This window comes from Aquarana catesbeiana, linkage group LG09, assembly GCF_042186555.1.
Source record: "Aquarana catesbeiana isolate 2022-GZ linkage group LG09, ASM4218655v1, whole genome shotgun sequence".
NCBI classification, from domain to species: domain Eukaryota; kingdom Metazoa; phylum Chordata; class Amphibia; order Anura; family Ranidae; genus Aquarana; species Aquarana catesbeiana.
Genome location: NC_133332.1, coordinates 43,833,836 through 43,894,783, shown reverse-complemented (window position 1 = coordinate 43,894,783; position 60,948 = coordinate 43,833,836). Strand labels below are relative to the sequence as shown.

Below are 60,948 nucleotides of genomic sequence, written 5' to 3'. Positions count from 1 at the left end.
TGTACGAGGCTTTAATGTTGTTGAGAATGATACAAATGTTCTCATTCTTGTACTCCATACTGGTAACCCATCAGATACAAGAACACTATAAAATGTGAAAATGTCTTTGGGAGAACCGGCTATTCAGAGCAAACAGTGTCTTTGTAATGGCCCCCAACCCCCGAATTATGAATACTCGCTTCACCACTCCTTCCTCTGTCTTCTAAAATCCTTAGTGTTGGCTGGCGTAGGAAACTAGGGGGCAGTGGTGACATCTCTCTCTATCATGTGACAGTGCTTGCACCTAGTGATTGGCTGCTAGAACTGAGCATGGGAGGAGTTCTCACTAGGCATAAAAGGCGTTTGGGACTTTGTAGGAGGCGCACATAGACACGCGCCTCCATCCCTGTGGCGTTGCCAAAATAAAGGAAAAAGGTTTGGGACTTTGTATGAGGTGTGTTCCCAAAGATTTGTAAAGTGAGCATGACCTTGGTGTGAATACATAGACCTGTAAGCCAAAGGTAAATGCACATTTCAAGGAGCACTTTATTAGAACATTTATTCACAGTTGTAACCATGTTGCAAAAAAAGGTCAAAACATTGCATTGAAACAGTTGCTTCAGTGAAATTACAGCAATAAAACATACAGCAATCAAAACAAAAATAGTAGGTACATAGTATGAGGTATATATAGGTCGATCAATAAGGTTGTCGCACAGCATTCTCAACGCGTTTCGTGAACCATCACTCATCAGAAGCAAGCGACAACCATCCATCTAGAAGTAACATATGAGTATGCATAAGTACCGCTGTATTCAAAATAGTCATGAAATAAGAATGTAGCCCGAATGAGGACAAAGATCAAAGATTAGTTGGAGTTACTCACAAAACCAGCTGCCACCGTGAGCACTAAGCGCTGACACCAACAGGCCATACCAAAGGTGTCCACCACGGGAGCTGAGGGGGCCATATCAATGCACACTGAGGAGGAGTTCACATGTTTCCCCCATAGCCTGAAGAACCAGATATTTTTGTTGGCTACGATAGCCGAAGTAGCTGCAGGGGAGTCCATATGAGGTAGGTATCAGGGAGTTATGGGACGTGGGGGCCTTTACACAGAAATTTTCACGTTGTCCTGAATAAGCAAAGTGCCAGTGTCTCTTTAAATATGACCACAACATTGCAGTGATATTGAGTGATATTGAGTATTGTTTTTTTGCTTGTTGTCCAGCACTGTTCATGTATTTGATACTCCTCCGTCTCTTCTCCTCAAGGATAGTCTTTCCATAGTCCCAGCCATGGATGTGTATCTTCTGTATTACGTAAAAAAGAATACCCACAAATTTAGTACCAGTTGGTTGTGAACTTCACCATTATGGAACAAAATAAAATAAAATGAGGCAATGCTCAAATACCATAATTTACACAACAATAATAAAGAAAATCAATTATACAAATATCTTCTCTATAATTCTATTTCCTTCAGTGCAGGAGTTAAAAAAGATCACTGTGTATTGTGCATATCTCACAATTATGATAATTATGGTGCATTGTGTTTCATATTGTGCATTAGTGTTGAGATACAAATTATTGTGGAACCCAAATTTCCAGAGTTTGAATTTTTTGAATTTTCAATTGCATGATGGTCACTTTAGGCTGTTTATTGTGTCAATAAAGAAGCTATTCTCCCTTAAATAGACTCCCACAACCCCCCCAATCAGGTTTCTTGATATAGGTGTGAATATGACAACTTTGTCCCCATTTGTAGACATATGCACTGACAAAAAAATCTGTTTGTTTCCGTTTCATTCGTTTTTTTGCTTTTTTTTCAGAAATCCGGAAATTTGAAAATTCGGAAATCTGAAAATTCGAATTTTCAAATTTCCGAATTTCTAAATTTTCAAATTTTCAAATTCCTGAATTCCGAATTTCTGAATTCTGAATTTTTGAATTTCGAATTTCCAAAATTCCGAAATTTGAAAATCCTAATTTCGGATAAAAAAAAAAAAATGAGGAAAAAAATCAAAAATATAAAAAAAGTTGTGTGAAAAATCAAAGGAATTTGGACTGCTGCACTCCGAAGAATAAAAGACACTGTGGGAATAGAGGGAAAATCAATGCGTTTTGCGCTTCTGCTAACACTTGATGATTTCACAATTGAAAAAAAAATTCCCCATTAGGCTGGGTTCACATATGTGCGAATTTGATGCGGGTTCCCCTGCATCCAATTCGCATGACATGCAAGTGTGACCGGCTCTCAATGGAACCGGTTCACACAGGTCCGGGGCGTCCGCGGTTCACATTCCAAAAGGGTCCTGTGCGTGTTTGGGTCCGGTTCAGGTGGAAATTCAGGCTTCTAATGTATATTCCTTTGTTTTGTCCTTGTCTACACACCTTTGTATGTACATACAATATATATTTTTTTGTTTTTATCTTTGTATTGAAAAAAATACATTTTTTAATGTACTTTTTGTAATGATTATATTTTTTGGCACCGTTATAATCCCCTTTTCCTATCTTTACTCAAATTTCTGAACAAACATTTGGGATGAGGTGCCTTACATATTGAGGATCTTCCAGCCATACTCCATTATTTCTACAAATGTTTTTGTTGTGCACATGTCTACCCTCCAGTCGCTTCTATGGAGGAGCGGATGTCAGCTGACACCTGCCGCCATCCAATTCGATCCTGTCTGCCAAAAAACTACGCATGGTGGTCCTATTCCCCATCTGTCTGGCAGATCAGATAGAAATGGACAGGCGGTCTGTTTCCAACCGATTGTACCATAGAGGAGAGTGGGACTGTGTCCATGTCCATTCTTCATAGTAGAGAGAGATCCCCTGCTAAGCAAGCAGATTCTGCTTAGGGGAGGCGCCTGTGTAAAAGGAGCCTTCGTTTTATAGCATGCTGGGCTTTCCGATTAGAAAGCTTGGCACTGGCTGTATGCTTGTTTGTTGCATGAGTATAATTGAATAATGATGATGCTGCTGTCTCTGCTAGTAGAGTTGGGGGGAAGGGATTGGATGGGTGGTGGCGGGCATCTGGCTGTTCCTCTTCTGAGTCTTTCAGCTTTATTTTTAACATCAGATACTGCAGAGCATGCTTAGAGCTTTCCACTTGCTGCCCACAAGGGGAAGTATGAAATATTCACATGCTAATATTTTATACCCAATATATACAAGATGGCGCAAAAAGAAATAAACTAAAACAAGCGCAGCTCTCCTCAGATATCACACTGTGATATGAAACATACGTATCCCCTAACAGACAGTGCTATAAATGTGTCAGTTATACCTTATTGTGCAAATATATAACAATATGCAAATATATAATTTGCACATACCTCCCAACTGTCCCTGATTTCGAGGGACTGTCCCTGATTTGGAGCAATGTCCCTCTGTCCCTCTTTCCTCCTCATTTGTCACTCATTTTGGTCTGATTTATATAGTTGTATATAAAATGCACTTTTTAGCTTTCAAAAAGTGTTTCCCAGTGCTAAACCTTTCATCCAATGTCTAAATGGCTGCATTTGTACATTTTAAAAGCCAATATAAAGGAATAATAGTGGTTAAAAAAAGCACTTGTGGATTTAATTAACCTTTTTTTTGGAGTTATTTCTCCTCTAAGGGGGTGTGGCAGGGGGCGTGTCCTATGCCTGCATACATTTGCTAGTAGGTGTCCCTCATTCCCATCTTAAAATGTTGGGAGGTATGAAATTGCACTCCACCATTTTTTTTTAGCATGCATATAATCTGTGCAACAAACATTTGCTGAAATGTCCAGTAAACATTCTTCTTTGTTTTCTCTAACTTTAAATCCTTAAAATAAAATCATTCAGAAGACTGTTTCCTGGACATTTCCGCAAATGTTTGTTGCACACTATAGTTTTGATTTACTAAAGGCAACTAGACTGTGCACTTTTGCAAGTGAAGTTGCACTCTGCAACTGCAGTTTCTTCAGATCTAAGTAAATGAGGCAAACAATACCCAATCATATGCAAGGAAAATAAAAAACTGAATTTTTTCTTGCATATGATTGGATGATGGAAGTCAGCAGAGCTTCACCATCAATTACTAAGCTATGGAACAAATGCCCTTGCAGAGTGCACAGTCTATTTGCCCTTAGTAAATCAACCCCTTTGTGTACACTAAGGGGTCTAGTTATAAAACATTTGTGCAAGCTGAACTAAATTTCTCCAAGCGTCTTCCAGGACAGCCTATGAGACCTTGGGCTCCTCCTACCAGGACAGGAAACACGTCACCCCCACCAGATAAAAGGACGGTCCTCCAGGCCCATGTCAGTTATTTGTGTTTCCTCCGGACGGGGGGTAACATGTTCCTGGAACCTGGTCCCGGTTACCTCTTGTCAGAAATGCTAACCTCTGTTAGGGAGGAGCTTGCTTCCACCTTTAGTTCACTGTATGTGTACAAATAGATTAAGGCCCCTTTCACATGGGCTGTCCGATCAGGTCCACCTGTCAGTTTTTCAGGCGGACCTGATTGGACACTCCATTCACCTATATGGAGGGGCGGATGTCAGCGGCGACATTAGGGTTGCCACCTGTCCAGGATTCACCTGGACAGTCCGAGTTTTGAATCGTGTGTCCGGGTTTTAGTCCACTTGAAACCCAGACACATTATTCAGACAGGAATGTGGCTCGGAACAGGGCTTGACAAGAGGGTGAGGGGTAGGGTTGCCACCTCATCCCTTTAAACCCGAACACATATGAATTACACAGGTTCTGTGGCTAATTAAGGTGGTAATTAAACTCACTTGTTGCCTTATCTGCATTTAATTAGCCTCAGAACCTGTGTAATTTATATATGTTCGGGTTTAAAGGGATGAGGTGGCAACCCTAGTGAGAGGGCACTATGCACCCCGCATTACTATTCTCTTTGGCGTGCCCAAAGGTGTCTTAAGCCTGTTACAATCCTATAGTGTATGCCACAGTACTTGTTGGCATTCATGGTTCCCTCAATGAACTGTAGCTCCGCAGTGCTGGCAGCACTCATGCAGCCCCAGACCATGACACTCCCACCACCATGCTTGACTGTAGGCAAGACACACTTGTCTTTGTACTCCTCACCTGGTTGCCGCCACACACGCTTGACACCATCTGAACCAAATAAGTTTATCTTGGTCTCATCAGACCACAGGACATGGTTCCAGTAATCCATGTCCTTAGTCTGCTTGTCTTCAGCAAACTGTTTGCAGGCTTTCTTGTGCATCATCTTTAGAAGAGGCTTCCTTCTGGCATGACAGCCATGCAGACCAATTTGATGCAGTGTGCGGCGTATGGTCTGAGCACTGACAGGCTGACCCCCCACCCCCTCAACCTCTGCAGCAATGCTGGCAGCACTCATATGTCTATTTCCCAAAGACAACCTCTGGATATGACACTGAGCACGTGTACTCAACTACTTTGGTTGACCATGGCGAGGCCTGTTCTGAGTGGAACCTATTCTGTTAAACCGCTGTATGGTCTTGGCCACCATGCTGCAGCTCAGTTTCAAGGTCTTGGCAATCTTCCTATAGCCTAGGCCATCTTTATATAGAGCAACAATTCTTTTTTTCAGATCCTCAGAGAGTTCTTTGCCATGAGTTGCCATGTTGAACTCACAGGGACCAGTATGAGAGAGTGAGAGCGATAACATCAAATTTAACACACCTGATCCCCATTCACACCTAAGACCTTGTAACACTAATGAGTCACATGACATCGGGGAGGGAAAATGGCTAATTGGGCCCAATTTGGACATTTTCACTTAGGGTGTACTTACTTTTGTTGTCAGCGGTTTAGACATTAATGGCTGTGTGTTGAGTTATTTTGAGGGGACAGCAAATTTACACTGTTATACAAGCTGTACACTCACTACTTTACATTGTAGCAAAGTGTCATTTCTTCAGTGTTGTCACATGAAAAGATATAATAAAATATTTACAAAAATGTTAGGGGTGTACTCACTTTTGTGAGATACTGTATATATTTGCCCATTAAGGTATAATTGGCACATTTATAGCACTGCCTATTGGGGGGAGACACAAATATTTTATACTCTGATTACAACATGCACATTTTAAATACGACTTTAGAAAATAGCACTGTATAAACCTTCGTTTTTTTCAAAAATCATATGGCGTAGGTGTTAATGGAGTTAAATAAAGAGATCTAATTAGTGTTCAGAGGTACAGAGGAACAATCTATATTAATAATCTAGGTATGATATTAAGTCAAGCACAGACTTTATGGTGCTAGTGTTTTTTTTTCTAAGGATTGATAATGGAAATATACCAGCTTCACGATAAATGTGTACCAAAATTCATCTATGCTCGATAAGCCAATCATACACCTTATTGTGTTTCCTGATGATGTCATCTTACCTGCGACTTCTAAAATACCTCAATAAGCATGCCAGCCCGACCACAGAAGCAACTGCGATACATATACCCAGCCCTATGGATATCTGATGTCTTTTATCTGTAGAGATGATGAAGGAGCTCAGGATAAAGTAGAAGTCTTGTATGCACATATTTCTAAGTTTACTAAACATTAGTTCTGCTTAAAGGCATTTTAACCACTTCAGCTCTGGAAGATTTAACCCCCCCCCCCCATTACCAGGCCATTTTTAGCGATACGGCACTGCGTTATTTTAACTAACAATTGCGCAGTCGTACAACTCTGTACCCAAATAAAATTTATGTCCTTTTTTCCCCACAAATAGAGCTTTCTTTTGGTGGTATTTGATCACCCCTGAGTTTTTTCCTGTATGCGCTATAGCCAAAAAAGACTGATAGTTTTGAAAACGTTTGGCTATAAAACATTTCCAATAGAAAAATGTAAAAAATCTAGATTTTTACATGTTTCTAATTCTGCTACATGTTTTTGGTAAAATCTCAGTAAGCTTATTTTTATTGGTTTGTGCAAAAGTTATAGCGTCTACAAACTATGGAATATATTTGAATTTTTTTACATTTTTTTTTTACTAGTAATGCCGGTGATCAGCGACTTATAGCAGGACTGCGTTATTGCAGTGGACAAATCAAGTATTAACTGTGTGCCTAGCTAGTGTTTGTGTACTGTTTGGGAGGTGCTTTTACTAAGGGAATACATGGATCCTGAGTCCCTGCTTTGCAGGAACTCAGGATCCATGCCTTCCCTACTGACAGAATGTGCCTTGTTTACATAGACAGACAGTAGTTCTGCCTCTGTAACCAGCAATCAGAAGGTGCTTATCCGCAGTACCTCCTGAGTCTGCAGGACCTGCCATAACCACAATGGAAGGGAGCATTGGAAGTGCGGGGTAAAACTGCTATAGGGTGGTCATGAAGTGGTTAATTATTAATACAATTTTAATTAGTTTAGAATAGCGATTTAATCTGATTTTGTTTCTATAATGATTATGTGGGGGAAATATAAAAGCTCATGTAGCTCTTTACCTATTGAGGCCTGCCTTCATTTAGGTGGATCAATTGGGGATGGAGATAAACCAAGCACAGGGGCGATTTAAACTTTTGTCAATATGTGATAGCATGGACAGGTGATCAGTCCTCTTAATGGAGACATCATGAGTCTATTAGCCCCCAATGTCTCCCCTGCCCTCTACTGTAGCTAATTAAGCACAGATAATACTTGATTAGCTGACACTGTAGCCAGGGAATGATACCTCCCAACCTGGAAGTGACATAATACCTGTGGCTTCTGGGTTCATTAGTTACCTCCTGCTCTCAATGTTAAAGTAGTTTACCACAGTCCCAGGCTTCCTGGAGGAATGGAAACGCCTGAGAACCACTGCGGGCACTGGTGTCAGAGGTATAGGTATATATATATATATATATATATATGACTGCTCTTAGGACAGCGAATAGGTCTGCTGCCTCCCCTAATGGATCTCCCCTAGGGGGTCTCCAGACAAACGCAAACAATGAATTGGGGTAGATGGCGCTCCCTACAAATGGTTAATGTTAAGACGTGGGCAAGTAAGAAGGAGAGGCCTGAGTGCTGTACCACCTGTGGGTGTACCGCACCTATACTCAATGTGTATGGTCCCACCTCTGAAAAATACCTGTGTTTCAAATACAGCTGTGTCCGTGATCTGTCGTTAACATCCCTTGCAATATATATGGTCCCAAACTCAGTTATAATCGTGTGATATACATTAGCATACTAATGTATATCACACGATTATAACTGAGTTATAATCGTGTGATATACATAGCTTGTCCACACAGTGCGGCTTTATTTAGTTGCTATTTGCACACAGTGATATATTTATGTTTGTGTTTAATAATTTAATTATTGTATTTTTATTTTTAACTTTGGTATCAGGCCCCATATTCTGGTAGTTGGAGATATTACTACCAGGGAACCACTAGGGGAATCACTATGAGGTTACTGTTCAGAGTGTGCTCCACAAATCACTGTAATACTTGGCATGGATCATGTTTAGATATTTAAACCACTTAAGAGGTTGGGAACCTTCTGTGAGGTCACTTAGATCTACACCTTTATGGCAATTAGTATGCTAATGTATATCACACGATTATAACTGAGGTTGAGACTATATATATTGCAGGGGATGTTAACATATCACCCAACGACAGATGATGGACACAGCTGTATTTGAAACCAGGTATTTTTCAGAGGTGGGACCATACACATTGAGTATAGGTGCGGTACACCCACAGGTGGTGCAGCACTCAGGCCTCTCCTTCTTACTTGCCCACGTCTTAACATTAACCATTTGTAGGGAGCGCCATCTACCCCAATTCATTGTTTGCGTTTACTGGTGTCAGAGGGCCCACCTTCAGAGCCCCATAAAAGAGATCTGGCTCAGGCCACTTTTACCTGAAAGCCTATCACCGGTTCTAAAAACCCATACCAAGCTTGCATTAATCTCTTAAAGTAGAGCTCCACCCAAAAGGGGAAGCTCTGCTTGTTTGCTTTCTCCCCCCCTCCGCTGCCACATTTGGCACCTTTTGAGGGGAGGGTGTTGGAAGAACAACAGCATGGTTGCATAGAAACTGACTATATACCGTATGCATTATGTGTGTAAACTATAAGAGTGGCCATTCATAATTCGAAATTGTTAGGCAGGTGAGCCAATTAATAACCATTAATGTGTTCTAGTTGTGTATTTAGCTGTTTACCTGGAGTTTTTCATTTGTCAGTTCAGATTTTACATCTGCTATTTTCTTGTAGCAAAACTCCAAGCACAGTCTTCTAACGATTACTCACCCAGATGTACTATTAGTGGCTCTTTCAAGCTGCTGTGTTCCACTCGGCAGTAGACGCTTTGCTGTTCTAACGAATTTGTAATTGTCAACACTGTTATCTGGTAAGTTCCATCTCCATTGGGTAGGGTCACAGTTGACATCACATCCTCCATTTTTTTCTCCTTCCACAAACTTACATTGATTGGCTTTGGATAGAAGCCGGTCACCATACAAATGATCTCTATTTTAGATTTTTCTGATTTCTTAGTTATGTAGACCTGTGGCTGGACTGCAATACATGGAGGAAAGTTGAGCAGAAGGTTGATTAGGGTACATATATAAATGGTCTTGATTCATCAAACTGTAAAAGAACTTACAGCTAAAACATCAATAGTATGTAAACTCTTTGAAGGGATGATAGGGAACTATATACAAGATTTTAGTAATAAGAACGGTATCATTAGCAGTAATCAGCATGGATTCATGAAGACTCGTTCTTGCCGAACAAATCTATTAACCTTCTATGAGGAGGTGAGTTGCCATCTAGATAAAGGAAGGCCCGTAGACGTGGTGTATCTGGATTTTGCAAAACCATTTGACACAGTTCCCCATAAACGTTTACTGTACAAGATAAGGTTCATTGGCATGGACCATAGGGTGAGTACATGGATTGAAAACTGGCTACAAGGGCGAGTTCAGAGGGTGGTGATAAATGGGGAGTACTCAGAATGGTCAGGGGTGGGTAGTGGGGTCCCCCAGGGTTCTGTACTGGGACCAATCCTGTTTAATTTGTTCATAAACGACCTGGAGGATGGGGTAAACAGTTCAATCTCTGTATTTGCGGACAATACTAAGCTAAGCAGGGCAATAACTTCTACGCAGGATGTGGAAACCTTGCAAAAAGATCTGAACAAATTAATGGTGTGGGCAACTACATGGCAAATGAGGTTCAATGTAGAAAAATGTAAAATAATGCATTTGGGTGGCAAAAATATGAATACAATCTATACACTGGGGGGAGAACCTCTGGGGGAATCTAGGATGGAAAAGGACCTGGGGGTCCTAGTAGATGACAGGCTCAGCAATGGCATGCAATGCCAAGCTGCTGATAACAAAGTAAACAGAATATTGGCATGCATTAAAAAGGGGATTCATTCCAGAGATAAAATTATAATTCTCCCACTCTACAAGACTCTGGTCCGGCCGCACCTGGAGTATGCTGTCCAGTTCTGGGCACCAGTCCTCAGGAAGTCCTCAGTACTGGAAATGAAGCAAGTACAAAGAAGGGCAACAAAGCTAATAAAGGATCTGGAGGATCTTAGTTATGAGGAAAGGTTGCAAGCACTGAACTTATTCTCTCTGGAGAAGAGACGCTGGAGAGGGGATATGATTTCAATATACAAATACCACACTGGTGACACCACAATAGGGATAAAACTTTTTCACAGAAGGGAAATTAGAAGAAAAGAGGTTTAACCTTAAAATATGTAGATGGTTCTTTACTGTAAGAGCGGCAAGAATGTGGAATTCCCTTCCACAGGTGGTGGTCTCAGCGGGGAGCATCGATAGTTTCAAGAAACTATTAGATAAGCACCTGAACGACTGCAACATACAGGGATATACAATGTAATACTGACATATTATCACACAGATAGGTTGGACTTGTGTCTTTTTTCAACCTCACCTACTATGTAACTATGTAACTAAAACTGCAGTATTTTATCATAAGTGAAAATATAGGCCATCAACCACAGCACACTCCTTAACCTTGTGCTGACCACGTAATACATATGTGCAGAATCAGGAAGGTTGGCTTTAACAGCCACACTGTGCACATAGGCCTCCATGGTGGCCAAAGGTTTTGTCCTGAGAGTGCGCTTATTGAATGCTACCAGCACAGCAAGCAAGCTTTGGCAGACAAGTTGAAAGCAAAAAGCTGCGCTTAGGCCACTAAGTTAGGTGTGCTGCCTCCCTTAAAAGAGCTTCCTGAGAGGATTCTCTGTGAACTAGTATATCTATAAACAAGGGTTGTGGCGCTTCCTATGGGGTACTGAATGGGAGGGGTGTTAATAATGTACACGGGTGGTTCCCTCAATGAGCCCCAATAAGGTACCTGGTAGCTATAGGAGCAAACTTTGTTACCGTAAGAGTATTTATGTCTATAACTAGACATACACACATACATCCATATACACCTGCATATATCAACAAAAATAATATTCCTGAAGATAGTTCATTCAGGCCTAATTAGAAGGGGTGTAGGCTGGTTCATTCAGACCTAATTAAAAGGGTTGTGGGCTGGAGCCCCTGTGACTGTGATACGTATACCACCACTAGGTAGTCATGTGTGTGTAACCTTATAAGTGCTCTTCTGCCAAAATATCCAAACACTCTGCTAACCGTGCAAAGTGAACAAACATAAGTGAGCATACATAGAAAATGTTACCCAAATATAGTAATCAAATAAACATAATGTGATCAAATGAAGTGCATGTTACCCAGATAAATATCAAATAAACATATAAATATCAAATAAACATAATGTGATCAAATTAAGTGCAAAGGAAACCAATAGTTTTTTCAGTGATAATAGTCCATAAGATACAGAACTTGTTCAAATCCAGTATTCCAAACAATTTCGTGACTTAGGTGCTCTCGGGTAATTCCTGTGACTTTGGTGCCGCTTCCGGACACGAACTTAACACAAGCAGAGCGTATACAGCTATTATCAACACAAGCAGAGCGTATACAGCTATTACCGGCGGTACACGCTTTAAACCTCGCTACGGGTCTGTCCTCAGGCTTTGGTCTGAGATAGCTTAAAAATATATATATTTTTTATATATTTTTTATGGATTTTATTTTGCCTAATATACTCCGCTGATTGTTGATGGAGGTTTTTGAATAAAGCTTTTTACATACTACACCATGGAAGCTTCCTATCTTTTCCTTTCCATGAGGGAGCCATTGTGAACATTCTACCTATTAGAAAGCTACCTATATACCCGGATCCGGGAATCTATTGGGATAACCAACGGAAACCATCCTGTAAAGCCCGCCAGATCAACGTGGAGAAGAGACTGTGAAAGAGACATCGTATGCTGGTTGCCCCTCTACGGGGTTGTTGTATTTGGTGAGTGGGGATCTGAAGGGGGAGCACCAAAGTCACAGGAATTACCCGAGAGCACCTAAGTCACGAAATTGTTTGGAATACTGGATTTGAACAAGTTCTGTATCTTATGGACTATTATCACTGAAAAAACTATTGGTTTCCTTTGCACTTAATTTGATCACATTATGTTTATTTGATATTTATATGTTTATTTGATATTTATCTGGGTAACATGCACTTCATTTGATCACATTATGTTTATTTGATTACTATATTTGGGTAACATTTTCTATGTATGCTCACTTATGTTTGTTCACTTTGCACGGTTAGCAGAGTGTTTGGATATTTTGGCAGAAGAGCACTTATAAGGTTACACACACATGACTACCTAGTGGTGGTATACGTGTCACAAGGGCTCCAGCCCACAACCCTTTTAATTAGGTCTGAATGAACCAGCCCACACCCCTTCTAATTAGGCCTGAATGAACTATCTTCAGGAATATTATTTTTGTTAATATATGCAGGTGTATATGGATGTATGTGTGTATGTCTAGTTATAGACATAAATACTCTTACGGTAACAAAGTTTGCTCCTATAGCTACCAGGTACCTTATTGGGGCTCATTGAGGGAACCACCCGTGTACATTATTAACACCCCTCCCATTCAGTACCCCATAGCCACAACCCTTGTTTATAGATATACAAGCTTTGGCAGACAGCCCCCATCATAATTTATGATTGGGAGCCTGCGGCATGGGCTCCTGATCACGTGTCCACTGTGAGAGCCAATCACATGGTTAGGTAGTCTGTCCCACATCCTGGCATTATGACCTAGCTAAAAAGGGCATCGGGAGGGGGCAGGAAGGATTTAAAATACAGAATACCCTGGGGGTGAGTACCTACATCTATTCTGTGACAACAAAGTCATGTAAACCAGTATAGTTTATTAAAAATTACACAATGTACAAATTTATCTAACGGGTTTACTTTATCAATTTTCATTGTGTTACTTACTCTTTCTTGAGAGGGCTTCCTTCCCTGTAATTGAATATGTGATGGCCAAGGCATGGCACTGGTTCTTCAGCATTTTTTCAATGGAAACCAGTGAGACTTTGTCCTTCTGCAGGCTATTCTGTACAGCTTCGGAGTGAGGATAGTCCCCAGCAACCCACACCCCTTCTGTGACATTTAAATGTACTGCATCTTCTCCTTCCACAGCTACCTTAAAAGCATATCCTGCTGGGTCGTTCATGGATGAGGAACATGTTACCATGCATTGAGTGATGAAGGCACCTGAAAAGAATTAATTTTCACTTAGTTTACCCTGTAATAATTCCAGACTTCTGGATGTAGAATACTCAGAGGTCTTTACAGATGGGTACAGGGCTTTTTTTCTCATAGAAAAGGTGCAGGAACTCACCCTAGGTCACAGTTGTCTCTTCCCCTAGAACCTCTCCCCTTTAGAGAACAGGGAAACAAGTATAATTCGGGGGGCTAACATGAACCCTTAGAGTTTGTTATTGCAGTAAAAGCAATAATAGACCCATTACAGCAAGAAAAGATCCCTCCAGCGGCAACAGACAGCCCCCATATATCCAGCAAAGAGACAGCCCCCATATATCCAGCAAAGAGACAGCCCCATATATCCAGCAAAGACACAGCCCGTATATTCAGCAAAGAGACATGCCCATATATTCAAAGAGACGGTCCAATCCAGCAAAGAGACATCACAAAATATTCAGCAGAGAGACATCCCAATATATTTAGCAAAAGAAATGGCTCAATCCAACAAAGAGACACCCCCATATAGTCAGCAACGAGATTGCCCAGTCCAGCAAAGAGATATCCCAATATATCTGGCAAAGAGACATCCCAATATATTCAGCAAAGATACATCTCCAATCCTGCACAGAGACATACTCGATTCAGCAAAGAGACATCCCAAAATATTCACCAAAGAGACATCCCGATATATTCAGCAAAGAGACATTCCCAATTCTGCAAAGAGACATCCCCATCCAGCAAAGAGACATCCCAAAATATTCAGCAAAGAGACATCCCTATGTTTTCAAAGAGACATCAGCAAAAATATCCCTCTATATATTTAGCAAAGAGACATCCCCATATATTAAGCAAAGAGACACCCCTAATACAACAAAGAGACACCCCAATCCAGCAAAGAGGCATCCCAATCCAGCAAAGAGACATCCCCAGCCCAGCTAAGAGACATCCCCAGCCCAGCTAAGAGACATTCCCAGTCCAGCAAAGAGACATCCCCACCAAGCAAAGAGACATCCCCAATCCAGCAAGGAGACAGTACACAGCACAGACCCACATCCTAGTAGCATTAACAGATAGCCCATCCAGAAACAATGTCAAGCACTGAGCAGTCACAGTCAGGGCAGGCTTCACAGTTCCTGCATACTCCACAGCATTTCTACACAGCTGAGCTGTGAATAGCACTAAAACCAGCTTCCGGTCTGCAGGGAGAGGCAGAGAGCAGATGATTTCACTCCACTCTCTCAGGCTGCAGCTGGATGCAAGTGAGCTGCATCGGCAGGGCTGCCCTGCTAAGGAATAGAGTGCTTCACTCCCTCTTTGTCTCTGGGTTGGCAGAGGTGCTGGAAAGCAGTTTCGGCACATTCTGCCAGAAGAAAAGCCCTGGTTTTGACAAAACCAATCACAAGTAAGGTTCCAGCACCATCAATTTATTACCTCAAGCACTCACAAGTTAGAGGAAGAAAGGTGACCAAGCTGTATTATGTAACTGAAATAAAGGAAAGTGAGGTCACCATCCTGCCTTTGCAATATAAATCTCAGTACTGGGTGGACAGCCATACATATCCTTCAGCAGGTAAAACTGCTACCTTATATGTATTTCATCTGTGCTTTTAGCTTTACGTTCTCATATTTGTAACGTACTTGCATGTTTCGTCTAAATAGAAACTATATTTTACCATTTACGCAAATCTCTTACCTTTAATTTCAAGTTTCTGACTTATTTTTTCTATATGTATTTGGAAATAATATAAAAAACTGCCCAGATACATGTTAAAGAACATCCAGTCAGTGTTACTCAGGTTGCCCTTTGACCAGCTCTGCTTGAATACAATGAGCCGAGAATCATTGTAGGCTGCCAGTATCTCAATGTCTTTCACTTCCATGGAGCTCCAGAGGGTCAGTACTCGATCACTGGAGTAGTAGTAATTCTGTAGCCAGTTAATCCTGATATCTGAGAAGGAAGGAGGAAAATGTTTTGTACATTATATGCAGGATAGACGAGAGATTAACACAAACCATTTAATGCATTGGTGCCACCAGGGTGGTGTTTGAGCAAAACTACTAAATGCCAATACTGGGGGTCCATTATTGCTGGGGACAGAGTGGGTCTATTTTTGCTGTGGGGGTCTACTATTGCTGGAAACAGTGGGCTTTATTATTGCTGCAAGAGAGGCATATTACTGCTGGGGACAGTGGTCATTATTATTGCTGCTGGAAGGTATTATTGTGCTGGGGCTTTTATTGCTACTGGGGGTTATTATTGTGTTGGGCATTATTGTGCTGGTGTACAAAAAAGTAGCAACCACCCCAATCTATAACTAGCCTTTGCAGCAAGGTGCACATGGAAGGGCAATGCACATCACAGATAAAAGATTTCCCAGTGCACCCACCAACCAGCCTGCAAAACAATTGGCCTTGTCTAACAGCGTATGTCAAAAACAGAAGGTTTTGTTTGCACACATTTACAAATATATGGGTAAGCCACAGTGCCCTCGCCTTGCTAAGGGACCTTTGCATATACTGTGGTATTAACTCCATAGCCATTATACCCTTCATGAGCAGGCCATTTTTTGTGATACAGGATTGCGCCATAAACAAAAAAAGACAGACAATTCTTAAAAAAAAAACAATATTTTTTATTTTTTGCTATAAAACATACCCAATAAAAAAAATGTAAAAAAAAAATAAATTTCTTCAATTTAGGCAAATATATATTCTGCAGGGTTCCCCACTGACAGCTGAATTAAAAAAAAAAAGTATTGCTGGCAATAAAAGAATCAGAATAAAAAGCTGGTATGGATTTTGCTGGAACCCCACGCCAAAATAAAAAAAAAATGGCATGGGCCCCCCCAAAACCCATACCATACCCTTATCCAAGAATGCAGCCTGGCAGGTCAGGAAAGGGAGGGGACAAGCGAGCACCCCCCTTCTGAACTGTACCAGGCCACATGCCCTTAACATGGGGGGGAGTGTTTTAGGGAAAGGGGGGGTCTTCCCCACAACCCTGGCCGGCAGTTGTGGAGATCTATCGGCGGGGGGCTTATTGGAATCTGGAAGCCCCCTTTTACAAGGGGGCCCGCAGATCCTGCCTCTCCATGTGAATGATTATGGGGAACTTGTGTAGTGTAAAAAAAGACAATTACACAGTTTTTGACAAGCCCTTTATTTAAGAAATTAAAAAAAGTGTACCCCAGTGTAGATCCATTGTGAATCATGACAGCTACTGTCACCGCCATCCAGGAAAAAAAAAAAAAAAAAAGGTCTGATCGCGCCAAAGGCTCCTGCCTTCTGACAGTTCTTAAATCATTAAGGGGCACATGCTCCTGGCCGATGACGTCACAAGGGGCGGGGTCACCCAGTGGCATCATCAGGTGGACCCGCCCCTTAGTTATTTAAGATCTGTCAGATGGTGGAACTGTCAGACAGCGGGAGACTTTAACGCAAGTGGACCTTTCCTTTTTTTCTTTTTGCGGGATGGCGGTGGCATCAGGCGTCATGATTGACAATGGATCTACATTGACAAGTCATAAAATAACTCCAGCAGTATTTTAAAACTTTTTGAAAAACACTGAGCGCTATTTTACTGCATTTTTTAAGGGGAAACATACTGTTTTGTGAATGGAGCCCACTAACTTTGAAATAGTAAAACACTTTTAAATTTATACATATACTGTATAGGACTACTATCTAAAAGACTAAATGATAATAACCTGTTTATGTATTATTGCGATACTTAAAATAGAAAATTGTTATGTTTTTATAATACGATGATTCAGAAGGAAAACTATGAGATGAGATTTATCCAGATATCATTTGAGGATTAATAATTAATACCTAAACACTGATCTCTGAGTAAAACCATGGATCTTTACCAAATGACACATTATTATTATTATACAGGATTTATATAGCGCCAACAGTTTACGCAGCGCTTTACAACTTGGGGGTAGACAGTTCAAATACAATATTCTTTAATACAGTAGGAATCAGAGGGCCCTGCTCCTTCAGAGCTTACAATCTAAGACATATGATTAACATGAAGGTACATTAAGCCCCGGTTCACACAGGGGCGACTTGTCAGGCGACTTAGCTGCCTGACAAGTCGCGTCCCGTTCTGTGCTACGGAACCGTTCTAATAGGAGCGACGCAAGTCACTCCGACTTAAAAAAAGGTTCCTGTAGTATTTCTGGGGCGACTTCAGGCGACTTGCATTGACTTCTATACAGAAGTCGTTTTGCAAGTCGCCGCTGAAGTCGTGTGCAGGTCGCCTTGGTGAGGCGACCTGCAAGTCGTGCCGCCACTGTGTGAACCGGCACTAAAGATTATCATCATAAATACGGTAACATTATTCACACTATAGATTGCATACATCTTATTGTAAGGATAACATATTTACATGAACCCAGGGATAAAAATAGTATGTCCCATATAAGGTTGTGTTGAATTAATCCAAAGTTTATTTCCAGAAGAGCTAAAGTCTGGGAGTGGGGAACGGAGAGTGCCGGCACAGGTTAGTATAGGAGTAATATAGAGGGAAGACATCCCAAAATGTGGGATTTTCTTTTACTTTCACTTTCAATGATAATGGTAAATTGGACAAATAGAGAGTGAATCTCTGTAACAGGGCCACAGCCGTCCGGAATTATTTCCTTATGTTACACAGCTTGCGAGCTGGGCTAGCACCTGACTAGTGTGTGTGGCGATTAACCAGAGACTCACTCACTTGGAGTGGTTTTTCTTGTTTCATTCAAAAACTGACAGGTGTTCTAATCCATCTGCACTCTATCCAAAACTAAAAGAAAAGTTTTGCCTTTAGTTTTACTTTTACCCCTATATTGCCCTCCTGATCACCCCTGTCACCCAGCCAGTGGCGTAGCGTGGGTTGTCAGCACCCGGGGCAAGGCAAGTAATTTGCGCCCCCTAACCTGCAGACTTTTAGCACTCCCTTCAAATACAATAGTACTGACCTACCTGATTCCTATACTGACCATTACACACTACACTGACCACTATACTCTACTGTCCACTACACTGAGAACTACACTGACCACTACACTATACTGTCCACTACACTACACTGACCACTATACTATACTGTCCACTGCACTACACTGACCACTATACTGTCCACTACACTATACTATCCACTACACTACACTGACCACTATACTAAACTGACTACTATACTGTCCACTACACTACACTACACAGACCACTATACTGACCACTATACTGACCACTACACTATACTGTCCACTACACTGACCACTATACTGTCCACACCACTACACTACACTGTCTACTACACTGTCCACTATACTGTCCACTACACTATACTGAATACTGCACTGACCACTATACTGTCCACTACACTGACCACACCACTACACTGACCACTATACTGTCCACACCACTACACTACATTGTCCACTATACTGTCCACTACACTATACTGACCACTACACTGACCACTATACTGTCCACACCACTACACTGACCACTATACTGTCCACTACCCTATACTGTCCACTACACTATACTGGATAGTAATAGCAGGCAATGTGGCGCTTACTAATAAAAACCAAATAAATGTGACGCTTCATGAATTAAAGCCATAAAAACTAAAAAAAATTGCTAAAATGTGCAATTAATAATCGTATCACAAAATAACCTAATCTATAAAACAATTACTTGGATATTCCAAAGGGAAGGATCCAAAATAAATAGTGTCCTTGAAATTAATCTCTCATATAAATTGTATAGCAAATGATTAACAAACCAATGCTATAACAATACATGAATGAATGTGCAAAAACAGTAATCAGCTTTCTGAACGATGTTCAGTGGTGTCCTAAGAAAGTGAATAAACTCACATATATGCCAATAAATCCAATAAGTCCAAACCATGGAGGTAAGAACATCAATAAGTGAATAAGAACATGCATCAGTGGCATAAACGCATGTAATTGTGCAATAAATGACAATAATCTGTGCAAATGTATAACAATATAAAGTGCAAATGGCAATGAAAATAAGGTGCAAAAAATAGTCCAAAAATAACTCCCAGTAAGCGAATAATGTGATTACACAAATAAGGGAATTTGCCATTTGCACTTTATATTGTTATACATTTGCACAGATTATTGTCATTTATTGCACTATATATAAGACGCCTCTCTCTCTCTCTCTCTCTCTCATACCCCCCTCCCCGGCCATCTATTCCTCACCTTCGGACTCCGGAGGATAGGAGGAGGAGAAGACAGCGGCCCCGGTGGCTCACACTTTCCAGTGCTTGTCTCCCCTGCACTCTGGCCGCCATGTTCAGTGTTTCCCGGCGCACTGTGGTTGGGCGTATGGGGGTCATGTGCGGAGGCGGGACTTCAGTAGCAACCACAATCGCGGACAGGCTAGCCCCATGCCGCACATGACCCCCATACGCCCAATCACAGGGCGCCGGACATTGAACATGGCGGCCGGAGTGTGGGGGACACAGGAAATTTAAATTAGGATTAGGCAGCCAGTAGTGACACTACTGGCATGAAATTGCGCACCCCCTAAATGTCGTGCCCTGGCCCACGGCACTCCCCGCACCCCCCCACGCTACGCCACTGCACCCAGCCAGTGTCATTAGTACAGTGTACAGTATTATCAGTAGTATTAGTATTATGGATCATATGGCGAAGGGGCTTGTGTAATTCAGTGAAGCTACGAGCTATGCCATGTAGGCCCAGCCAAGACAGATAGGTCACAGTGGAGAATTCTGAAAAATGTGATCCACTGGAGAAGGAAATGACAACCCTATCCTTGCCAAAAAAACCTCATGAACAGAAACAAAAAGCTAACAGATATGACACTGGAGTCCCCCAGACTGGACGTATCCAATGTGCTACTGGGGAAGAGCTCTAGAAGGAATGAAATGGCTGGGCCAAAGCCGCAAGGACTCTTAGCTGTGGATGGTAGGAGTAAAAGGAAAGTCTGATGCTGTAAAGAAGAATACTGCATAGAAACCCAGAATGTTAAAATGGACTGGAATGGGTGAATTAAACTCAGATGACTACTATATCTACTACTGTGGACAAGAATCTCTCAGAAGAAATAGTGTAGCCCTCATAGTCAACAAAAGAGTGAGCAAAGCAGAACTGGGGTACAATACCAAAAATTACAGCATGATCTCAGTCCGTATCCAGGGCAAACCACTCAACATCACAATAATCCAAGTTTATGCACCAATGATGATGGACATCACTGGATGGTCAATTCAGAAATCAGAGTGATTATATTCTCTGCAGCCAAAGATGGAGAAGCTCTATACAGTCAGTCAAAACAAGACCTGGAGCTGACTGTGGCTCAGACCATGAGCTTCTTATGGCAAAATTCAGGCTTAAATTGAAGAAAGTAGGAAACACCACTAGACATTTCAGATACGATCTAAATCAGATCCCTTGTGAATACTCAGTGGAGGTGACAAACAGATTTAAGGGGGAGGGAGGAGCCGGATGTTGAGGCGGGGTTAGTGCGGACGCCGAGCTCATCCTGTGTGCACGCAGCACGGGCTCTCCTGACATGCAGCTGATCGGGGACAAGGCTGCATAGCCCCCCCGCCCGTCTCCCCAAAGCCGACAGTAAGCGGCAGGACACCCGCCGAACCCCCTGGTGATGAGACTAAGAACCGGAGCTGAGGAGAGAGCTTGATGGGCAGCAGAGCGGCAGCGAGGCAGTAAGGAGGATTAGAACAGCTGAGAGAGAGGATCGCTGCGAGTGCTAACCTCGGAGCTTTGAAAAGGGCTGGAGATCGGCGGAGGAGGTAAAAAAAAAAAAAAAAAAAAAAAACATCTGATGGATTAAACTGAGGTTTGCTGGTCCCAAGAGGAGGAAGTAGCGGCAGCGCCCCGGGTGAGTCTGAAAAACGCAGCTGTGACGGTTGTTTATGGAATATGCTGAATAGAAGTTTATGGTCTAAGATGCAGGATTGAGAAAGCCCATAAGGGGCAAACGAGGGAGGAGTCATATGCAGGACTGTTGGGGAACTTTGCATTGTATGCTGTGTCATTGTATGCTTCCTTTGCCGTAACCACGTCGCGTTAAACGTTGTTGAGACACCTGACTTGTCTGACTTGCATGACGAGGGGGACTGAACTGATTAGTCAAAGGACTACTCCTGCCCTAGTGTCAATGAAGTGGACTGTAGTAGATAAGATCTGAGCCCAGACAATAGATCTGAGCAGACCCTCACCCCCATTCCTCTTCGCAATAAGCATCAGATAACTATTGGAGGTATAGGAAGAAGCGACCAATCAGCGAACTGGACTTCAGAAAAAACCTTCAGTAAGGAATCAGGAGGAGATGAGGGGTAAGGCCGGGAAAGGGACCCCAGGAATTCCACCTAGAGTAAGCGCCAGTCCAGGGACTATAAGAAAATATATGACCCAAGAAGTGATAAAAGAAAACCCGGAGACCTCTTTAGGAACAAAAAATAAACAAACAGAGAGCCCGCAGAAGAACGGAGCAAAGAAACAACTGGTAGCGACGGAGATCCCAGCAGGAGGAGGTGCGACGCCGCTAGATGAATCTACAATGGAGACCCGACAAAAAAAACAGCTACCAACCAAGGATGAAATGGCGGAAATGTTTGCAAAATTAGAAATGTCAATAAAAGGCGAAATCGCAACAATACAAGAAAGTATGAATCACCTATTGCAAAGGGTGGAGGCCACAGAAGAGAACTTGACGACACAGGGAGAGGAGATTAAAAGGCTTAAATCACAGATGGCCGAGATGCAAAGAGACCAAAGAAACCTATTGTATAAAATCGAGGACCAAGAAAACCGTAGTCGAAGGAAAAACCTGAGGATTAGAGGTCTACCTGAAATAAGAGGCGAAAATGACGATCTACAAGAAAAAATAAATAGCATCTTCGGTCATATAGTGAACAAAGCAGGATCAGACAAAAAAATCAAGTTTGAAAGAATTCATAGGGTGAGGAAGCCTGCCGAAATCTCGGGAGAAGTGCCAAGAGACGTCATAGCTAGATTCCACAACTTTCAGGATAAAGAAAAGATTAGGATTTTCATGAAAACAAACCAACCTTTAAAGTATGGGGAATCCACCCTTCAAATCTTTCCTGATCTAGCAATAGAGACCCTAGCAAGGAGAAGGACGTTAAAACCCCTACTAGAGCAGATGAAGTCGCAGGAGATTCAATACCAATGGGGATTCCCGGCATGTCTAACGGGACGTAAAGAGGGAAGAACGGCAATCTTGAGGTTCCCAGAAGACACGCCTAAATTTTGTAAACACTTCAATCTGCCAATAATAGATATACCCGGATGGTGGGAAAACCGGGCAACCGGAGGAATCGCAGAAGAATCACAGACATGGCAACCAGTTAACCATTCCAGACGTTGATAAATTTAAATACTCAGCTATAGTAAAAGAAACTTGAAAGAGACCAGATCATTAAATCCTAAATAGTAGATAGGGGCAATGGGCGGTTGGGCTGAGGGGGGATGGGTGGGGGACGGGGGAGCCCGGGCTGAGGTGGGACACTTTCCCCCCCAAAACACATCTGGGGGGAAAAAAAAAAAAAAAAAAAAACGAGCCCCGTCGAGCGTCAGCATCGGAGCTCAACCTCAGAGGGGTAAACCGGGTAGCCAGGAGATGGGAGAGGGTGACCGGTTTCTTTCTTCGTCTTCTTTCTCCTATCCAATCAGGAGACTGAGGAAGGATAGCCCACCCCGGGCGACTGGGATAGAGGGGGAGGATGGGGAGGGTGGGGGGGGACGGGAGGGGGGAGGAGGGAGAGGGAGGGAATGGGAAAGCAACGGGGGGTTAGGGTGGGGGAGGGGGGGGCACCAGAGTGGAGGGGAGAAGGGCGGCCCTGCTCCCTACTAAGTGTAGACACCCGGAAGTCAAAAAAGAAAAAAAAAAAAAAAAAAGAAAGAAAAGAAAGGAAAAAAGAAAATAATTTATAATGTCTAGGGTAAATTTTATATCTTATAATGTGAGAGGCATGAATGCCCCTATAAAACGAGCCAATATATTAAGTGAGCTAAAATTCTTAAAAGCTGATGTCGCTATGCTCCAAGAGACACATCTATGTATTAGTAATCACCAAAAAATATATTCCAGGGATTTTCCGGTATGGTTTTATGGGGACTCCCCTGTCAGGGGAGCAAAAGGAGTCGCCATAGGGTTTGCCAGAGGGGTAAGGTTTGAGCTAGAGGAGAGAAGGACCGATCCGGAAGGAAGGTATATTTTTCTAAGAGGCAAAATAAACGGATCTGCCTGCTCCCTGGCAAACATATACAGCCCAAACAAGAACACAATCAAATTCGTATTGGGAGTTCTATCCAAGTTTGAGGAGTTCAGGAGAGAGGGCGCCATAATAGCAGGTGACTTTAATCTGTGTCTGGACCCAGGGATGGACAGTACGTCCCGTGTGCGCGAGTTGAGCGGAGGGTGGGGGTATAAGTTAAAAAGGAAGCTGCACCAACTCCAGCTTGTGGATATATGGAGGACACAGCATTTAGATCTCAGAGACTACACTTACCGCTCCCACGTTCACGGGACGTACTCGAGAATAGATTTTTTCCTTATGGAACATAGACTGCTAGAGGTGGTACCTGAGTCGAGCATTGGCAGCATCACATTTTCTGACCATGCCCCATGTGAGTCTCCAATGGATAACAGAGATGCCCCAAGTACAGAGTAGTGGCTGGAGGTTAAACGAGGAGCTCCTCCATGATAAAGAGGTAGAAAAAAGAATGAAAGAAGAATTAGACCTGTATTTTAAAATTAATGTACCAGGAGAGACATCTGAAGCCACAACTTGGGAGGCGCATAAAGCCTACATCAGGGGCATATTTATGATGGTGGGATCCGAAAAAAAAAGGAGCAGGGCCAAGGAGAAGAATACCTTATTAAAGAATATCCAGGGGTTAGAGCAACAACACAAGATATCGGGAGACGGGGAGATACTGGCCAGATTATTGAGGAGAAGAGAAGAGTTGAGGGATTTAATGGAGCAGGAAACACGCAAGACATTCAATCTAGTGAAAAAAGACAGATATATCAACGGGAACAAACCGGGGAAGGTATTAGCAAGGGCCCTAAAAAAAAAGAAAGATAACAACTATGTAGAGAAAATAAGGACAAAGTCTGGAGAAATCAGATTTAGAACAGGGGATATAGCAGATACCTTCCAAGAATTCTATGGAGGGCTTTATGCCATCAATACTAAAAACACACAAGAGAATAAAAGTAGTAAAAGTGTAAGAACTAAAAAGTTTTTAAAGGAAGCAATGCTACCCAGGATAACAGAAAGCGACAAATGCATACTAGAGGCCCCCATTTCGGAGTTAGAGATCAAGAAAGCCATTCAGGAAATCCCAAATGGTAAAAGCCCCGGGCCTGATGGCCTGACCGCTCTATACTACAAAAAATTTCAGGAACTCTTGACTCCCAGGTTGTGTTCGTATATGAACGGAATAGGGGAGAAATGGGAGATGAGGAAAGAAGCACTGGAGGCCAGCATTACTGTAATCTGGAAAGAAGGAAAAGATAACACGCTTTGCTCGAGCTACAGGCCCATTTCACTCTTGAACGTCGATACGAAGCTATTCGCTAAAATCCTAGCTGACAGGCTGAAAAGAATAATCAATGGGGTCATCCACCCAGACCAGGTGGGCTTTGTGCCAGGCAGGGAGGGGAGGGATAATGCCATCAAGACGCTACTGGCAGTCCAGGCTGTCCAAGACAGTGGGGCCCCAGGTCTTCTCCTGTCAATTGACGCTGAGAAAGCCTTTGACAGGGTTGACTGGGGCTTCATATGGGACACCCTGGAGGAGATTGGCCTAGGAGATAGACTGATTGGCTGGATAAAAGCTTTATATTCACACCCTTCAGCGCGAGTGAAAATAAATGGAACCCTATCGAAACCATTCAGAATGTACAATGGTACGAGACAGGGGTGCCCCCTCTCCCCATTGTTGTTTGTGATTGCTTTAGAACCCCTCCTGGCAAAGATAAGAATCAACCCTGATATTAGGGGGGAAAAGCTGGGTGAAGAGGAGTATAAACTTGCCGCCTTTGCGGACGACGTACTGTTCTATATCACGCACCCGATGATCTCACTCCCGAACTTGGTAGCGACTCTTAAAGAGTACGGCAGACTGTCCAATTTCCGAGTGAACCAGGCCAAATCAGAAATACTGGAGATAATAAAGGGTAGCACGAGCGATACGGCGTATCAATCGTCATTTCCATTCAAATGGGGGGCAAAAGAGCTCAACTACCTAGGTATTAAAATAACCACCACCAAGGAGTCTCTATTCCACGTAAACTTCATACCACTCCTTAACGAAGTCAAAACTGACCTTAACAGAATCTCACACACCCAACTATCATGGGGAGGGAGAATCAACCTATTCAAGATGTCAATTTTGCCAAAAATCATCTACAAAATGCAAACAGGGGAAGATGTGTACAGTGGAGGAAATAAAAGCTAAAAATTAATGGTTGACAATAGATCCCTGGCGATACTGCCAACTGAAACACTTTGTAGATTCACTCCAGCAACCAATCAGACCGATAGAGAAACTACTTCCTCTGGAGAAACTATGTGTTGAGAAAAAAGGGAAGGGAGGTATATCCAAGACCTATAGAGCGCTCAATTAGTTAGAGGGAGTAGGAGACCTGAGATTTGTGGAGAAGTGGGAGGAAGAGCTGGGTATTAAGATTGACAGACAGGAGGTGGGGAGGATTATGAAAAGGGTGAACGCTACTTCAGTAAATTACAAGCTTTAAGAAATGAACTACAAGATCCTCACAAGGATGTATATAACCCCAGATAGAGCGCATAGAATTACGGAGGGAAGGTCACAGTTATGTTGGAGAGGTTGTGGAGGAATAGGGACTATGGCGCACATATGGTGGCAGTGCCCGGTAATCATGGAATTTTGGGGGGAGATTAGGCAAATTATCAACAAGATCTTAAAGACAGACATCCCCCTAGACCCCTGGGTGTTTTTACACCACGGGAGGAAAGTTCCCACGAAGGCATATCTGAAGTCGTTATTTCCCCACCTCTTAAACGCTGCAAAAAGCCTCATCCCCAGATACTGGCAAGATAAAAGGAGACCTACGGTACGGGAGTGGCTAGGCAAGATAAACGAGATTTATAGTCTTGAATACTTGAAGTATAGTGAAGGAGTAGAGATGAAAACCTTCGAGGAGATATGGAAGGATTGGGTGAATTTTAGGTACTCACTTCAAGCGGCAGAACTGTGGGGAATTTAATGTTAAAAAAAAAAAAAAAAACTACCTAGGTAGTAACCTGCTAAACTAGGAATAGCATATTGGCTTTGAACTTACATTGGAGATACGGGTGAAGGAGTTGGAGTCGGGAATGGGTAGGGATACACGGGAGCAATGGTGGGGGGGTAGGGGGAGTGTAGGCGTAGGTGGGTCACAGGGGAAGGAACTATGTTTCTTTTTTTTTTTTCTATAGGAGATGTCTTCTTCTTTTGAATTTTTGAATCAAAGAAGGAAAAATAGCCACAGTGATGTGAATGCTTATTGGGATAGGCTTGAACTGAAAAGTTGAAAACATAGTCCCTGAAAATACTTCGCTGAAGTGGCAAAAAAAAAAAAAAAAAAAAAGAAGACAAACAGACTTAAGGGATTCGATCTGATAGACAGAGTGCCTGAGGAACTATGGAAGGCAGTGTGTAACATCGTACAAGACGCAGCAATGAAAACCATCCCAAAGAAGAAATGCAAGAGAGGAAAGTGGCTGTCTGATGATACTTTACAAATAGCTGAACAAAGAAGGAAGGCAAAAGGCAATGGAGAAAGGGGAAGATATACTCAGCTGAATGCAGACTTCCAGAAGATAGCAAGAAAAGACAAAACGAATAAAAAAAAACAATCGATGCAAAGAAATAGAGGAAAACAACAGAATGGGAAAGACTCAAAAACTTTTCAAGAAAATTGGAGATATCAAGGTTAAGTTTTGTGCAAAGATGGGCATGATAATAGACAAAAATGTCAAGGACCTGACAGAATCAGAAGACTTAAAGATGAGATAGCAAGAATACACAGATTATATAAGAAAGATCTGAATTTCCCATATAACCACGATGATGCAGTCACTGACCTTGAACTAGTTATCCTGGAGAGTCGGGTTGCACCGATACTGATACTAGTATCGGTATTAGTGCCGATACGGAGCATTTGCACCAGTACTTGTACTGGTGCAAATGCTCCGATGCCTAATCCGATACCTGGGCAGCCTCAGAGATGATCGGTGTGGTGGTGAGGGGATTTACGATCACTGATCTCTTTGTGTGACTTTCAATAAAGCAGCTGACAGCCGCTTCTCCTCCTTTCCCTTACGCGGGTTTTAGCTGCTTTAATGAAAGCCACACAGTGATACGAGTGATTGTAACTCCCCCCACCACCGCATTGATCACCCCAGACTGTCCCCTGACTCCCCGGGTCCTCCGTGTCCTCCTCCGGTCCCACTCCGTGTCTTCCTCTGGTCCCCATCTGTGTCCTCCTTCGGGCCCCGTCCATGTCCTCCTCCTGTCCCCATCCGTGTCCTCCACTGGGTCCCCTCTGTGCTCCCCGGATCCTTTGTGACCTCCTTCCGTCCCCCCTGTCCCAGATCTGTCAGGATGGAGAGCGGCTCCTTCCTTTTTCGAATGAACAGAGTCAGAGATCACTGACTGTCCATTCATAAAAGAGCATCATAAACTGCGTTCACAATGCTTCAGTTTATGAATGAACAGGAGCCTCTGTCTCCTGTCCAGGGGTGGACTGACCATTCAGGCACTCGGGCACTGCCCGAGGGCCCAATGCCACTAAGGGGCCTCATCAAGGTTGCCAGCCTCAATAAAACCAGGGACAGTATTTAAAAATCTGTGTTTTTTTAAAAACCCCAAGATTATAGCTGCCCCGCCTCTCCAGTACCTTTTCAGTGTGTTTATGGGTATTCTGTGTGTGTATATTGTGTGTCTGTGTGTGTATACTGTATGTGTGTGTGTATATGGGGCCCCATAATCTATTGCCTGGGGGCCCCATAATCTCCTATTGCCCGGGGGCCCCATAATCTTCTCCTATTGCCCAGGGGCCCCATAATCTCCTATTGCCCAGGGGCCCCATGAGTTGTCAGTCCACCCATGTTCCTGTCCATTCATCTTTAGTGCAGCTGAGGCTACAGAGGAGGGGACAGGGGACATCTGTGTCCTTAGTCATTTTTCCTGTCTTAAAGGGGAGATGTCAGGGGTCTGTTTAGATCCCGGATATCCCACCAAAGTGCCCCCCCCCCACAGGGCTGTTAAAAAAATTTAAAAAAATAAAGAATTGTAATAAATATTTAAAAGTTAAATTGTAAAGAAAAAAAAACAGCCACCCCCCCCCCCCCAAAAAAAAACAAATTATTCTAAAAAAAAAAAACTACTGACAAAGTTCACGCCTCATCAATGCCCATCAGTGCCACCTATCGGTGCCCTACACCCTGATTCCTCAGCGAGACAACTCCGGATACCCCCCAAGGTCATGTCTGCAAAACGGCGGAATGATCGGAAGCCCCAGCGCCTGATGGACTTCTTTTCATTGAACCGCTGTGGAGGTGGGCTAGATGGCGCCGAGGCCTACTCACCCCCGGCAGCCCCCTCAAAGAAAAAGGCCTCTAAAAAGGCAATCACTCCCAAAATAATGGATCCCCTACTGGCCAGCACTCTTATCCCCCTACCCCATCATCCTGCAGCCCGGCCAAGACAAAACCCTAGGCTGGATAGCACTGGATTGAGCTCGGCAGTGAGCCCAGCCTCAGATTCAGGGAAAGACACGAGGGAACTGCCAATAGTCAATAGAATCTTTCCCCACACAAAATCAACCTGTGCTGAACATGGTTCTAAAAGACATGCTTTTGTCCTTGCAGAGCACAATTCAATCCTATATGGCTGTGTGTATGCACCAATTTAATAAAGACATACAAGAAGTGGGAAATAGAGTGGATCACATTGAGGCAAAAATGCAAGAATACGCTTCCACCATAAATGATCTGGTCGATGCCCATGATGAGAGGGAAGGTGAAAAGGCATGGATTAAAACAAAGCTAGCAGATATGGAGGACCGGTCCAGAAGGAACAATCTGAAAATAAGGGGGATCCCTGAATCAGTGCAACAATCTGACCTGAGCCTCTATGCAGCTTCTATGTTTAAATCTCTCCTACCAAGTCTCACAGACTTGGACATTACTATCGATAGGATTCACCGCCTCTCTAAGCCGTCTCATCTGTCAGACCAAATACCCAGAGCTGTACTCCTTCGTTTGCATTTGTTTCATGTTAAAGAGCATCTTATGTCTATTATGAGGAAACAGGAACAAATTCCATCACAATACCAAAGCTTGCATTTTTTTGCTGATCAGTCGCAATATACATTACAAAGGAGGAAAAGCTTAAACACTGTGACCAAAGTTTTGCGCAATCACAAAATTGCATACAGATGGGGCTATCCAATGAAAATTTACATCACCAAAGATAATCATACCTACGCAGTGACATCTCCTCAAAGAATGTGGTATCCTTTCTGATCCAGACAATGATAGTACCTCCACCAGCATATAATACCACATACCATTGCTGGGGGAGCACATTGCAATGGCTTCTATCCTTAAGGCTTCTATCTCTAAGTGATTCTTTCTACAAGTGATATGCACTTCAATCTCTGCTTCAAGTTCTGCCTCACCTGATCATTCCTTCTCTGTCTCTTTACAGGCATGCGTCAGCTCAACCACATCTTCCACCATTAAATGAAATTGGGATTTGCTTGCTGTCTCTGCGTGTGTATCTTTGGTATGTGTCAGCTCAACCACATCTTCCACCGTTAAATGAAATTGGGATTTGCTTGCTGTCTCTGTGTGTGTGTCTTTGGTATGTGGCCTTCTCTATCTGTTGCCCTGTGTGCATAACCACGATGTTGTTATTTGTTGCTCTGGACTGTCTTACCTAAGTTTTATGTGTTGATCTTATCTTGGCCTCTGGCCTCTTGCTATTCTGACTTTAGAAGCAAAAAGTCCACTTTGATTGTTAGGCATTCTTATAGTCACTCATGATTAATTAGTGAACTTCAACCCCACCCTTATAACAGTATAAATTTGAGCATCCTTAAGGGGTCTGCACATTGCTGGGGGAGCACATTGCAATGGCTTCTATCCTTAAGGCTTCTATCTCTAAGTGATTCTTTCTACAAGTGATATGCACTTCAATCTCTGGACTTCAACGATTGCACGAAGCAAACAAATACAGCAATCTGCACTGGAAAGCACCTAACAGACTGCAGGTGACCCTGTCTCTCTAATAAGCTCTCCTTCCACTCTGTAACATGCACTCTCTACCACTGCTTCTGACACTCCTGTCCTCTCTCCTCAAACTCTCTTACCTTCACCCCCCCTCTCCACCCGCCTGCTTATACATAACACATTCAAATAGGCCCTTCACTTAAAACTTTTAGAGCAGTTCAAATCAAATTTGGACTAGAACTCAAAGATCAGTACACATATATTCAAATCTCACACCTAATGTCATCCATCACCAGTTCTTCCATTACAATTCCTTGGAGAATGTTTTTATATTTCACAAACCCTAATACCTCAATCAAAGGCATATCCTTATTCTACACCAAAAATAGATATTTACCAAAACCCCCTCTATGAAAACATGGGAAATAGACTTAATGGCATCCTATACACCTGAACAATGGAAATTATCAATCATGTCTATATATAAAGCCACAAAGAGTGTCAACTTGTGGGAACTCTCCCAAAAAATACTTCTAAGGTGGTACCTAGCTCCTACAAGATTAGCTGGTTTTAATCCCCAATCATCTCTATTATGTTGGAGGCAATGTGGCCATAGGGGCTCGATAATTCATATATTTTGGGCTTGCCCACTTCTACAAACCTATTGGTCTGTTATTTTCAACCTCATAAAACAAATAACTGGCTCCCAGCCCCCTAAAAACCCGGGTATGGCCATCCTGTCCCTCCTCCTCTGAGAAGCATCATCTCTCACATTCTCATAAGTGCACGACTGGAACTAGTAAGACGTTGGAAAAACATTGGAATTCCAACTCTTATAGAAGTAATTAGAACCACACCACACCACCACAATATACATATCACCTATGAAGTAATGTTGGCTGCCTCTCAAGGCAGTTAACACTCAAAATACCCTTCCTGGAAACCTTGGATAGACTGGTATGAAATTAACAAACCTAAATAACAATCCCCATTCCAAGACCACATTTAACTGAATTCTATGACACTCACACATACATCCTACCCTATAACCCTCTCCAATTTTAACGTCACATCCAATTTCTTTTTAAGTTTACTCTTCTTTCAATAATTATACTTTAATGTGAACAATCATAACAAGAGAATCCTGAATTGTATGACTTACCCTACAAAAGAAATGTAATGTTGTACCATTCTGAAAGATATGTGCAAGGGCCTTGTGACCTCATCCCCTGGGATGCAGTTTGGTCCCTTTGGGCATCCAGAAAGCATTGCTAATACCAAAGCCAGCAGAAGTGATGGTATCCCAGCTGAGATATTTAAAATCCTAAAAGATGATGCTTTTAAAATGTGCACTCAATATGCCAACAAATGTGGAAAACTCAACAATGGCCGCAGGACTGGAAGAGGTCTGTTTACATACCAAAGAAGAGCAGCGCCAAAGAATGTTCAAACTACTGTACGATCGCACTCATCTCACCCAATAGCAAGGTTATGTTGAAAATTGCGCATGCGCAGTAGGGAACCGGCAGTGAAACCATAAGGCTTCACTGCCGATTTCCCTTACAGGCAATGGTGGTGGCAGCACCCGAGAGCCGATGGAAACATTGGCTGGGGTGCCAACATCGCTGGATTCTAGGACAGGTAAGTGTCCTAATATTAAAAGTCAGCAGCATCTATAGTATTTGTAGCTGCTGACTTTCAATTTTTTCATGGGGGGCTGGACCTCCTCTTTAATAAACTTTTCTTAAAGTAAATGTGTTGACACAGAGCCTTTTGTCACCTACAAAAGAAGAGTTTATATGCTAGCCTTTCCAGCAGCCGGCATACTAAAAAGCAGCAAGTCCTCTGCTGCCCAGCCGTGGAAGCATTCTACACTTCCAGGTCAAGTGACAGTCATATGACGTCATATGATGTGATCAAGATATTGAGCCACTGCGCGCCCCCGGGGGTGCGCATCGCGGTGATCGTTGTTGCGATGTGTCAGTCTGACACACTGCAACTCTGATCTAGGTAAAGAGTCTCTGACGGAGGCTCTTTACCACGTGATCAGCCATGTCCAATCACGGCTGATCACAGTGTAAGCAGGAAGAGCCGTTGATTAGCTTTTCCTCACTCGCGTCTGTCAGACGCGAGTAGAGGAGAGCCGATCGGCTGCTCTCCTGACAGGGGGGTCTGTACTGATTGTTTATCAGCACAGCCCCCCCTCGGATCCCGCCCAGGACCACCAGGGAAGCCATTCACACTGGACCACCAGGTATGCCCCCTAGACCCCCAGGGAAATACCAATATGTACCCAGGCAGCTGCCAATCTGTGCCAAGGCAGCTGCCAATCAGTGCCCACTTCAATGCCTATCACCGTCAGTGCCACCAGGGATGCCTATCAGTGCCTCATATCAGTGCCCATCAGTGCCATATATCAGTGCCCATCAGTGCCCAGCAGTGCCGCCTATCAGTGCCCATCAGTGCCCAGCAGTGCCACTTATCAGTGCCCATCAGTGCCGTCTATCAGTGCCACCCTATCAGTGCCCGGCAGTGCCGCCTTTCAGTGCCCATCAGTGTCGCCTGCCAGTGCCACCCAGTGCCACCCATGAGTGCCCATCAGTGCCGCCTGTCAATGCCCATCAGTGCTGCATATCAGTGCCACCCATCAGTGCCGCCAACCAGTGTCCATCAGTGCATATCAGTGCCCAACGTCAGTGCCCGTCAGTGCCCGCTCATTGGTGCCACCTCATCAGTGCCACCGTATCAGTGCCGTCAGTGCCGCCTTATCAGTGTCCATCAGTGAAAGAGAAAACTTAGTTATTTACTAATTTTTTAAACAGAAACAAAAGCAAAACTTTAATTTTTTTCAAAATTTTCGGTCTTTTTTTATTTGTTTAGCAGAAAATAAAAACCGCAGAGGTGATCAAATATCACCAAAAGAAAGCTCTATTTGTGGGAACAAAATGATAAAAAATTTAGTTTGGGTACAGCGTAGCATGACCGCGCAATTGTCATTCAAACTGCAACAGCACTGAAAGCTGAAAATTGGTCTGGGCAGGAAGGTGTATAAGTGCCTTGTATTGAAATGGTTAAGCACCTCACTCAGCCCACTTCCATCATGTTCACTTGTACATTATTATTTTGGAAACACAGTTTCTACCTCAGATTGGAACTAAAGGGGGAACTGAAACTTTATTTTATTTTCTACAGTTGTCTTTTTCAATAACAGTAGGATTTAACAGAACAAAAAGAGAGAAAATAGGAGATGTAAATTGTTAGTGTTTACCTACAATGTATTAAAACTATTTTTACAACCATGTAAAGTAGAATCCAAGCTTAAATCTGTTTCATTTATCAACATTTTTTTTTTTTTAATTTTACAAATAATATAAAAAAGTATATAAAAAAAGTTTCCTTCAATACACTTTTAGTTTAGTGCAGTATGAAGAGGACTAAGCTGGGTTAAACAGTTCAAAAATAAAAAGCTTAACTAAGCCTTTAATCATTAAATTGGATTTCCTCTTATCTAAATTATTTTCTCATTTTTTAATTCTTAACCACATGCCGACTAGCTAGTTGTACTGCGGCAGAATGGCACGGCTGGGCGAAACGACGTTATGTCACGCGCTCCCCGCTCACCCCCCGCTCGCCCCCCGAGCCGATGCGAGTGCCCGGCAGTCTCGATCACCGCCGGGCTCCCGCGATCGCTCGGGGCACACAGAGAACCGGGATCTGTGTGTGTAAATACAGTTTCCGGTTCTCTGAGAGGAGAACAGACAGATCGTCTATTCATACAGAGTATGAACAGACGATCTGTTATTTTCCCTGCACAGTCCCCATCCCACTTCAGTTAGAACACAAACTAGGACACACTTAACCCCTTCACTGCCCCCTAGTGGTTAACCCCTTCACTGCCATCGACATTTTTACAGTAATCAATGCATTTTTAATCGCTGTATTAATGCCAATGGTCCCAAAAATGTGTCAAAATTGTCCGTTGTGTCTGCCATAATGTCGCAGTCACGATAAAAATCACAGATCACCGCCATTACTAGTAAAAAAAAAATAATAAAACAAAAATTCTATAAATCTATCCCCTACTTTGTAGACGCTATAACTTTTGCGCAAACCAATCAATATACGCTTATTGCAATTTTTTTAACCAAAAATATGTAGAAGAATACCTATCGGCCTAAACTGAGGGGAAAAAAAATTTTTGTTTTTTTTTTATATATTTTTGGGGGATATTTATTATAGCAAAAAGTAAAAAAATAAAGCGTTTTTTTCAAAATTGTCGCTGTTTTTTTGTTTATAGCACAAAAAATAAAAACCGCAGAGGTGATCAAATACCACCAAAAGAAAGCTCTATTTGTGGGAAAAAAAAAGGACATCAATTTTGTTTGGGTGCAACGTCGCACGACCGCACAATTGTCAGTTAAAGCGACGCAGTGCCGAATCGCAAAAAGTGCTCTGGTCAGGAAGGGGGTAAAATCTTCCGGGGCTGAAGCAGTTAATAACTAAAATATAAAAGTTTTTTTTTTTTTTTTTTGCAGATTACAGCTCATTGTTATACTGTATATAAGTAAGGCCCTGTAGCGTTTGCTTTTCACCCATATTTTGATAGTAAGACAGTTCACAGTTGATCCCTAATTGTGAAGTTATCTCTCACACAGCAGCAATAAATCAGTGTGGCAATGAGTGATTTTTATAACAGTAGGGTCGGTAATGCTAAGAGGTTTCGAAGTTGTTTATAGCAGTAAGATGTGAAATTTGTGTTCTAAAGCTTTGAAGTCTTATACTTATTACACAGTGGTAACTTGAATACATTGATGTAGTTTGAGGATACCAGTTGCAATGTCTCATAAAGATACTTTGCATTAATATAAAAAAGATCCATGTAATTTTCTTACCTTCAGCTGTAATGATCTGTAGTAAGAGAACGAATACAATAAAGGATGGTATAAGAACCTTCATCTTTCTTCTTCAAAACTGCTGTAAGGAAACAAAGAAAGCAACTAATATATTATAGTACTAGGAAAAAAACTTGTGCGTTCATGCAGAAAGGGACTTCTTCTTATGACTGTTCTTTGCAGGAAGAAGTACAGATTTGAACAGCAAGCAGCTCTGGTAATTAACCATTTCGCTGCCAGGCCCTGTGCTGCATTTTTACACTCAGGTGGCCAGACCATTTATGCAATTTTTCCTTTGCTTTTTTATTTTTCATTTATATCTTTCAGAGTTTGTAAAAGACCCCCCAAACCATATCTTTTCTGAAAGCACATGACCAGTAGAATTAAAAGAAGGTGCTACTGATTTTTAAGGTCCCACGATATTTGCGCAAATGTTTATCAAAACTATATTTTTGCTAAAAATCCACTAAAATCATGATTAGCCAATAAATACACAGCAAATTTTACAAAATTCCTACTAAATATAAAAGCTTAACCTGCATTGAGATAATAAATAACAAATATTTTTAACTTTTAAATTGTGCCTTTTTGCAAAATGGTGAAGATTGAACAGACGCAAAAGTGTAAATTTCCAAATTTCTCTAAAAATCTGAAGGTTTTCATTTTCCCTTATAGCTTTCAGAATTTGTGAAAGATCCCAAAACCATAGGCGTGCGCACGGGGTGTGCACACCCTAATGCCCAGGCACACCCCAGGGTCAGAATGTGTTTGAGATAACTCCATTTTGGCACCTCTGCTAACCTGTAGTGCTGGGAGTGGGACTATCTCTCAGTTGGATGCCAATATCCTTCCTGGGAGAGCTGCAGCTACTGGCTGCGGAATAAGCAGTCAGGCAGCCGCCTTTCCCGATACTGACTCTATAGTTCCGGCTACAGCTTCCCTGACAGCTGCATATCACTCCGCCACCAGCTCTCAGTTGAGATGCTGTAGCTGGGGCTTTAGAGGCAGCATCGGATTTCTGACTGCTTACTCCGCTTACTCCACTTACTCCACAGCTGGTGGCTGCAGTACTCACAGGAGTAAGGGGTTACCAAAGCCCACCACATCCAATGCTTCCTGCTGCCACAAAAAGCTTGAAAAGGGAAGACTGGCCCTCGTTCTTTGGACAAGTCAGGGCTTTCACAGCCTCAGTACAGGTGTGTGGAGCAGGAAGAGATGATCACAGTGGAGTCCCAGCACTGCTTCCTGCCAAAGTACACAGCACAGCTCTCCTTGGGGCCGACTGAAGATCTCAGAGGATGGATGGCAGCCTGCATCTTCTCCACATGTAAATCCTGACCTTCTCTGCCTTCTATACAATGCTAACCAATTCTCTTGGCATACACCTCCCATCTGAGAAAGACATCCGGATTGATTGGGAGCCCCTATACTATCAAACGGTGATGGTCGTTTTGGATGCGACTCCACATCAGGATCTCTTCAGCCAGATACCCTCGGGATCGTTGGATCCCCCAAGCCTGTAAGACACTCCACCGTATGGTGACTGTGTCCACCTTTTCTGGTAAGGTTATCCATTGCTACCATTTGCTGTCTCCATTTGAAATCTAGAAGATCTATACACAAGGTGTCTCCTCATACAGAATTGGTTCCATCCCTCACCTCATGTGGAGCTTTGGCACCATTTATACCTATGAATCTCCTTGCATTTATGAACTGATACATCACTTATTTTATTTATGGACTTTTTTCTTATTTACCTATACGTTAGAGGTTTACCATTAATATACATAACCCAATAAATATAGGTTATGTTTCCAGCACTTTTTCACAGTCACATGTTGAAAACGTAACTGCACATTTTTAGCGCTGCATGTGTCTCATTTATATTCATTTGCACACTGTCTACCACATTGTTACATGCGGGCAGCTATCACTTGTACAAGTTTGGAATAGCGCAATTATTGATTGGTTTATTGATTCTATACAATGCTGTACTATAACCCTGCCCTGCAACTTGCAGGGACCATTTACTGAAATTAAAGTAACTTTCTTTTATTAGGATATGAATTACTGGGACTTCTGTTACATAGATGTATTCAACATTCACACTATATCTTATTAAAATCTTTTTTTTTTTAATAAGATATAGTATATGTGTGGAATACATTTATGTAGCACCTCAGAAGTCCTATCAAAAAATGTAAGTATAAACAGCAAAGAATGTGATTTTATAATACAGCCCCAACTTCAGGAGAGTGAATGTTCATCCATGCAGTGTGGGGGGAGGAGGGGATATCCTTTTTCACTTAGGGCACTTTCACACTGAGGCGCTGGTCACGTTAGCGGTAAAGCGCCGCTGGTTTTAGCGACACTTTTCGGCCGCTAGTGGGACGCTTTTAAACCCCCGCTAGCAGCCAAAAAAGGGTTAAAAGCCCCGCTGAATCGCTTTGCAGGCGCTTCAGCAGCGTTGGCTATTGATTTCAATGGCAGGGACATTTTGGGAGTGGTGTATTCACTGCTCCTAAATCGCACCAATGATGCTGCTTGCAGGACTTTTTCTAACGTCCTGCAAGCACACCGCTCCAGTGTGAAAGCATTAGGGCTTTCACACTGGAGTGAAAGGAGAGGCTCTTTACAGGTGCTATTTTTAGCTCTAAAACGCCTGTAAAGCATCTTAGTGTGAAAGTGGTCTTACCTGATTCCAAGCTGTCTTCCTTCACCCAAAGCCTTGACATCATCTCATACCATACAGGGACATTAACCCAGTATGGTATGATGGGAAGGCCAGAGTGTGACCACAACCAGTAATTTACGTAGGAGCTGAAGGGGACAAGTCACAGCAGTGGAGGATGCCTGCTGGAGAAAGAGAAGTGGCTTTTCGGTTGCTTCCGGTTCATCCGGACAGTTTTTACCTTTTGGGGTGTCAGTGGCGGGAGGAATATTACATAGATCGGTGCTTGCCAATGGGCTGTTCTATCTCATGCTCGCTGTTTGAGACATTCAGTTCATTCATGGAGTGGGTGGTACGGGATGTGTCTGGAGTCAATTCCATCATCCATTACCTTGATGATTTTTTATGTATAGGCCCCCCTTCGTCCAAGGTGTGCACACTTCAGTATATCTCGGAGCGTTTTGGCATACCGCTGGCACCGGATAAAACAGTCAGTCCGGTGGCAGAAATTCGTTTTTTAGGTATCATAATTGATTCGTGGGCCCTGGAGTGCCGCTTACCAGAAGACAAATTACGCGCTCTCCAGGCAGAGATTCGCTTGGTGGTGGGTACACGTGAAATCCAGCTGCGTCAGCTGCAGTCGCTGTTGGGGAAGTTGAATTTTGCGTGCAGGATTTTGCTAATGGGGCGTGTGTTTTGTCGCCGCTTGTCTGCAGAGACGGCAGGCATCTCCTCTCCAAAACATTTCATTACGCTGATGAGGGAGCACTGGGAGGACTTGCGTATTTGGCAGGTTTTCCTGGATTCTTATAATGGTCGGGCGTTATGGATGGAGGGCCTGTTTAGCAATTTTGACCTGGAATTCTATATTGATGCAGCAGGGTCGTCCGGTTTTGGGGACAGTGGTGTGCAGAGCGATGGCCACAGGATTGGCGCAAGGTGGGGTTCCTCAAGAACTTGGTCTTGCTGAAGCTATTTCTGGTTATCGTGGCGGTGGAAATATGGGGGGAGGTCTTTCGGGAAGATCAGGTTGCACTGCGATAATATGGGGGTAGTCCAGGTCATCAATCAGGTGACGGCCTCCTCAGTTCCAGTGGTGCGTTTGTTGCGGGACCTGGTGCTGCCTTGTTTGCAATTAAATGTTTTTCTGTACGCTGTGCATATTCCGGATACATCTATTGCTGTCGCTGATGCTTTGTCTAGGTTTCAGTGGGACAGATCTCGGAAGTTGGCACCGGAAGCAGAGCAGCACGGGAGTCCTTGTCCCCAGCAGTTATGGCAAATCGTGTTGGAATCATCGCGGATTTGATCCGGAATTCGGTGTGTGCTAGTACATGGGCATCTCATGGAAAGGTTTGGCAGGAATGGTGTGGGTTGCTGGGACGGGTGGACTGTGGGTCTGGCAAAGGGTTAGTTACTGCATTATTGTATTTTATTCGGTTGAATTACGAGAAAGGGGTGCTTTCCTCTGCTATGGACCGGAAGATGGCTGGGTTAACATTTTGGTTTAAAATGACGGGGGGGGGGGGGGGGTATCATGAGAGACTTCCTGGTTAGGCAGGCATTGAAAGGGTATAGGAGAGGAGTTAGGAGGAGGGACAGTGGACGCCCTGTCACTTTCTCAATCCTGGAGCAGTTACTGATAAAGATGAGTAGTGTGTGTTTTGCTGTTTAGTGTCAGCAGGTTATGACCCTTCCACTTATGCTTCTCACTCCTTTTGCACTGGGGCTGCCACTGAGGCAGCCAGATGGGGTTTGGACAGCTCGGTCATAAAACGCATAGGTCGGTGGGAATCCGATCGGTTTAAGCTTTATATACATCATCATTTGGTTTAGTACAGTAAGTTAACCATGTATGATGTGTAAATACGTTCCTGTTCGGTGGAGGTTCTATATACTGCAATTTTTATTTCTGGTACCGGAGCTGGCCTCATGTGGATCATGGGACACTCATTTGTTTTTTGGGGGTACTGAAGTAGAATAGTAAAGCATCGAACCAGGCAGAACTTCAGCAATGCAGGTTTATTAACAGCTGATAACATACAGGTTTATGTTCAAAATATTACAATATACAGGTCTAATTTATACAGTTTCTTACAATGCAAGCATATTAGATATAAATATTCTTATCCTCTAACCAAATTAAAACGATTGTGAAGTGTTCTCACCTTGAACCAGAATGAGTCTTTACTGCCAATTCTTGGGAACCTGTCACCTGATAGGGACCAGCCGGTCGACCAGTGGTCTGGTCCCCTCACAGAGTTCTGGGTTCCAGCTCGACCAAGTTTGTGAGGGAAATTCACCTGAGACCACATTCTGGAACAAGTCAAGAAGTCTTCCCTGACTCGTACGAGGAGACAAGTTATGGACAGATACTTGCCCATTGGTTCTGACCTCTATGACCCGTGCAATAGGGCAGCATACACAGAGTTCAGCCTTATGAGCTCCCATCTGCCTTGTCCGAGGGGACAAGCCAGTACAGATACTTGCCCATTGGTTCTGACCTCTATGACCCGTGCAATAGGGCAGCATACATAGAGTTCAGCCTTATGAGCTCCTATCCGACTTGTCCGAGGGGACAAGTTAGGACAGATACTTGCCCATTGGTTCTGACCTCTATGACCCGTGCAATAGGGCAGCATACATAGAGTTCAGCCTTATGAGCTCCTATCTGACTTGTCCGTCTAACAATTGCAGAGCTTGCATTTATATACCATTTTGCAAGTCGTATCTTATCATATCTCTTACATATGATTGGTCGCTAAGATCTACGTCAAAGTAACCAACCATAAATGTGACACCTGTTCTACAACCAGATAAACTTAATTATTCCCAAAATTCCTATATGTTCATTAAAGTGATTTATAACTGTTTTTGTCCAATTAAAAACACCTGTATAGAGACAGTCTGGCACCCAGCTGTGTTATCAAACTCTCCTTATCTTGATAAGATTTAACTAGCTTCAAGGATTTGCAGATTTACAACTTTGAGACAATTAACTTTCAATAACCCCACCAGATGTTTTATATGTTTCACTTTATGCATGTATTTTAACAGTTTTAATGAGGGCACAAGCAGACCTTTGTTTGACCCTGTCAAACTTAATTAATGTTCTGTACATAACTTTCCTGTATTCCACCTAATTATTTTAACCACCTGTTTTCTTATCTGTCTGAGACCATTCTACATAACTTGAATCTATTCTAATGAACTTTCACCCAGTAAACTATCTTAATACATTTTCGAGAACACCTGTGTACAAGTACTTGTCATAAAGCAGAGGTCATTTAAAGTTCAACACTTATAAATGAAGACTTTCTAAATCTATGGAAAACACAGTATACATTATTAAAGATTAATAATTGTTGCTTTACTTATTGAATAATAATATTGAAAAAACCTGGGGGCGGAGCCGGCGCGCAGCATGTGAGGACGTCTTGAGAGGAGCTCTCCCTGTAGATTTCACATCCTGACCTAATCCTGTGAGCTAAAGCCAGCGTTTTTGCCCTGGACTGCTGGGGTATGAGTTGCGGACCCTCTGGAGAGCATCAGGGGATGGTGAAATACGGACCTCCATGGCCAAAAACACCGGGGGAGAGACTGGCCCGTTATGCCTGGGGCTCTCAAGATGGCGCCGCGGCGCCGGGCAGAGAGGAGGAATGGCCGCCGCTTCAGAAGCAGCATGAGGACACTGAAAGACCACAGCCTGCTTCATCTGGTCGGGTGAGTCCCAGAATACAGAGGGACCGCACTATGCGCAGGGGGAGATCCCTGGACAGAGATGAGGGACCCATACATGATACAGACAGGGCCCTGGAGGAGGAGGGAGAACCGTCCCTTAAGCAAATAATGGCTGCCATACAGGGATGTCAGGCTAAGCTGCTAGACCACTTTGGAGAACTGCAAATGGAATTCTCCTATATGAAACAGGATATGCAGAAACTTAGAGAAAAAGCCCAGGCTACTGACCACCGTATTGTTGCTCTAGAGGACACTGTTAGACCTATGACCACTGATAACCAAATCATTAAAAAGACCCTCTCTGAGCACACTCTTAAAATGGCCGACATGGAGGACCGCATGAGAAGAAATAACATAAGGCTGGTGGGGTTCCCTGAAGGAGTGGAGGGTAATCATCCTGAGGAATTCCTGTAGGAATGGCTGAAGGTGAATATGGCCCCTGGAACTTTCACTGCTATGTTTGCTATAGAGAGGGCACACCGTGTACCAGGTAAACCACCACCAAAGGGAGCAATCCCCAGACCCATGATAGCAAAGATTCTGCACTTCAGAGACAGAGAAAATATCCTAAAAGGAGCCAGGACAGGCCCTGAGCTGAAGTGTCATAATTATCGGATATCTATTTATCCTGATTTCTCTGCCACCACGCAAAAACAGAGGGCTTCCTTCTATCCGATAAAGAAACGGCTTAGAGAATTGAACCTGATGTACAGTATGCTATATCCAGCAAAACTACGCATTGTAGATAATGGCAAAACACATTTTTTTACCACCCCCACGGAAGCTGCTGATTGGCTGGATGCGAGGGGACGATCGAGAAAAGGGGACTCTCCAAGATCACCTTAACCTGCTACATACAGATGAAGATGCTGGAGGATAGGAGATGTCAGGAGAAGGCGAAATGGCGGACGTTGAGCTGTTTTTTTACCACCCTTTTTCCTCACAACCCTATTCTAAGATGTAGAAAGGCATTGAATGGGGCCCTTAGATGGGTCCTTATGCACCCGGCAGTCTGGAGGACTACAGAAGATATATGTCTGCTGCTTTCAGATGCTCAAGAATACTTTTAACACTGAAGGAATCTGCAGGGTTTTTCTTCTCCTTTCGGAAACAAAAGTTTTTTACTGTTTATCTAGTCTCACTTGAGACCTGAGGAGTGGAACAAGAAGTTTTGCTCTTCTCCTTAAATACTTATATATTTTTTATTTTTGTGTTCCAGAGTTTTTTTATTTTTTCTGTGAGAGGTTTTTTCTCTCACAACTGAACTTACTCCTCACAGTGCTGGAGCCTGTGTGTTTTTTTGAATACACACATCCGTTATAACCTCTTTTAGGTTAAAGGTTTTGGGAATGAAGTGCCTTGCAAGTTGGGGGCGGGTACGGGGTGGGGGGTGGGGGACAGGGAGGGGGGAGGGGGGAAGTATTAGGGAAAACCATCATTATGCTTTGTGTATGCTCATGATTTTAAACTCACTGTTGCTGTCTACTGTCGGCCTTATATGCTACTGCTCACCAGGATGGGGAGGAGGGGTGCTGGAGCCCTGGGGGATGTCATATCTGAACGATGGGGGAGGGGGGGACTCTTGTTTTACCCACTATGGCTGTGAACCTTAGAGTGATCTCCTGGAACGTTAGAGGTCTCAACTCCAAATTTAAAAGGTCGCTGATCTTTGATTATCTAAAAAAATATAAACCGCATTTAATACTGTTGCAGGAGACGCATCTGCAGGGCTCCAGGACTCTCTCTTTAAAAAGAGCGCATATTGCTGGGGCTTACCATGCAAGTTACTCTTCATTTGCTAGGGGAGTGTCCACACTGGTGGCTAAATCCCTACCCATATGTATTCATGCAATAAAAACGGATATAAAGGGTAGATATGTTATTACCGTGATAAAGGTGCATAACAGGTTCATGACCTTTGTGAACTTGTATGTCCCGCCTCCCTTCTCCCTGTCTCATCTGGATGATATGCTTCAAGCGACTTTTGAGATAGCGGAAGGGAGGATTTTCATTCTGGGGGATTTGAATGCGGTGGTGGATCCGACAATAGACAAGTTGGATGCACCGCCGAGAACCCCAACACCGCTTGCGAAATGGATGTTAACCCACGGCTTCTATGACGCCTGGCGGGCGAGACACCCAGAGATCAGGGAATACTCTTGCTACTCTGAGACACATAAAACACTGTCTAGGATAGACATGGTATTGGTTGAACCTGAGGGACTACAATTGGTGGCTGGGGCGAGGTACTTACCTAGAGTGCACTCGGACCATTCACCCTTACTAGTGGATATTGTATTGGGACAGAGACAAGGTATCAGACACTGGAGGATGGAGGCTAGCTGGTTGCAGGAGGAATATGTTAAAATTAAATGTAATGAGACTATTCAGCGGTTCTGGAAGGAGAATAAGGAAGCTGGCTCTGAACTAATAAAGTGGGAGGCATTCAAAGCTACTCTAAGAGGGGTGTTCATGGCGGAGGTAGGTAGCTTCAAGAAGCAACTGGCATCTTCAATAATAGATAGGGAAAGTGAGGTATCTCTAGCTGAGGCAGAATACGTTAGGAGACCAACTAGAGAGGGTTGGTGTACTCTCCAGGATAAGACACGCGCATACAAGGAAATACTGACTGACCAGACTACCAAACTTGGACTTGCGCAACGTAGACGTATCTTTGAATTTGGGGACAAAAACAGTAGACTGTTGGCATATTTGGCACGACCAGAATACACACCCATCTGTATAACAAGTATTTATGGTCGGGGTGGAGTAGAGGTGAGTGATTCCGAGGGTATACTACAGGTCTTTGTTCAATTTTATAACGAACTTTACAAGTCATGCATTCCACCGGGAGGTAACACCTTAGAAACCTATCTAAACGATATTGATCTCCCTAAGTTAACAAATCTAGACCGTGCAGAGCTGGAGGCTGACATATCTGTGGAGGAGGTCGCGGGGGCGATAGCTTCCTTTGCCCCTAGGAAATCTCCGGGCCTAGATGGTATACCCTCGGAGTGTTATAAAACTTTTGGGGGTGGGTTGGCACCCCGATTATTGCAAGTGTTCCTGACTGCGCGGCGGGAGGGGAAACTTCCCCCCTCTATGAGAGAGGCCTTGGTAGTTCTGATACATAAAGGGGGAAAAGATCCTAAAGAATGTGAATCCTATAGACCCATTTCATTGATGAATGTCGACACCAAGATACTAGCGAAAGTATTGGCGGCGAGGCTGCAGTTGGTGATGTTAAAACTAGTTAACCCGGATCAGACAGGTTTTATACAAGGGCGCTGTGCACAAATGAATGTTAGAAGGTTATTTATTAACCTACAGACGGACCATGACAATTCCGGGGAGAGGGTGGTGGCCTCTTTGGACACCAAGAAGGCCTTTGATTCGGTCGAGTGGGCCTATCTGTTTGGTCTCCTGGAGATATTGGGATTCGGGCCTATATTTATATCCTGGGTGAGGCTGTTGTACACTGACCCATTGATCAGGGTGAGGGTGAATGGCATCATATCTGAGCCCTTCTCTGTTTTCCGGGGGACCAGACAGGGGTGTCCGCTATCTCCCCTTCTTTTTGCTTTGGCCATAGAGCCACTTGCGGCAAAGATAAGGGACACTCCTCATCTGAATGGACTTCGGGTGGGGGGGATTGAGGAGCGAGTCTCCCTTTATGCGGATGACATGCTTTTGTATCTCCAAGATCCGGGTCCTTCATTGTCCATGGCCTTCCGGCTGATACAGGAATTCGGAGACTACTCTGGGTTCCGTATCAATTGGAGCAAATCATCCCTGTTTGCTATAGATGACACAGTGACGGTCCCGGCGGAATCCCCCATTAAACTATCCCAATCCTTTAAATATCTGGGAGTGGTGATTCAACTTCCCATCTCGGGGTATATAGATATTAACTTGAGACCGGTAGTGGAGGCTCTTCGTGAGAAGGTGCAGCGGTGGAGGAATATGCCATTGACAGTGATGGGTCGTATAAACCTATTTAAAATGATTGTCCTGCCAAAGCTTTTGTACGTTCTATCGAACTCGCCTGTATATGTCTCGGTGAAAACGTTTAAACGCATAGACTCCATTGTGGTCGATTTCTTGTGGGGAGCCAAAGCTCCCAGGTTATCCCTAGCAATCCTGAAACTACCAATAACTCGGGGGGGGGTTGGCTATGCCGGACATGAGATCCTATTTCTTTGCATCCCAAATGACATTCTTGCACTGGCGATGCTTCCCCCAGATACCTAATGCCACTACTCTACTGGAGGCAGCTGTTGCCACATCACAGGAAACACTACTGAACATCCTGTTTAGAAAAGAGATACCAGGGAGAAGGATGGGATCAGTTATGGCACTACCAGGTAAGGTATTTCATCTCTGTGCGCAGAAAATAATGGATGACCCGCTATGGTTATCACCTAATTGTCCCCTCTGGTACAATAAATCTCTAAAAGAGTTCTACAAAATAGAGGACGGACATGGATGGGCCAAATTTGGGATAAAATATCCACATCACATATATCAGGATGGTAGGCTACTAACCTTCCAACAACTGAGGGAGCAGTTTGGTGTACCTAGGACATGGCAGTTCAGATATACCCAACTGCAGCATGCAGCGACAGCCCAGTTTGGGAGAGGAGAGGTGAAGGTACAAAACACAACCCTGGAAAAGGTCCTGATAGATCCCGAACCGACCAAGCGTATATCTAGATATTACAAGGAGATTAGATTGGGGGGACCTGACCTGACTGCTAGGACCAGAAGTAGGTGGACGACTTTCATTCCGGAAATGACTGAGGAATTGTGGCAGGAGGTACTCGATACATATTTTGTATCGGTGATTTCCTCCACGGATAAAATGATACAGCTTCGATATCTACACCAAATGTACTACACTCCAACTAGATTATTTAAAATGCACAGAAAAGACAACTCGGAATGTCATAAATGTAGAGGAGAGGAGGGAACTTTTTTTCATATGGTGTGGGATTGCCCTAGGGTAAGACCTTTGTGGTCTCAGGTGACTGAGTTCATATCTGACCACTTTGGTCTTCCAAACATATGCTCTCCCATGAGGTGCCTGTTGGGGATTTTCGATCAGGAAGAGATGAATACAAATACTAAATTGTTCCTTAGACTTCTCTATTTTGGGGTGCGAAAACTGATCGCTCGACGATGGATTCATGGTGAACAACTCACCATGGGAATGTGGAAAAAAATAATAAATGATGATGTACTTATGTATAGAATGACATACGAAGCGAGAGGAGCCCCCAAAAAATTTAGGAAAGTGTGGTGGAGGTGGACTGAATCCAAAAATACCTTATCGGTAGGAGAGGAGGAGAGCAGTGGCGCAGAAAGAATCTAGGTGATGAGGAGGGTGGACAGTAGAGTATTGAAAGAATGGATGCATACAATATTAGAGGCAGATAAATAATGAGGGGGGATGGGAAGGGAGGGGAGGGAGTTTGTACATGGAGGGGGGCTTGTGAGAGTTTGTTCTCTCTCTGGTTGAAGCCAAAGTTCCAATGTTTATGTTGATTGTCTAGGCGCTCTTCCTCTGAGCGGTTCTCTAGTGAAATATGATATGCATATAAATAAAGAGTTGTTTAATTAAAAAAAAAAAAAAAAAAAAAAAAGAGCAAAACAATTAGGCTGAATGCAGTAAAAGGTGGTCTTCATATTGAAAGCAATAACTATAAAACATGTGTAACTGGATGAGCCATATGTGTAGAGGTAACATGTTATCGTTAATGTGATGTAAAGCGATTCATTGTTTACAGAATGTGATGTAACATGTCAATATGCTCAATAAAAATCTTGTTTAAAAAAAAAAAATATTGATAAAACCACTACTATATAATAATATGAATAATAATAATAATTATCAATAAAATATATGCAAATCAATATATATAATATGAAATACATTGGCTAATATGAGATTCCACAACATTTCCCCCCTGTTGAGGCATAAGCCTCACAGCAATTACAGTACAGATCACCCACCATGCTCTTCAGAGACCCCATGCACCCAACACTGATCACATAAATTGTCCAAAAAAAAATAAAAATAAATCGGTCCAAAAAATAAAAAATAAATAAATCAGTCCAATCAAAAACACACTGCATCTTCTTCTGTAGCTGCAAAGTCCTTCTCCATATGTGGCACGGAAAACATAGTTGTCAGTCTCGGTGGCATTGTGATCATTCTTGCCACAAACTTCTTGCATCAGGCAACAGTTACTCAGCAACATCACATCAAGGATAACAAGGAAGAGGAACAATCCGTTTAGCTAGTGAATGAAAGCCAAGTATGTGGTCCCAAGGAGCATTCAGCAGACTCAGTCCCATAAGGCTCTGCCTTTTTCTGCATAGGTCTTTTCAGCTTAGCCAAGTGCTTGATGTTTTTTGGAGAGATCTCCTTCTTCATCATCAGTTGCTGATCCAGTATCATAGCACAAGCTGCTTTGGATGCTGTAAGACACAAGTTCAGTGCATACCTGTTCTGCAAGGGTACAAGTCTCAGATGTTCCTTTATTGCATGAAATCCTTCCTTTGTAGCAATTAACACTTGTAACAAGTTGCATCATGTCTTCTGCGATCACCCAATATTTGTCTGGATATAAAATACACTTCAAAAATATAGTTATAAAATTAAAAATAAAAATAAAGTCAGTGTCAGGATACAATAGGTCTCTGGCAAGCACTTCAGGGCAACCTACAAAGCAATGGCTCCTACACTTTACTCCTACAACATCCACTAACGAAATATACATGTATCTATATAGTTTTATCATAATATAATACTCTTACACTATTAATAATAATTGTTAGTATAAATCCTTTGAAGTACATAATTTCACTACAAAGTATTTTATATAGACTATTCTTTTACATTTCCCAACCTATACTATTTCCCATACAATAATTGTAAATTCTTATAATTTCTTAACCTTGACTCCACCTTTCAGTCACTATTACCCTGGTCATGTCATACCATCAATATAGTCAGTCCAGATAGAGTTCATTTAGATCTTTTGGAGAAACATAGTCTTTGTCAAGGATGTGTCAGTTAACCGTTGAAGGAGTCCTCGGACACAGGGAATGCAACAGCAACCACACAGGGTCAGTACTGTGGCTGCCATCACTATTGAAATTAACATATTTCTCACCAGTTCACCCCATTTACCAAACCATGTCTCAAAGAGTCCAGCTAGAGGATTTTCCACACCAGAGTTTTCCGCCAATTCTTCGGACAGCATCTGCAATCCTTGCAAGGCCTTTGTTATGCTGCCATCGGGGGCTGTATTGTTAGGAATGAAAGTGCAACAAAAGGTTCCGAACATCTTGCACACCCCTCCCTTCTCTGCCAACAGCATATCAAGAGCAATACGATTCTGCCAAGCTGTCAATGAGGTTGCATCCAGTTGACTGGCTACTCCTTTAAGGGCATCTCTTGTATTGTTCACAAACCTTTGCTGGTTATAGTAGATGTAGTTTATCCAATCGACATTCTTGTTAGGTTGAATCCACAAAAAGATGGAGGTGAATCCGGCGGATATCTGGTCTTGTGCTTTGAATTCATTAGGGACTCCTCGCGGTACTCCGATGGAATCAATGTAGACTCGATTGTCAAACGATCCTTGTGGTGCATTCCTTTTCATTCGGAAATGTTGTTTCTTCAACTGTGGCAACTTTATCTCATCACCTACAGGTATCATATAAAAGGGGAGAAGCAAATGGGTTAAAGCACAGCTCCCTTTCCATTTAGGAGGGAGTTTGGTCCTAAGTTTCATATCCCCGCACATCCACCACACATCAGCTAATTGTTTCTTTTGGTTTTGAAACCAATCCTGCTGGTATGGTGGGTCACTAGTTGATATATTTTGTATGCAGTACGTCGGGGGTAAGTCTCCTACCTGCTGTCCACTATCCTCAGTGCTGACAAAGCAGGTGAAATTCCCTGGGACCGCTCTAACTGAGGGGGGTATACTTCGCATCTTGGTGGTTGAATATAATTTCTGCTCTTTTGTACATTCAGTATTTGTGACATTTTCCTTGAACATTCTTATTATACATGTCAGGTTTGTTTCGTCAGTTAGGAAAGGAACAGTCGCTAGCTGGGGTCGTGAGTTGGCACATGAGATACAATTCCCCAGCCCCTTGGTCTTGGTTGTCCATCTTACCCATTCTATCCACTTATTTTTATCTCCAAACCCCGTTTCTATACTTAACTGCTCTTTATAGGTGAAGTCAGGTTTGAACAGGTCGGGTCGTGGCTTTATTAGTGGCATGCTGGTGACTGAGGGCACAACAAGTCCTTTCCTGAGTACTTGAATACGTACGGTCCCCACTGCATCTTTTCCCAGGGGTATATGTATTCCTAGCCCATAGGTTCCCGAATCCTCCCTTTTTGCATTTCTCAAGATTAATAACAGTTGGTTTTGACCCTTCCCCTGTGGTGCTAATATATGCAGACTTAAACGGTGGGCTAGACTCCTCTTTTTCTTGGGAACCTGGGCTGAGGAGGTTAGGTAACCATCAGAATCTGTAGTCCACCATACCTCAGACCACGAAGAACAGGTGGCAGTTGCACACATATACTTTTCGTAATCACTATATGCAAGTTCCCAGTTACGTGGGCATTCTATTACCTGACAAACATCAAATCTGACTGCTGTGATGGGTCCTTCGTTTATGGTGATAACTAGGTCACCGTTGGGCATTTTTGTCAGCTCTCTCTTATGTACTGGTTTATCCTGTTTTTGGGCCTTAGTGTTTAGATCCAAGAATATTAGTACCAATGTTACAATGCTTCCCACTGCCATTATCCCTATTAGAAATCTGCCTGTCCATGTTTTGGTAAAGTACCCGGGCTCTAACAGTTGTCTTTCCCTGAACTGTTTTTCCGCCCCTATGAGTTTGTTTTGTGCCATTTGTTCTTCACCGGGTTTGAGACGAGTGGTCCCTATTGGAGTCACCCCCCTTTGTAGTCGGGCTTTGCACTCAACACTCTGTGGGCGTTCCCTGGTCTGGCCCTAGACTTTTTACCTTTTTGCAATGTGAGAGGTGTATCCAGGACACTCTTTCTGCTATTTTAACTGCTGTGGGTGTAGACAATAGTACCTGGTATGGCCCTTCCCACCTTGGATCTGACCATTGCTTTCTCTTGATTATTTTGATCCAAACCCAATCCCTTGGTTGGACTAGCGTGTCCTGTTTTGTTGGTGTATCTTGACCTGTAAGAGAGTTTGGAAACAAAACCTCCTTAAACATTAATAGTTTTCTCACATAGTTTGCAAATTCACAATCCATTTCCACATCTTCCCTAGCAAATGGCTTAAGCTGTGGAATATAGTAAGGTCTCCCATATAGTATCTCATAAGGTGCCAACCCTTTTGCTGTGGGGGTTATTCTTATGCTCAGCAAAGCTATTGGCGGACACTGAACCCAGTTTCCTCCATTAGCTTCCTCAGTTTACTTTTATAGTACCATTATGCCTTTTCCACCGTACCTACAGACTGTGTGGTAAACACAATTACCAGGCAATACTTCTTATTTTCACACTTGTTTAGTTCAATGGAATCCATACATATTGTGTGAAAGGGGCAGGGAGGCCCAGGAAATTGGCAACTCAGTGCCCCTTGCACATGACAAGACAACATTTTTTTTTTTTTTTTTTTTTTTTAATCCATACGTTGTAAACACTTTATTAAACAGCTCTACAAGCTGTCCAATAAAGTGTTGATTTTTTCATTTCTATTAACCGTGTTTCATCTATCACGCTCTGTATTTCTGCTGGTTTCGCAAGATAGGAATGTACTTATAGCAATAACAGAAAATACCCTGTTCTCAGGCTGGAGGTCGTTCAGGAGGACATAGGGGGTCAGGCACTACTGCCACATCTTTCTTGTAAGTCCTGAACGAGTCTCCAGCCTCCTTGTACAACAATGTATTATACTTAATTGATTGGTTGCAGATTTACATTGCATGCTATTACTGTGTATTATCCCCAAAAATCCCAATAATAATATAATGTTATTCAGGAGAGCCCCTCCTAAAATATGTCTCATGTATATTGCAGCCATAGCTTCCAGGTCTTTCAAAATTTTATTAGTCAACTAGAGTTTCCTTAAGAATAATTATATACACATTTTATTGTTAATTAGCTCATATTAATGCAGAGTGACCCTAATCCAAAAACTGACTTTGCCACCTGCAGTAACATAACTAGGAACTTGAATAATAAAAAAAATCAAAAGGAGCGAAATTTTACAAAGTATAACTTTACATATGAATACGTGCTGGTTGCTCCTGGAGTAAAGAAACAAATTATTTCTTTAGGCAAACTAATAATCAGCCTGATGATTACTAAATATTGTAATCAGGTAGGACAAAATAAGTTATAGCCAATACCAATAAGGGACCTTGCTCACCAGAGCTTATAAGCTAAGATTAAAAATTAAGACTTTAATTATCTAATTCACCCCCCTGTATGTGCTACATATAGCACATATAATAAGATGGTAGCCCTGTTACCATGCATCACTCTTCACTATTCTTTTTAGAAAATAATAAACAAATATAAATTTGGAGTTCCCTTGTACCAAATAAATAAATCCCATTACTATCTTTGTGATTACTAAGTAAGCAAATATATAAAGATGACAGTATACATAATACTGTACAATAAGATAGGGACATGACAAACTAAACAACAAAAGCTACAAGGGAGAATAAGCACCCTACTTACAAGAGTGATACACTAAAAATAAAATGCACCTTGAACTACTGCAGTCCATAATATAAAAGACAGAATACCTATTATAACCTACAGTTTATATTCTAATAAAAAATCAACAAATGTTTAAGAATAAGAACGTATTCTGAGATTTTATTTTATTTATTTATTTTTATGGTCAGCTCATCCAGTGTCTGTCTAAAGGCACCAGACATAACTCCCCTAAATGTGCCTCTTTCATCTTTGTGACAGGTCATCTTAATACTCTGTACTAAGATGATTTAATGTAGTTGTTGCACGTACGTGCAGTCAGCTATTTCTAAAATGGTGACTATACTTTTCTGCTCTCCTACACTCATACTGAAAGAAACACATTATCTTGCTTAACATGTAAAACCTACAACTGTAAAATGTTTTTAAGCATGACATTAATTACATTAGCAACATTGAATTTATCTACAGATATTTTCCTTCCAGAAGCAATATGCTGGATACAAAAAAAATATGGGAGAACTTTGTGTCGTAAATTACTTAAAACAAACAACTTTCTTTTTTCTACAGTTTAAATAACTTCTAACTCCCTCAGCTCATTAATGGTGCTAACTAGCTGAGGTACATATTCAAAAGAATATAAAAAATAAATAAAAAAATAAAAAATGAATCGTGCCTTCCACACACACACTCACTCACTCACTGCCAATAACATTTAGAACTTTGACGCTAAAGTCAATCAGTCACCATAGATGTATCAATCCCTAGCCTCTCAACGAAAGACACATACAATCAATCACATAGGGATTCATTTTACACCTCATACAAAAAAAAAAACACACACATTTAACTCATATAAATATAAATCCTCCTATCAAATACTAATAACAAGTGTCACGAAATCAAATATATGACACAGAAAGTTCTAATTGCATTTGTATGGAGGATACATACCATTTCCCTATTCATCATACACTATGCAGAATTCAGCATCAGTTACATACTTCTTACAATTCACTCATAGAACTAACACACAGGGTCCTTTCACACCAACGTTTTTACAACCACTACAGACTTATTCTAACCTAATTTGGGAGATGATCAGTCTCCCTCACACATATAATATTCCCTAACAGTCTACAAAGATTACAAAGAAATTAACTTACATTTGTGAACATTCATTAACAAAATGTCATTATCTTCTGTTTTCTATATAGCAATACACAGTCACTCCACCTAGCAAAGTATGCATACACATGAACACAAATTCCTGACTATATATAAATATACAAACATTCACAAAATTATTAAAACTGACAGGATAGTTAGTAATTACTTATGGACAGCAGTGCTCAGAGTAAAGCCAATAGGCACCGTACGCACATACGTCTCCTTACCAAAACGCTTGTCTCAAGACACGAAAAACCGCCAAGCCCTGCTTGCCACGGCGATCAGGAATGTCTCAACCTTCATCTTAACTCAGTTAGTACACAGACCATTACAACAGATACATATAAACACATACACTTATAGCACAAAGACAATACATACCTTTTAACTTTGTTAACAAATGGAGCTCCAAAACCTTTACCTTATTTACCTGTCAAGACTTACCTCTCCTGACATTTCTAAACTCATGAGTATTATTTTACACCACAATTTTAATGTTCAATATTATACGAAACAAAGGTACCTTTTTCTACTAGTAGCTACATATCAGTACTGTTTTTGTTTTTAACTTAGGCTTTCCAGGGGTCTGATAACCCCAAAGCCTCCTCCAGATTGATTGCCAATCCAGGATACCAACATGCATATAAATTTAGGCAACTCAAGAACCTCTTCCAAACTGGACTTACCAGTCTAGGATACCAATTCTTCCAGAACTCTTGTAGGGCTAGCATACCAATCGAAAGTAAACCTCTTCTAGACCGATTTACTCAGTCTAGGATACCAACATGCATGTTAAAGGTAGGTTCTCCAGGGGTCAAAACATTTACCCCAGAACCTCATCCAGACCTCTTGTAGGTCTAGGATACCAATCAAAATATACCTCTTCTAGACCGATTTACTCAGTCTAGGATACCAAAATGCATGTTAAAGGTAGGTTCTCCAGGGGTCAAAACATTTACCCCAAAACCTCGTCCAGACCTTTTGTAGGTCTAGGATACCAATCAAAATATACCTCTTCTAGACCGATTTACTCAGTCTAGGATACCAACATGCATGTTAAAGGTAGGTTCTCCAGGGGTCAAAACATTTACCCCAAAACCTCGTCCAGACCTTTTGTAGGTCTAGGATACCAATCAAAATATACCTCTTCTAGACCGATTTACTCAGTCTAGGATACCAACATGCATGTTAAAGGTAGGTTCTCCAGGGGTCAAAACATTTACCCCAAAACCTCGTCCAGACCTTTTGTAGGTCTAGGATACCAATCAAAATATACCTCTTCTAGATTTATTCAGTCTAGGATACCAACATGCATGTTAAAGGTAGGTTCACACAGAGAGTAGCTAGCCTTCTACAGGGGTACCCCTCTGGAAAAAATTTTCCATTTTTTTTTTTTTTTTTTTTACCCAGGGTATTTCATCCTGTACAATACATTTTAAGGCATTCACAGTTGAGAAAACCCAACCTACCATCACAAAGATGTGCCTGGTGGACAGCGATACCCCAACAACAACCACCTGCCCCTCCTAGCGCTAGCAAAACACGGCACAACACAATGCAGAACTAATAATAGGTGTCTGCTAACCTGATATATTGCGCAATATTGTGTTGAGCTCAGTGCCTCACCAGCATGGAGTTAGGCAAGATCGGAGTTGAGGTTATGCTGTCCCCGTACGGGCCACCAAATGAAGTAGAATAGTAAAGCATCGAACCAGGCAGAACTTCAGCAATGCAGGTTTATTAACAGCTGATAACATACAGGTTTATGTTCAAAATATTACAATATACAGGTCTAATTTATACAGTTTCTTACAATGCAAGCATATTAGATATAAATATTCTTATCCTCTAACCAAATTAAAACGATTGTGAAGTGTTCTCACCTTGAACCAGAATGAGTCTTTACTGCCAATTCTTGGGAACCTGTCACCTGATAGGGACCAGCCGGTCGACCAGTGGTCTGGTCCCCTCACAGAGTTCTGGGTTCCAGCTCGACCAAGTTTGTGAGGGAAATTCACCTGAGACCACATTCTGGAACAAGTCAAGAAGTCTTCCCTGACTCGTACGAGGAGACAAGTTATGGACAGATACTTGCCCATTAGTTCTGACCTCTATGACCCGTGCAATAGGGCAGCATACACAGAGTTCAGCCTTATGAGCTCCCATCTGCCTTGTCCGAGGGGACAAGCCAGGACAGATACTTGCCCATTGGTTCTGACCTCTATGACCCGTGCAATAGGGCAGCATACATAGAGTTCAGCCTTATGAGCTCCTATCTGACTTGTCCGTCTAACAATTGCAGAGCTTGCATTTATATACCATTTTACAAGTCTTATCTTATCATATCTCTTACATATGATTGGTTGCTAAGATCTACGTCAAAGTAACCAACCATAAATCTGACACCTGTTCTACAACCAGATAAACTTAATTATTCCCAAATTTCCTATATGTTCATTAAAGTGATTTATAACTGTTTTTGTCCAATTAAAAACACCTGTATAGAGACAGTCTTGCACCCAGCTGTGTTATCAAACTCTCCTTATCTTGATAAGATTTAACTAGCTTCAAGGATTTGCAGATTTACAACTTTGAGACAATTAACTTTCAATAACCCCACCAGATGTTTTATATGTTTCACTATATGCATGTATTTTAACAGTTTTAATGAGGGCACAAGCAGACCTTTGTTTGACCTTGTCAAACTTAATTAATGTTCTGTACATAACTTTCCTGTATTCCACCTAATTATTTTAACCACCTGTTTTCTTATCTGTCTGAGACCATTCTACATAACTTGAATCTATTCTAATGAACTTTCACCCAGTAAACTATCTTAATACATTTTCGAGAACACCTGTGTACAAGTACTTGTCATAAAGCAGAGGTCATTTAAAGTTCAACACTTATAAATGAAGACTTTCTAAATCTATGGAAAACACAGTATACATTATTAAAGATTAATAATTGTTGCTTTACTTATTGAATAATAATATTGATAAAACCACTACTATATAATAATATGAATAATAATAATAATTATCAATAAAATATATGCAAATCAATATATATAATATGAAATACATTGGCTAATATGAGATTCCACAACAGTACGGAGGGCGGATGTATGCCCGAATGGCCGCCAGTTAGGAGTGCCCAGGGAGGTTGCGATGGTTGCTGGATTGGAGCTCCGGGCATGCTGTGGAGTGGCGTGCTACCGAAAATTCATAAGCATGCTAGATTAGACTGTGCTCTGGATGTGTTGTTTCTACATGTCGGGGGCAATGACTTGTTGGTAAGATCCATGCGTCACCTGATCAGGAACATAAAATTTGATGTTCTACAGATTCGCACGGACTTCCCCCACACTATGGTGGTATGGTCTGATATTGTTGGCCGTACGACCTGGAGGTTTGCCAGGTCAATAGAAAAGATCAATAAGACACGGATCAAGGTGAATGAGAAGGTGGGAAGATTAATTGTGCGCAATGGAGGTTTAGTTGTTCACCATCGGGGCCTGGAAGTGGAAACTTACCAGTACCTTAGGGGGGATGGGGTCCATCTTAATGCGGTGGGCGTTGATTTTTGGTGCCTGGGCTTTGAGGATGTTATCCAGCGAGCATTGCGATGTGTGGGGCGTCTACGGGTGCAAGGTTTCACACCTGTGGGCTGTGGCGGTTGGGGATCTTTGGAGGCATTAGGAATTAAGAATGTGGCTGAAGTGGGGAACCATCTTGGTATAGTACCCCTTGGTTGATCCCAGTTAACCAAGGTTTAACTGGCATCAGGAGATGGGTATCAGCGTGTAAGTTTGAGTGGTGTCGTCTGAGTTGGAGCGACTGATGACCTGGTATGGACACGCTGATATGGTGATAAATGTGCTTAGTGCCTCCAAGGATCCTCAACACTAGTTAAAATATATCTTGAAGGATTATGGTGTTCTACACTAAAAGTTTATGGTTGAAATGTTTAATAAAATGGCCTATGCGGCCAATTTACTTCAAAACAGGTATGGTTTGGTTACTTAATAGGTTAAGTTGGGGGGTCATGCATTTAAGAGGTAAAGAGGGGTTTGCATAGGCTATACCATAGTCAAGCAAAGCTGGGTACACACAAATTGAGATTTGTCGAGTTCAGCAGGAACTGGCTAAATTTCAGTGTATCCCTGTAAGACAGAAGCCAATCATTAGATCAGCTTCTCTTAAACAGGACTGCTTAAAGGGGTTGTAAAGGTATTTTTTTTTTTTAAATAACAAACATGTTATACTTACCTCCACTGTGCAGCTTGTTTTTCACAGAGTGGCCCAAAACCTGGTCTTCTGGGGTCCCTCGGCGGCTGTCTCAGCTCCTCCCCGCAAGAACTAAACTCTCTTGCATTGTGTTTAGTTCTTGCCGGCGCGCTCCCGTGATATAGCCACCGACTGTATCACTCGGCCCCGCCCCTGGCACGCCGCATCATTGGATGTGATTGACAGCAGCGCGAGCCAATGGCTGCGTTGCTTTCAATCCATCCACTATAGCCAATCAACGGTATTAAGGTGAAAAAATGTGAACCTTTACAACCCCTTTAAGGCTGGGTTCACACTATTGTCGCATGCGGCTCACAGCAGGGTCCAGTGCATCTCCATTCACTGTTCCAGGTCCGATTTCAGCCCAAATTTTTGGGCTGAATTCGGACCTGAAATGGACCAAAAGATGCGCATGACCCCTGTGCAATTTGCACCGGAGCCACAGCAGAGATATGTGAACCTGCTCCATAGAGAGCTGGTCACAATCTCCTACCATGCAAATTTGATGTGGGGAAACCTGCATCCAATTCACATAAATGTGAATCCAGCCTAAAACCCTGTTCAATTAGCAGCTTGCAGCAAATCGACTGCAGCATTATTCAGTGTTTACTGACAGTGGAGAGTCCCCGCTGTCAGAATACCATGCCCCGCAAAGGGGATACTTGCATCCACATCGCTTGTATAGATGCAAGAACCTGTCAGCTAGCAAACTGAACAAAAAAACCTGTGCACGTGCACCAATCTATTACTAGAAGCGCGCATGTGTGTACGTATCACTACTAAATATAAAAACTTAAGCTGTATAGAGCTAATAAATAACAAAAAAATTAAATTTTTACATTGCACCTTTTTGCAAAATGAGAAAAATCGAACGTACTTAAAAATGTAAATATCCAAATTTCTCTAGAAAGCTAAAGGTTTTCATTTTTCCCTTACAGCTTCCAGAGTTTGTTAAAGACCCCCAAAACCATATATTTTCTGAAAGCATATGACCTCTAAAATAAAAAGAAGGTGATACTGATTTTTTAGACCCCGCGGTATTTGCGCAAACGTTTATCAAACCTATATATTTGCAAAAAATACACTAAAGCCATTATTAGCACAAAACACAGCTAATTTTACAAAATTCCTGCTAAATCCCTACAAAATATAAAAGCTTAACCTGTATGGAGTTAATAAATAACAAAAAAAATTATTTTTCCTTGCCCTTTTTTGCAAAATGGTGAAAATTGAACTATGCAAAAATGTATGTGTGTCTTTTTGCAAGATGGTGAAAATCAAACCAAATCAATAGCCAAGAATTTCTCTAAAAATCTGGAGGTTTTCATTTTTCACGTACAACTTTCAGAGTTTGTAAAAGACCCCCCAAACCACATATTTTCTGAAAGCAAATGACCTCTGGAATAAAAAGAAGGTGCTACTAATTTCTTAGGCCCTGCGGTATTTGTGTAAATGTTTATCAAATCAATATTGTTGCTAAAAATACACTAAACTATTATTAGCAGATAAAAAACAGGGTGTTACTGATATTTTAGGCCCCGCGGTATTTGCGCAAACGTTTATCAAAACAATATTTTCGCTAAAAATACATTAATAAATAAATAAATAAATTCATTAATAGTGTTTTCATACATGGCAAAATGTACAAAATTCCTGTTAAATTCCTAGCAAATATAAAAGTTAAAACTGTATTGAGTAAATAAATAACAAATATTTGTACATTTTAAATTGTACATTTTAAATTGCACCTTTTTGTGAAATGGTGAAAACTGAAGGTACGCAAGACTGTAAATAAAAAAAAATTACCATTTTTCGCCTACAGCTTTCATAATTTGAAATGACCCCTCAAACTAGACATTTTCTGAAAGCACATGACCTGTAGAATAAAAAAAAGTGCTAATGATTTTTTGGGCCTCAAAATAATTGCGCAAATGTTCATCATATCGCAATTTTCACTAAAAATACACTAAAATCATTAATTGTGCACATAAATACAACATAACTTACAAAATTCCTGCTAAATTACTACTAAAGCCTCATTCACATGTGGCATACTAAAGTGTACGTCCATGGAGGGCCATGTTTACCTGCACATGGATGCACAGGCCAATTTATGTCAATTGGGATGCAACGGCTGCACAGGCACAGCTGCTGTTCCCAATCTGACATCCATGTGGGTGTGGGTACATGACCCCGAACGCAGACAGTGTGAGCTCAGGGACATGCATGTTGACCTACATGGCTGTTTAAGCAGGTGCTACATCCCAAATGACATCAATGGGACAGCCTGCATAAAGATGCACGGAACACCCGTGCATCCCTGTAAAGGTACGCTGTGTATGCCCTGTGTAAACAAGGCCTTAGGCCCCTTTCACACAAGCAGACTGATCAGGTCTGCCTGTCCGTTTTTCAAGCGGGCCCAATCAGACCACCTATTGTTCTCTATGGAGAGGCTGATGTAAATGGACATGTGTCCGCTTACACCCGCCTGCATCCGATCCAGTCCAGTCCGCTAAAAACAGACGGGTGGGGATTCTATTCCCCATCCATCT

General features: G+C 42.3%; 1 protein-coding gene across 1 annotated transcript; it reads right to left on the bottom strand.

The window, feature by feature from the left end:
- Nucleotides 1–501: 501 nt before the first annotated feature.
- LOC141107555 (T-cell surface glycoprotein CD1b4-like) lies at nt 502–35,958 on the bottom strand. The gene is made up of 6 exons (XM_073598379.1): nt 35,788–35,958; nt 15,284–15,538; nt 13,321–13,599; nt 9,216–9,482; nt 6,362–6,458; nt 502–1,292 (listed from the first exon to the last, which is right to left on the bottom strand). The coding sequence occupies exons 1-6, from the start codon at nt 35,849–35,851 to the stop codon at nt 1,217–1,219; spliced, it is 1,038 nt and encodes a 345-aa protein (XP_073454480.1). The 5' UTR covers nt 35,852–35,958; the 3' UTR covers nt 502–1,216.
- Between the last annotated feature and the right edge of the window lie 24,990 nt (nt 35,959–60,948).

Coding starts and splice junctions, on each gene's coding strand:
- LOC141107555 (XM_073598379.1), bottom strand. CDS start 35,851: ATGAAGGTTCTTATACCATCCTTTATTGTATTCGTTCTCTTACTACAG. Junction 9,483..13,320: donor GGAAGCCCTCTCAAGAAAGA/GTAAGTAACACA, acceptor CATGTATTGCAG/TCCAGCCACAGGTCTACATA. Junction 1,293..6,361: donor AGGTATTTTAGAAGTCGCAG/GTAAGATGACAT, acceptor TACGTAATACAG/AAGATACACATCCATGGCTG.